Source organism: Prosopis cineraria, unplaced genomic scaffold, assembly GCF_029017545.1.
Source record: "Prosopis cineraria cultivar Desert tree isolate PC_DT_omini unplaced genomic scaffold, ASM2901754v1 PC9, whole genome shotgun sequence".
Taxonomy (NCBI): Eukaryota; Viridiplantae; Streptophyta; class Magnoliopsida; order Fabales; family Fabaceae; genus Prosopis; species Prosopis cineraria.
The window spans coordinates 9,364,393-9,436,481 of NW_026555340.1; the positions used below are offsets into that span (position 1 = coordinate 9,364,393).

The window sequence follows — 72,089 nt, forward strand, 5'->3', positions numbered from 1 at the left end:
TTAATTTTAAAACACTTGGCTTACATTCTCAAGATGATCAACTCTTGTTATATGATTTATTTTTTACATAAACTTCATCACATATTAGCCACATTCCAACCTTGTACTTGTGTAGGTACCTATAAAATAATAAAAGATGTCATTATCTAAATATGATAGAACAAATTTCAACTTAATTACTAACACTTTGGGGGATGAAATTATACATGTAATTCTGATTTGTTGGCAAAAATTTGACAAAGTCTCCCCTATAAATTGGACGTTCAAGAATTTTTCAGAAATTCAACTTCAATTCAGAATAGCATATTCAAAATAACAATCTTAAAATATCAATCAAATGATCATTTAAATACATACCAACTTGTTTAATTAAGAAAATAATACAAACCTTTGTTCTTTTTCATGTATAAAAGCTCAACAGGATCAAGCTTTTCGGTATTTGGAGGAGACCTTCACCACCTCAATAATGTGCTATGGCCTTATAAGAATTAAGCATACCCACTGAACATTCTCACTAACTATTATAATAGACATGTATAAAAAATATATGATAGAAAGCTTATTGATTAAATAATATCCTCATAGACCTGTAGTTTTTAAAGTCATTATCCCTTAATGAGTTAAGACAATAAATCATAGAGAAGAATGGATTGATACAAACAAGCACTTAATGTTGCTTGAAAAGATAAAACATGTCATTGACTCAAATGTCAACTAGATTTAAAGATAAATAACAATAACAACTCATCCTAGATTGTGAGGAGCCAAAAATAACATGTTTCTCTTGCCTTAGCTTTGAATGTATTGGTAATCTTTTTGAGAATGATAATCAACACTGTAGATACTTGTGTTGTGAGGGCTAATAAATGAAAATTTCATCATCATTGAGCTGGGTACCACAAACGTATGACACAAGTACCCTAAAATGAAAAAAATAAAAACAATCACAACTAATATTAAATAAATATCACAATAAAAATAGTAAAATTTAGAAAATACCTTACGTATAAAACTAATTTGTATGGTTTGTAGCCAATCTTTGATCAAAATCTCATTAATATTTTCAACTAGTTTTGCTAATCATTTCACCAAAAATCTGCTCTTCAAATTCTATTTCATAGATCTTATTTTTAAATGTTGTCTGCATAATCACTTTCAAGTGCATTTTGATGAGGATATTTTAGCTGTGCAGATTTTAATTTGTACCGGTCTTCCTTACCTTAATTATAGAAGTAAATCCTTTCGACGGCTTTCCTTTTGACTTGATTGGCTTCTTTACTATTTTCTTGGATTTTGAGGACTATAAAATATAAAAGTAATTGGTAAGGCCGAAATTAAACATGAATGATTTTAAAAAACCATCAATTATCATACCTATAACTAAAGGGCCACCTTTCAGAGAGCTCTTAGCCAAAATTAAACATGAATAATTTTAAAGAACTATCAATTACCATATTTGTAACCGAAGAGCTGCCTTCCAGAGTGCTCTTATAAAGAGCGCTTACCATAGCACTCCGAAAGGTCTTAACATTAGAAGTGCTCTTTATAGGAGTGCTCCTAAATGCTGTAATTTTTTTAAACTTTTTTTTTTTGAATTTTTATGGAGCGCTCTTGAATAGAGTGCTTCGGAAGGCCTCTCATACAAGAGTACTTATTAGAAAAAGCACTCCAGTTTTGTTACATCTCAAAATATAGGAGTGCTTATTTGAAAAGCGCTCCTAAAGGCCCACTTTGGTACATATATTTTGTAGTAGTGATTTGATTTGTTTTCTAAAGATTCATGTATCAATATAACATTTTCCAGCTTGATTTTTTTTTTAATATCCATCTTGTACACAATTTTTTTCTAATTGATGTTCTGATACAAAACAGTATAAAGGCAAGACAAGAAGGATCTAGAAAGTTGTGCTATTTAGGCCATTCAAAATGATGATGTTGTAGAGAATTTGTCAGGTTAATTGAAGTAATGTTGCAAACAATTATAATTGTAGTGTATTTAAGGGCCTATTGGTTTTCTTCATTTCATATTCAGAAAGCAAAATTTTACTTTCAAAAGTTGAAAGTTGTTTAGATAAAATATTCTGCAGAAAAGCACATCCTAAAAGTACATTTAAATAGTAGTTGAAAGTGAATTTCTAAAATATAACTATTTGAAACTTTTGAAAAGTGGATTTGAAACTTAGGATGTTATTTGACCATACTATCTTGAGTTTAATATCTTATTCTTTTATTTAGAAAATAGTTAATTCATTAAAAAATAATTATTATTTTAATAATAATAATTAGGTATCAATTTTTTAGCATTATAAATTGAATAATTAATCATGTTAATTTGAGCATTAATGTATGATAAAAATTACAAATCTCTATCACATTTTTCTAAAATTACAAATTAAAAAAATATACAAATAACTAGAGATCAAATTTTTAGTATTATAGATCAAAATTTATATTATTTAAAATCTTTATCACATTTTTTTAAATATTTCAAATATATTACATTTATATAATAAAAATTGTAACATCATAAATCAATGTCCTTTTTGGTAGTTGTACATTTAAAAGTACATTTTACTATCACAAACTAAACAACTTTCAGTGTATCAAACTGACTTTTGAAAAAATATATTCAAACATAAATTTTATTACAACAATTGACTTTTACTAAACTGATTTTTTATCAAATGGACTTTCACCGAATAAACTTTTTGACAAATTGAAAACCAAATGCACACTAAATCTTGTAATGGAAAGGGTGTTCTAGTGTACACACGTACTTTGGACAAAGGTACAATGAACTTGAAAAATAAAATTTGGTTGCAATATTCTCAAATTGATATGTCAAGGACTTTCAACTCATTGACTAGTTATTTCAATTCTTGCTGAGTTTCTAGTTTTTATTAGTCATTGAATTAATTTGGCAAAAATACTTTAGCTTCTTCTATGGGCAAAATTTTCCTCAAAGATAGTGGCTATATATATGTGTGTACTAGATACGGTAATTTGGGCATGCCAAAGGGGCCAACATGTATAAGCCAAAAATATGTCCAGGTTTAGGAGTTTAATTTTTTTTATTTATTTCGACCTTATTCAGGATGCCCAACCTGAACAAATCCAAGTCAAGCCTGAACAAGAATAGATTTAGTTCAAATATCTGAATCATTTTTTTATTATTAATTAATAATTTAAAATTAATCTTCACCTCAACTTTTATTTAACCTTCACAAACCTTCTTTCAAACTTCAGTTCAAACATTTTGTACTCATAAATGAAATCTTAATATTCTAATGATTGCTTGATTTGAATTTTTTTGAAAATATTTTAAAAAACAAAAACAAGTTAATCCACATGCTTTTATTTTTACTCTTTCAATATTTGGTCTCACTTCAATAATGATGGGAAAAAAGGATGCATTATAGTGTTGTGTTGCTTGAGAATTCATAATTTTTATAGATACAAATTGAAATTAGCTACAAAAAGGATAATATAATATAATATAATATTTAACAATTCATGTCACACCCCAAAACTTAAACCTTGATCAAGAAAACTCTAATCTAATATCTTAATTCATATGAAAAAGGATTGAAAATCATTGCAATATTTTTGTTTAAAACAAAAAGATTCCTAAACTTTTTGTAGAAATTCCAAGCAAACCCTCCTCTATAAATAGGATCTTTCAAAATCTTTACTACAACTATATACAATCTAAATCAATAAGGTGTAGCTCTGCTCCTCCACAACAGATAGAAAATATAATATAGATTACAAATCAAAATCCTAGTTATAATTAATGTGGTACCTAACACATAATTGAAAATATAATACATAAATTTCACATTTTCAATAGAAGGGGGTAAAACAAATTTCTCATAACAAATCTCCATGTAGTTCAATAGTAAGCACCTCAATGAACATCACAAGATACTAGTTTAGCTATATCATTTGAGGTCAAAAATATCTTTTTAGTAAATAACATCCCAATTTACAATTCAAGGAAATGAAAGACAGAAATATAAATGGAGTAAGTATAAATTTAACTCAAGTAGTCGTTTACATATCTAGAGTGCATAATTTATAAAGCAAATAATTTCATTTAAGCATTTAATTCGAAAGCTTCTTCATATGCTGATAACATGACAATCATTTCTACTTTCTAACTATCACATTCATGTCAAACAGTTAAGGGTTGCATAACTCATTATAAAATAACTCATTCATGAAAATCAAATTTTTCTTAATAAATTAATTTGAAAATAGTAATTTCAAAATGTTCTTTAATAGGACTTTATAAAAAAGAATAGCAAACATGGCCACAAAATTCATGAGGATAAATAAGATGATATGTAGAAGAGAGGGTGATCAAAGGAGTGTTTGGCAGTCAAGTTTAGCTATGGAGGGATGGCTGGTTCAAGATGGTGGGGATGTGGCTGGGGATGGTAACTAGTGAGAGAGAAAGAGGACAAGAGAAAGATGGAGGAAGGGGACGAGAGAAGGATGAGGGCAAACATGTCATTTCACAAGAAAACTGAAATGCCAAACAAGTTACTAAGAACTAAAAATAATTATTATATCTCGTGGTATTTATTTGTCATTTTCATATTTCAGAGGTATTTTGTTGTCACTCTCCCATAAAACTATTTATTATCTTTTTTTCACTATTTATTAAGAAATTACAAATAACTAAAATTATCTAGTATGTCATGATAATTGTCTAACCACACTAACTTAAGCTTTCATTATTAACTTAAATCATCAATATATATATATAACGCCAGAGAAAAACAAACTGCAAGTCAAATAAAAATATAAAACATTATAATTTTGGGTTATTCAGATTTTGTAATCTTAATCATGATTGTTAAATAGACATTATTTTCAAATTGGTGTCCATAGACGTAAACAAAGTGATGGATCTGAGGTGGGCACGCCGCTTGCCCCCATGCTACCAATTTAATTTGTTCATGGATTTTGTTTCTTTTTATTAGAAAAAATCATAAGTCAATTGCGCCAACATTATAATAAAATTATTTATTATCCTTTTTATTATTTATTAAAAGTTACAAATAATTAAAATTATCAAATGTCATGATAATTGTCCAACCAAACTAACATAAGCTTTCATTATTAATTTAAATCATCATATATATATATATATATAACGCTAGATAAAAATAAAACGCAAGATAAATAAAAATATAAAATGATATAATTTTTGATTATTGAATATTATATATATATATATATATTAGTTTGTTTTGGCCTCCCATGACTTTAGGTATGGATCGGTGATCATCACTGCCAAAGCCATATTGCTGTTGTACATGTGTGTCATAACTCACCTTACAAAAAAAAAAAAAAAAAAACTTTTGACAGCAACTAAGTCCAAAAGTTGCTGCTAAATTTAGCGGCGACTTTTCACCGTCAAAAGATTGCCACCAAAAATCTTATCGCTAATAGTTTTTAGCGACAATAAACATAATCACTATCAAAAGTATACTTTAACGGTGGCAATTGTCACCACCAAAAGTTTTTTGCTACTAAAAGTTTACATTTGCGGTGACAATTGCCACTGCTAAAGGTATACTTTTGGCGGTAATTATGTTTGTCACCGTCAAAAACTATTAGCGATAAGATTTTTTGTGGTGATCTTTTAGCGGTGAAAAGTCACTGCTAAAAGTTTTTAGTGGTGACTTTTTGTCATTGCCAAAAGTTAATATTTTTTTTAAAAAATAAAAAAGCCATCTCATGCCACATCAGCACCTCTTTATGCCACGTTATCTGACACCTTATGCCACGTCACCTACCATGTGTGCGCTTCCTCATGTCATGTTGCCACATCACATATTCATTGTGAATTGTGAATTGTGAAATATGCATATTTATTGTGAAATATCCCTAAGTTAGGATTTGAACCCTTAACCTTCACAGTCCTCCTTTATTGCCAGTTGAGCTAAAATGTACCTATAGTTATTATATACGAAATTAAATAGATATTATTTAACTACATACACATATATCAAATAATATATTATTAAAAATATATACATATATATTTTATTTTATTTTTATTTATTAATATGTTAAAATAATTTCTATGAGTGTGTGTATATATATTATATTTTTTAATAAAATATTATTTTTGTTAGGAAAATGAACTTAAAATAAGATAATTTTTAAATATTAAATAATTTTCTTATAAAATTTTTTACCAATTTTTAAATTTTATTTTTTTTTTAAATGAAAATAATTGAGTATATAATTTATTTATAAGTGTGTATTATATTAGTTTACGTTAAATATTTTTTACTTTTTTCCATATTTTTCTCAAAAATTAATAAATAAATTATTAAAATTTTATCTTCTCCTAAGTTAAATGCTTCCCTTCTTTTACTAAAAATAAATTTATCTACAATTTTTCAATTATCTTAAAAATATTTTAATAAAAATTTATTTTAATCATATAAATTTTAGTAATAGTCATTTTGAACAATTATTCTTTATTATCTTTAAGATAGGAAATGGAGGGACATGTGATAAACTCAAAGTAGATGCTAAATACAAATAACTCCAAGTTAAAAATCTATGTGAATATTTCATAATCAAAATAGGAGGAATTTTTTCTTGACTAGATCTAAATTAGTTTAGACTTCTATTAAAGTTTCATTAACAGAGTCAATCTAAAGTTAATAGGGAATACTTCCCAATAAATTTACAATTTAAAATAAAGAAACTTTAATAAATTTATACATAATTTCATCCATAATTCAAAAAAAGTCAAGTATTCTCTACATATTTTATTTGTTACTTATTTTAAATAACCATCAAATATTGAGTATCTTATTTAAATAATCTTATGGTAGTAAAAAGTCAAGCTCAGCAAATGAAGTAGATGCCATTTGTATACTAAGCCAAGTATCAAGTAATCTGCAATGTCGTTTGCATTTTACAATAGCTATATAACTTTAACATTCCAATATTATTTATTTCTTTGTCTATATATAAATACCTTTAGTTGCAACAAATTTTGCCATTAAAAGTATTCATAAAATATTTTTTATTTTTTAATTATTTTTTATGAAAATATTTTTGGCGGCAACAAACTGTGGCTATGAAAAGTAATGGCATAAATTATTTTTTATGAAAATAATTTTGGTGGTGATAGCTTATCGCTGCTAAAAAGTAATTACATAAATTATTTTTTTAATTTTTAATTATTTTTTTACAAAAATACTTGTCACCGCTAAAAGTAATTATATAAATTATTTTTAATTTTTTAATTATTTTTTATGAAAATAACCGTTGTTGTCAAAAGTAATTATATAAATTTTTTTAATTTTTTAATTTTTTATGAAAATATTTTTGGTGGCTACGGCTTGTCGCTGCTAAAAGTAATTACATAAATTATTTTTAATTCTTAATTATTTTTATAAAAATACTTTTAGCGATGATAGTTTTTCGTCATTAATAATAATTACATAATTTATTTTTAATTTTTTATGAAAATACTTTTGGCTGTGATGGTTTGTCACCACTAAAAGTAATATTGCATTAAAATTTTTTAATTTTTTTTATAAAAATACTTTTGGTGGTGACGGTTTGTCACCACTAAAAGTGATTTTAGTGGGCACAATTAAATATTATCTCTAAAAAGGAGCCTTTACTGGCAACAATTAAATGTCGCCGCTAAAAATTGACTTTTGGTAGCAACTTTTAACGGCGTCACAATGCCGTTGCTAAAGGCTTGCTTTTAGCAGCAACTTCTAATTGTCGCCGCCAAAAGTAGACCTTTGGCGGTGACTTTTTTTGTCATCGCTAAAAGTCACCGCCAAAAGCCATTTTTTTTGTAGTGTTATAAGTGTCTCTCAACAAGTTAGTTCAATTAAACATAGAGACTTGAGTACTGTCTTGATTTATGAATTAGTTTACTTTTCTTAAAATCAATAGTAAAAGGCTAGCCTTCTTTATAGATATTGAGAAAAATAGGGAGTTGAGATTATTAGAATTAAAACTCCCTAAAATAGTTAAAAACATTTTAATCTTTTTTAAAACTTGTCTCATTTAATACAGGGTTAGTGAGCATCTTAGACCTTAAAAACTATTACGTCAGTAGCATTCTAGACTCTAAACTCTTAAAATATGCAAAATCTATCATCAACTTTTAAATTCTGAGTGCCTAAAACCTTACTATTAAGTTAGAGAAAACGGTTATTACTTTTACAGTTGTTGGGTCTAGTCAAACGTCGATGTGGCACTCATCTTGACCTTTTAAAATAACAATTATTTTCTCCAACTTAATGCGGAAGAGTTTCAAGTGCTTGGAATTTGGAAGTTAAGAGGAGTTTTTACATATTTCAAAAGTTTAGGGTCTAGGATGTTGTTCACACATTAATTTAGAGTTAAGGATGCTCACAAATCCTTAATAATATTCTCTCTTTCCTATTTTTCTCCTAATTGCATCATACTTGAAGCCTTAAGAGTAGTTCAATCTACCACATGATAATTTATAAAACTAATATAACATAAGATTGAAATAAGGAGGAGAGAAATAAGAGGATTTCTGTTCAATGGAGGGTTTTGTTTGGCATTGTTTGTTGGTTTTTGAGAAAGGAGAGAAATAAGAGGATTTTTGTTGACGATGGATAGTAGATGTGTAACATGCCAAAAATTATTCCCCTAACTAATTAAGATAATGGAGGATAAATATGTAAATTTAAGTATAAATGGGTTTGAGGATAGTTAGAGATGGCTAATAGGCCTATTGGGCTTAGTTTTAATAATTGGATTAGGTTTGAAAGTGAATTGGATCACCTGAGTTCAAATTGTAGAGAGAAAATTGATATGCATTATGCTACAGCATAATTTCCAAAATTAGTTTTGTTCTTAAACTCAAAAAACATTCAAATAGAGGGAGGAACACCAGAAACAGAGAGGGGGCAATAGATAGAGTATTTTGTTTACTAAGGCAAAACTTTTGGGTATTTTGGAGGTGTTTAGAGCTTGATTTTAGTTATGTATGTCTTCTTTATCTCTTCTTCTTCTCTCTATACATTTTGAAAGTGAGATTTGAGGTTGGGATATGAGGATTTTTGAATTTAAGACTATGAGTCTAAACCCATTAGTTTAAATTGGACTAATTGGCATTATTTGAGTTTTTTAAGCCTAGATATAGTAGTTTTTTGTGTCCATGAGAGTGGGCTCTCAATTATGGACAAATTTGTACATTAAAGTGCCATTAGTGATGAAAGTTAGGATTATTGAAAGCCATTATTGGTTGTAGATGGGTTTAATGAAGTTAGTTAGAGCTAATGAGTGTTAATAAATCTAATGTGGTGATTAATTTCAAGAGTTGAGAGTTTTGGGTGATTAAAGTGATGAAATTTGAGAGTTGGAAGTAAGAAATTTGTGAGATTGATGATGATTTTGGGTTGTTGGATGATATATTAGTGATTATTTAAGTTCTTGAGAACTAAATGAAGTTAATAGGAGTTAATGAACTCATTAGATGTGAGGTGATCTTGTAGTTGAGAAACTTGGTTATTAAAGTATGAAATTAAATATTGGAAGTAGTGATTTTGATTATTATTAGTGATAGGTGTCAATGTTAATTGTAGATTAACCTCAGGAAGCACCAGTGAGCTTGAATTTATCTTGAAAAGCAAGTTGTGATTGAGAAGTAACATTTGACCTTTTAAAATTTTAAGATAATCGAGGGAAATTTAACTTGTGCATTTGCTTAATTAATTGATTATACATGTGTGAAGAATTATTTGAAAACCATGATATATTTTGTAAACCTATATTTGATGCAAGTGGCAATATCAATAATTTTTTATGATGTGATGAAATTAATGTGAGTGAAAATTGTGAAGATGTATGTTATGTATGATTGTTGTTGTGACTAGACATGAAAGTGTGTACGGGTGACTAACTATAAAAGAGGAAAATTGTGAATTTAAGATATGAGTTGAGCGTGATTGTGTTGTGATATTGATGAGCCTAATATGATGATTGATGTCTAAAGTTTGCTTGTTACGTGTTGAATATTTGTGCATGCCATGATCATATAAGGTGGGAGTTCGCTTATAGGGAAAGGAGTAAATGTTATAAATTCACGTGATATTGGCAGTTTATCGTTGGAATAAGAAGCTAGCCAAACTACCAATCGTTGGAATCAAGAGGTAGTCATTATCCCGTTATTGTATAAGGATTGTCCTACTTGTTCTTTGAGAGACTCGAACCTAGCTAGTCTTTACCGGTTTATGAGGGGGCAAGATTATGAGTACAATACCACATGGTTATTATTATTGGAGGAAACCATGTTGCAATAGTGAGTATAGTAGCCTTAGCTGGAAACTCCTCATAAGTGGAAGGCTTGGAAAGTTTGAGTTCATGGATGTAACATCCCAAAATTTTAAAACTCGGATTTATAAAAAAAAATAAAATATCTATCATTAAATTAAAATTTAGAATAATTTGATAGAGGTCCAGAATTTAAATTTTACTAAGAAAAAGTTTGGTTTTATTTGATTTTTAACTATGAAAAAAATTACCAAAGTTGACTCGAGCTTTTATGCAATAATAAAAAATATTGGGCCATTTCTTGTAATTTTTCCTAAACTTTTAGATCAGCTTTTATAAGGGAAAACAGATGCAGAAACATAGAGAAAATGAACAAGGAAAGAAATGCACAAATGGGAGAGAGAGAGAGAGGAAGAAGAGAAGAGAAAGAGAGGGAGTTAGGCTTGGATCTAGGAGTCTTTGCGATCGTTGCGAGTTCGGCTACACGATAGGTAAACTCCCTACTTCAATCTTCTTCTCTTTCTCTTGATTTTTTTCAATTTTTAGAAGAGAAAAGTTTTAGATTTTGATCCCAAAGGCTTTATTCTTGTAAGCTTTTGTTTCTTTGGATCCTAGGGAGCATGTTTTGAGTTTCTATATAGTGATCTAATGTTTTGAGTGGATAAGTGGATGAAAAGAGGTGTTTTGGGCACAAAATAAACCCTGAGAAATTGGGTTTTTTCTCCTCAATGGTTTAAGCCTATTAATTTAGTTATAATTTTGCTATTTAAACCCAATAAGATTTAAATTAAGGTTTGGTTTTCATTATAAGGGCTAATGGTGAAAGTTGGTGGTACTAAGTAAAGGTTTTTAATTGATTAAAAAATTATATAAATTGAAAATTAGCCTAGTGATGGCTAATAAATGGTTTTGGTGATTAAGTGATACTATGTGAATGGTTGGTTTAATATATTGACCATTGGGATGGATTATGACTCATAGACCGAAGTTGTGTGGTATGAGTTATAGTCTTCATTAATGCTATTTGACATGATAAGTGATGTGGATCACTTATATGTTGTAGGAATTGTTGGTGGAATTTGTTCAGAAATTAAGGAAACAAGATAAGCCCTATTTTATACAAGGGGAACCTTTTTGGTACCAAAGGGTTGAGGTAACAGGGGAAATTTATATTTTTTTATTACTCTGTTTTAGCTATTTTTGAATAAATATTACTAGCTATCATGCATTACATGTTTTAAAAGATTAAATATGCTTTATAAGGGGTTATGGGGTACTAATTTGATTATAGTGCAAATATATTTTCTAATTGTTTAATAACAATGTTTTTATGAAAACGAGATTTGTTTACATGTATTTTAATCATAAGGAATAGAAGTTGCACTTAAGGAAGTGTAACTAAGTAAGGTTCCTTAGATAGGCTAAGGAATTGTTTAAGGGAGATTTATAAATGTTATACTACCTTAGAGTGTTGAATGGTCAATACTCGGGAAAGGTAGACAAGAGTAAAAGGCATGATCTTGGTGGGAGTTCACCAATGAGAAAGTGTGGATTTTTAATATTTTATGGCACACTATTAGTACTCAGTGTTGTCTTACATATTGTGGGCTCAGTACACTAAAGTGGTTAGTGTATTGAGTGTTCGACACCTCTCAGTGGGGGAAGGAATTTGACATATGAAGTGTGAGGTTGAGTGCCTAGGCTAAGGTAGCCCTCACATGGAGAGTAAGTCGGGCTGGCTCTGGGAGGGAGTTAGCTTTGACTGCTCAGGATTCACGTCGAAGGGGCATAGGCGGTTCGGTGGATTAAATCATGCCTTAGATTATGTTTTGTGCCTGTGGAGGTACAAGTGGGTATAAGGTTTACCTGTGAATTAAAGAGTGCCAGGGGGCATTCTGTTAGTCATGAAAGGCCATACCGGCCTAGGTCATGCATTTATGCATTTTAAATGGCTAAATTATATACTATGTTGAATTTATTATTCGTTTATTTAATTATGGCTTACTTTATAATAATCAATGTAGATTTCACTGTTACTGAGACTGTGGTTGTCTCACCCCTTTCTTTTCAATATTCTAGGTCCAGGCGAAGGATCCAGTGGTGGACGGGGAAAGGAGCAAAGCTAGGGGTTTGCTTGTGATTTGTAAAGAACTGCAACCCCTTTCTTTTGAGTAAATATATTGTAATGTATTTAAGATTAGGGTGCCAGTAGGATATGATTATGTATGTGTGTGTGAATATGTGTGGATTGTGTGGTTATGTATGAATTTTTGTCTGTTTATAGACTTGTGGCTAGGAAACTTGGTTATGGTGTGTGGTTTTGATGGATTTACTTAGTAGACCAAGTTTCTGTTACAAGCAGATATTTATTTTGATATATATGTGATTTTATAAGCAAATGCAAAGTGGTTGCATTACAAATGATGTGCTATGGGCAAACATACACCTTGGATAGAGAGAGTAGGTGCGTGGGCCCTACAAGGAGCTCTGAGCCAACTGAAAATGTTTAGCATATGTATTTATATAAATACAGGGTATTTAGATTGATTTGTGACCACTCTTGTATGATTTGTGCATTTTGGGGGTTTGTGGTCCATTTTGGGAAATGACACCCGGGTGGTCAAATTTTGATGTATGGGGGTTTTTCATCATTTGAATATTTTATCAGGTGTTTTTAGTCTTATTTAATGTATCCAAAGTGTTCCCACAGGTTTGTGACCATTAGGATGAGATTTGGACAATTTTGAAAATGGTTTTTACCAAAAAACTGCACTTTTGCATCCGGGTGTCCAAATCTTAATCCGACCGTTGGATTTCTCTAAAATTTGGGTCACAAGTAAAACCTTTTATAAGCTTCATGTGGGATTTAGAATCATGTCGATCGGATATTGGATGGAGAAACAGCGCACTCCAGAATTTGGTCTGGAGGTGATTGCTGTCATGATAGCTACAGTAGTTATATTATAACCTACACAAAATTCAATCCATCTGTTGGATCTTTTCAAAATTTGGTATGCTAATAGTATTCTTAAAAAGTGACATGTGGGCTTTGGAATCACTCCGATCAGAGGTCGGATGATGAAATGGTGCACTCCGAAAGTTGGTCCGGAAGTGCTGTCATGACAGCTTTTTAGTTGTCATGACAGCAAAATTAACCAAATTTATAACATGTTCAATTTTTAAGCTAACCGTTGGATCTTTTTGAAATGTACACTTATAGTACCCTTTGAATGTGACGTGTGAGCTTTAAAATTTCTTCAATCGGAGATCGAAAGACAGAACGGTACCGCCCTGAAGTTGACTCAGGAGGGCTGTCATGACAGCAATTTAATGCTGTCATGACAGCATATTTTTACCCTTCTTTCGTCTAACTTGCTTCCGTGTATTATAGGTAGAACCTATAAAATTTTTTAAAGGCTTTAAATGTCTAATTTGCAATTGTGTATTTGCTTAGTGATTTAAATGGTTTGTTTATTAAGTTAGTTTTAGGATTAATTCCTTAACCACACTTATTTTATTTGAATTGTGTGATTTTTGGATAACACTCGGGGCAAGTGTTACATTTGGTATCAGAGCTAGGTTTATGATTCTTCTTTCCTACTTGGCACCTTAAATACATTATTTTTTTTGCTCTTTCCCTTCTGCTACTAACCTGGACTAATATTGTTTTTTGTTCTCTGGCTTGTTCCTTTAGGAGGGGAGAAAGGTCCGTACACTTGTGACTATACGCCTTTCAGTTGTAACATGGCTCGAAGAGGAAGAGGTAGATCGAGGAATGAGGAATGACCACCACCTCTACCTCCTCCGCCTCCACCTCCGCCTCTACCTCCACCACCACCACAGGGGACGGATGCAGTCATGGCTAGGCTGCTTGAAGTTATGGTGGATATACAGCAAAATCTTAAAAGTCATACTGTTCCAGATCAGCATGTTGACTTAAGTGCTGGGCAGGGATCTTCTAGTACTATGGGAGCTCATGCACCAGTTGTTAATAATCGAGAGGATGACATATCCGAACCTTGGAAGGAATTCTCTCACTCTAATCTAACCACATATGATGGTAGTATGCTTGATGGGAAAGCTGAGGAGTGGTTGGATCGGATGGAGCAATTATTTACTGTTGTGAGATGTACATCTGAGCAGAGGGTTATCTTGGCTATGATGCAGCTTGTTGGTGAAGCCAAGCATTGGTAGGATTCTGTTAAGCCCATAAATGGAAGATCTATGTCTTGGGCGGAATTTAAAGAAAGATTTTATGATTTTCACTTTCCACCAGCTTTCAGAGATGAGAAAGAGGCAGAGTTTCATGCATTTCAGCAGGGGGACTTAGACGAGGAGACTTTTATGAGAAAATTTAATCAGCTGTCTAAGTTCTCAACATATCTAAAGGCTTCTAATGATAATAAGTGGAAAGCAAAGAGGTTATTAGAAAAGATGAGGCCAGAATACCGCCAGCAGCTATCTTTGTTAGGCGAGGTGACATATGATGAGATGTGCAATCGTCTAAGGATTGCCGCTCGCCGAGGCCGAGACACAGAGAGTAGCCAGAGTAAGGATACACCAGGTCAATTTTCTTTTGGGTTGGCTCCTACTGGTGGTGTATCTAAGAGAATGGGTTTTAGCTCTGGTTCTTCTTCTAGTGGCTCCTTTAGAATCGGGTCTTCTTCTGCTTCTGGTAATTGAAATTTAAATAGGGGTTTAAGATTTCAAGGTAATCGGGGTGGTAATATGAGATCTGGGGGTTCTCATTTCTCTGGGAATGCTCGAGCACATTCTTCACAAACCAGTCAAGCCCTAATTCTAAGCACAGCGAGGTCACCTTGCAATAGATGTGGTAGGGTTCATTTTGGTCGCTGCTTTGCTTGCTACAAGTGTGGAAAGTTAGGCCATTTGATCCGTGACTACCCTGATTTACATGAGAGCTTGGATCGGAGGAACGTGATTCCTGGTAGAGTGTATACAGTATCTCAGGAGGAGGCTAGGAAGTCATCGAATCTAATCACTGGTATGGTTTCTATCTGTGGCCTCGATTTAGAAGCTTTGTTTGATTGTGGTGCGACGCATTCTTTTATTTTTGCCAAGCACTTAGATAGAATGGCTATGCCTGTTGACCAGTTGCCCCATGATATAGAAGTTTCCTCTACTTCTAGTTTGGTTGGTCGATCCAGTGTGGTGTGTAGGACTAAGATGACTTTTAATGGGCGATCGACTTGGGTGAATATGATCAAATTACCTATGCAAGGGATTAATTTAATTATTGGTATGGATGGGTTGACAGCTTATGGTGCTGTCTTAGATTGTGTGGCTAAGACAGTGACTTTAGTAGAAGTACCGGAGGTGATCGAGGAATACCTTGGTCATTCTTGTTTTCTTTCTTCTTTGCAAGTTGAAAGGTTGATTGAGTAGGGTTGTGAGGCTTACGTGGTAGTGCTCGCTACCCAAGGGTCTGAGACAGGTATGGTGGATGAAATTGAGGTTGTTAGGGAGTTCCCAGAGGTGTTTTTTGAGGATGTATCAGGATTACCTCCAGAATGTGAGGTTGAATTCTCGATTGACCTGGTATCAGGGACTCAGCCAATTTCAAAGGCTCCCTATAGAATGGCTCCTTCAGAGTTAGCTAAGTTGAAGAAGCAACTTGAGGAGCTGTTAGATAAGGGATTTATTAGACCTAGTGTTTCTCCTTGGGGATCTCTTGTCTTATTTGTAAAGAAGAAGGATGGTAGTTTAAGATTGTGTATCGATTACAGGCAGTTGAATAAGGTTACGGTGAAGAACAAGTACCCATTGCCTCGCATCGATGATCTCTTTGATCAGTTGGTTGGTGCCACAATTTTCTCTGAGATTGATTTACGTTCAGGGTACCATCAGCTGAGGGTTAGTGAGAAGGATGTGGTGAAGACTGCTTTCAGGACTCGATATGGTCATTACGAGTTTTTGGTTATGCCATTCGGGCTGACTCGATAAGAAAGTCTTCTACTTCAATTGCTTTCCTATTTTAATATTTGGTAGCAATTTTCAAATTCTTTACTTTCCTATTTTGCTATTTGTGTTACTTTTCTATTCTATTTGATTTTATATTTTTGTCTTTGAGACTCTTTGACTTTTATTTTTTTTCTTTCCTATTTTTATTTTTCACATGTGGTTTTTCATTTCAAGCTTGATTTTATTTAAAAATGTTTCTTTTTTATTTGTTTCAAAATTTAAAAAATTTGCCAAAAAAAATATTTTTTCATTTTGGGTTTGTTTTTTAGTTTTCTTAATTTACAAGATATTCACTTAGTTATTTCTTAGTTTTTTGATTTGTTGTTTGGTTTTACTATTAGATTCTATTCACAAGCTTAGTGAGTGGTAAAAGGTAAGTGTGTTTGTCATCATTAAAAAAGCCATTAATTACTTTTTAGTGAAACATGAGTGACTTTATTTCTCTTGAGAGTAAACACGTGAGTTTGTGTGTGTGATGATCCATTTTTATCTTATATAGTTTCTAGTGCTTTTGTGAACATGAGTAATAAGGATGAATCCCCTAACGTTGATATCAACTCTGTTTTAGAACTCATTAAAATATAGTTGTAGCAGTTTTGTTTGAAATTTGATCATAGTTTTCATAAGGAGGATAAGGATGAGTCAAACACTTCCTTTTCTAAAGGAAAGAAGCATGAGACCCCCAGTGATGATGAAGAGTATGAAGAGCCCCTTCACTTAAGGGAAAGAAATCCTCAAAGCTTGATGTTGACCAATCGGACTAGAAAGTAAAGTATCCTTCATTCAAGAGTAGCAATAATCAAAAAAATACCTTGATTAGGAAATGAAGATGGATCAAATCTTCATGAATCTTGATTTGTCTGAGTCAAGGAAGGTAAAAACTACTTCTTTGAATTTTACTGACTAAGTTGTTTATTGGTGGCAAGATTTACAACACAAAAGAAGCCAACTTTGAAAAAAGCCCATTAAAACGTGGGAGAAACTTAAAAGATACATAAGAAAGGCTTATGTCCTTAGCTATTGCTACATGGAGTTAAATAGAAAATTGAGAATGTTTTCTCAAGGATCTATGACTGTGGAAGAGTATGTGCATGAGTTAAATATCTTGAAGTTTTATGCAAATATTTAAGAGAATAAATGTGAAGCAATGTCAAGAATTATGGATGGCTTGAGCTTGTGGTTAAGAGATAAGCTTGACTTGTACACTTTTGTGGACAAGGAAGAGCTCATACACAAAGCTTTAAAATTAGAGCAAAGAAATAAGAACAAATGTTCTAATTTCTCTTAGAAAGACTCCAAGGCAATATCCAAATGGAAGGATTTTAAGGCTAAATATACATCCAAGGTCAAGGAACAATCTAAACCCAAGCATGAGGGTAAAGCTTTTAACCCTGAACCTTCTTCTTGTTCATCTAATACTTCTCTTATTAAGTGTTTCTAATGCCATGGCATGGGCCATATGGTGAGAGATTGTAGCAATAAAAGAGCTATAATCTTGAGAGATGATGGTGGCTATGATAGCATGCATGAAAGTGATAAAGATGATGCTGATAATGTTGATGATGATTGTACCTCTTATGAATTAAATGATGAGCTTGAATGCAATGGTATTGTTGATTCTATCTTGATGGCAAGAAGAGCTCTCAATATTCAACTAAAGGAGGATGATGAATATAAGCAATGTGAGCATATTTTTCATACTAAATGCTTCATCAAAGAGAAAGTGTGTAGCATGGTAATAGATGGTGGTAATTGCACTAATGTAGCTGGCACTTTACTTGTAGATAAATTGTCTGTCACACCCTAAATACATAAGGCATGACCGGCTTGAGATATGTGTACAAAACTCATATCACATAAACCTCAACTCGTGAAGCTTTAAATTTTAAACCATAAACACATTTAATATCATGCCTAGAAAATAAGGCAAGATCGGCATGGAACATAGAAATAATATTCCACATTCCAAAAGCCTTAACTCAAGAAAACTCAAATTCTAAAATTTGCATATGTAATTAATATAAATAAACAACTATACAATAATTTTATAAAAGTTACAAATCATCAATTTATAGAAAATTTTTGACAAAACTTCCTGTAAAAATAGAATTTCCAAGATTTTACAAATCATCAATTTAACAAAAAGGGAGCTCCAATCCTCAACAATAGCCAAACAACACAATATAAAGATCAAGATTCTAACTATAGTCTATGTGGATCACCAAAAAATCTAAAACATTATTTATAAAATACAATATATAAATCATAAATTTCTACCAAAATAGCATCTCTACTTCAACCCAAAAGCAAAATCCCTTCAAGGATCTGACGGAGATATAAGGTCAGCTATGCCATCTAAGACCAAACCAAATATTTTCTAGTGAATAATTTCCTAACTATAACATTTTTGCAGAATCATATTGAATAAAATACAATAATTATATAAATTACATGAGAAACCAATTCAATATATATGAATTTATAAACTTGAAATAAAAGTTCTGTATAACTTCAATAATGAAAACATTTAAATCTACAATGACAAAACAGCTTTAGCATTTGATCTTGATAAGTCAAAATGATTAAATAAACAAATAAGAATAATAATATTTACTAAATTAAAAAATCATTATGTATGAAATCAACACTTAATTAAAATTTATTTATTTATTTATTTTTGTGGGGGATTTATCAAAACATCACAAACGTGAACACATTATCCACGGACACACAGTCCACAAGGGTAAGTAACCAAACATAGTCAAAGACATGAAACAAATGTGGACACATAGTCCACGAGGATAAGGCTAACCAAACGCAGCTCAAGGCCACGAAACAAATGTGAGTACGAGACCCACAAATAATAAACATGAGAATAAAGCTCATGAAAATCAAACTAACTAGTCATTGACCATGGTGTGCCAAGAGCTAATGGAACTGCTGTTAGCAACCAGTGTTCTGCATAAAATTTCCTCTAAATCCATTTGCAAACATGCGAGAAAATAATTATTATTAAATAAATTTTTTATTTTCAATGTCAAACTCATATGAATCATTTTCTGTATTAATCTAACATTTGATAGAATTAAAAAAAATTAAAAAAATTTATAATCAAAGTCCAAATTTGTTTTAATTGATCAAATAACATTTCAAATCTGGTAAAGATAATTTCTCAAATAAAGTAATTTTAATTAACAAATATCCAATAATCACATTATTACTATTAAAATGATTTGCAAAAAAACGTAATATTTTAATAAAGAAAATTTTGATTGGAAAAATCAGTTGGGACACTATCCACTTACCTAACATGTTCTCAAATGAAAAATTTACTCCAAATGGGCACTCTTTCATCAATGCTTTATCTCTAAGTTCCTAATGTCCAGTTAATATCATTATCATTTTTTTATATGCCTTATCATTCAAAATCTTCAGTCCAAAAATGATTAAAAATAAAATATAAAATTCTCGACTTCAACTTTCTCAATCATCACACAAACACTCCACAAATATTTCAAAGATGAATATATATAAACAACAATTTGGCCTTGAATCACTAACAAAATATCTTTTCCAAAAATCTCTAATTTCAAATATTCTATTATAGAAAATAAGTGTCTTCTACATTTATAAATTACCTAATTTTTTTTTTACCGAAACGCCGACTGTACATTAATTCCAAATTCCTCCATAAAGCTTTTTAACATTCACATATTTTGCCTAACAATCTCTTAATAAGCATAGTTGCATTATCTTTATGATCAAATTTTTATATAATATTAGACTCAATTCACAAGATAGTAGCATCCAAGTCATTCAGTCTCAAAAAAATTTAATGAAATGTTAGAAAATGTGCAATCAAGCAACTCCATCTTCCAAGCATTTTATCAAACATCTTATAGGCACCATTCTACAAATTTCATGTCCAAGTTCTTCTATCCCATCCTAACCAATTTTTCAACATCAACCATTCCTAACAAAGATAATTTAATTCAAAATTCTAACTTTTACTTATCATAATTATGTTTTAAGTACATAAATTTTCAGCCTAAGTTCCTCTCTCTCTCCCCCCTCTTTCTTCTCATTTTTTTAACAGACACGAACAACAGCAAAAATTCAAGAGAAATATTCCAACTTCAACTCTATCACATCTCATATTAAACGCACAGATTTTTTTTTAAGGAACATAGAAAAAATCATGGTTTCTTGTCTCAATAGAAATAGCAGGACAGAGAGACAAAAGGTGAGGAATGTCTGAATTCAAAGCTAAAACACAAACAGGAAAAAGAGATTATGCATCACGATTGGAAGGAGAAGAGGAAGAACCTGATGCTCAATCTGTCATAGTAGCTCGATCAAAAGAAGGAGAGGAGAAGTTCATCGTGAAAACAGGGGAGGACGAATCCTAACACACGAACACAATAGCACCGTTGAAGGAGGAGGATTTTGGCATTTTCCTTCAGCCACCAGTGGCGGACTAAGAGAAACGAGGCTAAAGGAAGAAGAAGATTTGAACAAACTCCACCCAGAAACAAAGATGCTAGTTGACGCTGACGATCACCATAAGAGAAGAATGAAAACTCCTAACCCAAGCTTCCTACACGGCAGATCATAGCAGTCGCACAACCCACGCCGGAGGAACTAGAACGGAGGGAGAGGAACGATGGCTGGTACGGAGCTCTCCTCTCTTTTCTCTAGAACCGAATTAAAGAGGATGAGGGGAAAAAATATCTGGTCTTCAACAAAGACATTGCAATAATTTCACAGGCTGAAGCAAAAGCCAATAATAATAATAATAATCATCATCATCGTCGTCGTCGTCGTCGTCATCATTGTCATCATTCTCGTCGTCATCATTGTCATCATCCTCATCCTCATCGTCGTCGTCGTTATCATCATCGTCATCCTCATCGTCATCGTCGTCGTCATCATCATCGTCATCCTCATTGTCATCGTCGTCATCGTTGTCGTCGTCATCGTCGTCGTCATCATCATCATCATCATCAAAGATTTGAACTCTGAGGCAACAAGTAAAAACTTGGAATAATTTTCACTAAATTATCCATTCACTTTATTATAACTACCTTAAAATTTATAAAAATACAATCAAAATATGCTATTATTAATTAATTTTTTAATTTTATTATTTATTATTATTATTATCATTATTTGTTTTGTTTTATTATCTTATTATTTATTATTATTTTGTTATATTTTTTAAAGAGTTATTACATTTAATATTGTAATAAGTTTATATTATTTATTCATTTATTTATTTCAATACTCTTCATGCAAACAAAGTTCATAATTTTCTATAAAACTTTAATGGAATCTCTCCCAAAAATGAGAATTTCCAAAATTTATCAATAACAAAGAACAATATTTCAAACAAAGGAGCTCCGCTCCTTACTAATAATTTTACAATCTAATAAGAAAGATAAGAATTCTACTAATAGCCAACATGGAGCACTTAAACCAAACCATTAAATTAATACAAAGTTCAATTTATATCAAATGAGATTTGTCTAAAATAATTCTTCCACTCCCTTTTCAACGATAAAACGCCTTAATGAACACCATGAGATAAAAGTTGTTCTACACCATATGTGACCAAAATATTTTTCAGGGAACAATGTCCCAAATTAAAATTTAATAAAATAAAAGAAAGAAATATAAATGTAATAGGCATAAATTTAAATAAAATAGTCATTTAGAATGGCAGAAAATGAAAACTCAAACATCATTTAAAAACTTGAGCCAAAAACAACTTCATATAATGAAAACACAATAATCAAGAGCCAATTATTATAAAGAAATTCACTTTCTATCTATTAGGCTTATGTTAAAAATAGTCAGGAGATGCTTCATCATTATAAAGAAATCTAGTCATAAAAACCAGCTTGCTTTATAGGATTAGTTTAAAAACAATAAATTTGAAATCTTCTTTAGTAGGACTTTATCAAAATGAATAATAAGCGTGTATATACATTTCACGAGGGTAAATAAACAATTGAGTATGGATACACAATCTACAAGAATAAGTAACTGGTCAAGCACGACAAGAGCCACAAAACAAATGTGAGTACAATGCTCACAAATATCCATCCCTTCGTTTCACGTGCATTGGCCTATACATGGGGCTAGTATCTCCTATAAACATCCTACTAACTAGGTGTACCATGGCACGCTAAAGGCTAACAGAAACTACCATTAGCAACTAGCATTTGATTCAGTCCCACACTTTAAATCAAGCATACATGAGTCATAATAATAAATCTAAACTACAAAATCAAACATTGCCAATGTATTAAATAATGGTAGATACTTAGTTATAAAATAATTCTAACTCTTCTTATAAAACTTTATACAATAGAAATATTTTTTTTGTCATGACAATTGATAACAAAATTTAAAATGTAATGATATAAATAGTCATGAATTTAGTTAAACATTATTGTGAAAAATAAATTTACTAATAAGTGATTTGGGATGCTATTCAGTTACCCGATACATTCACAAATATATAACTTACTCCTAATTAACTGCTTTTGTGATGTAGTCCGTGCCTTAAATCCCTAATGCCCAAAGGGGCATTTTTGTTATCTCCTTTATGCAATTTATGAATCCAAAATTTTCAATCCAAACAAATTTAAAGAAATGGAAAAGAGAGTCTCAACATCAATCATTCACATATAAGAAACCATGTTGAGTATAATAAATGACAAACATATATACAATTAATATTCAAACTTTCCAAATCTTCCTATAGAAGTTAAACAACTTATACTTTGATTTAATCAATGTTATCACTCATGTATATTCAGTTTTCATAAACTTCCATCTTCAAATATCTTATCAAATACTTTATGCAAACTCAAAAACTAACATAAGACCATACAAATTTGGTCCTTGAATTAATAATCACATATCTTTATTCAAAACTTTCTAACTTTATTTTCAACTTTGTAATATTGGGAATAATTACCTATTATGACAATTTACTTGACAGTAACACATTTTGCATTCACTTGCTACAATAACTAACATACCCCTATCAAACATTTCATCAAACACTTAGCGTGCATTTGAAATCAAACCATACAAGGGTCAATTTATTCTTTAATTATATTTTCCAACAATTTCCCAATCATCCATAATAAATTCATCATGCTTTTCAAATTCAACTCTTTGACAAAAAAAAATTAAATCTTAAATTGAACATCTAAATCAATTTCCTTCCTATGTAACCGAAACGCTTAAGGCATCATTACTTATTTAGAGTGAGCTTCCAAGTTTTTATTTTAAGTTTGATTGATACTGATCTCTTATTTGCACGCACATTAGCTTCCAAGTCTTTATTTTAGAGTTTATAACTCTTGTGAGTCTTAGGGCTTTGTTGCGGCATCCCACGTGAGAAACAGATGTAATCAAGAGCGTGATAAATTTTTATGGTGTTTTCGAAGGTTGAGGTTCCTAGAGTCAGGTGCTCTAGAGAATATTCTCCTTGATTATTATCCCATTATTTATTTCATTTCTTTCTTTATTTTCGTCATAAATTTCATCCCTTTTTTTATGTTTTGTGTTTTTATTGTATTTCAAGGTTTTGTCCCTAAACTAGCATGATTTTGCTTTTGCATCCTCTATCACTAGTCTCACAATCATTACTTTGGAGGTTATATCATGTCTTGAGAAGTTGAGAATTTTCGAGTTCATGACAGAGGGTATTGTAATGAACCTGACCTTTTCATCAACCGATTTGGAAGGAGTTATTTTTAGGTCAGTTAGAGTTGCTACCACACTTGGAGATTATATCAATCACCTTATTTACTCTCTCTGTCTTGAACAAATTACTAACTTCAACAAATTTTCCACAGGCGGGTGCGACCTAAGCCAATTATTTTACAACAACCATTGGTTATCCATATTGGCGCATTTTGCAAGCTACGAGTGGTCAAAATGAGCTCCTATCGTACACTAACTCATTTGACATGGCTAAAGTATGATCCGCAGCTTGTTACTCTTGAAGTAGCAACTTGTGATGAACTTCGGGAAATTATAACGGAAAATGAAGACCGAGGAAAAGTGGATGACATATTTGGAAGTCTCGAGAACATGTGTTTGATTCATTTGCGATGTCTAACATGAATCTGCAGAAAGGTCTTGCCTTTTCCTAAGCTTCAATATATGGCCACGCAAGGATGCGATCAGTTGATGAGGCTTCCTATGGATTCTAACTCTGCAAAATGTTTGGAGAAAATAGAGGGAAATTTTCAGTGGTGGGTACGTTGAAAGTGGGAAGATCCAACCATTGAGAACTTACTCCAACAAAAATTTGAAGGTAAATACATTTCTAGCTTGAATTCTTCATCTGCTTTCTGTTTTGCATTTTTTTTTATAAGACAAGGTAATTGCGTCTCTCGATTATAGTGCACAGTTCTTTTCCCTTTTTTCTTGCTTATATTGGGTTTGTTTATTTTCCGATTTTAAGGTTGTTTTTAGTTATTCAGCATGAGACAAGACCCCATAAACCAGCAGTACGTACTACATCCAACACACAGCAGCCAACCAACAATCACGAAAGTGATAAAAGGAGTAGGAAATAAACAAATTTCCTAAGGCGTGATTGAAGGCAAGGAAGATGACGGTAGAAGCAAGATGACAAAAGAGAGAGCGCTTGACGAGGTGGTGAAGAACGAAAGCTCCACTGGTATCTACGACTGCGAGCAGTCTTCAAGAAGCAACTTTCATGAAAAGAGAAAATATATTGCAGGTCTATAAAGTTTCATTTAATCTTGGGTAAAGGTGTTTTCTTCTTTTAAAGTATTCACGAGTAGCGCCCATCACTTTAAATTATTGGTTAGAGTAATTTTATTTTTAAAAATAATTAAAATTAAATACTTTTATCCTTACTGTCAAATTCTCAATGATCAACGTTAAACATATTAACTAGGATTCTAATATTGGCCATTAACAAAATTCAACAGAAAGGACAAAATAATTCATTTTAATTATTTTAAGAGCAAAATTATTTTCATTAATAATTTAAAATGTTGGGCGCCCCTTAAAGAATATTTCAAAAATAAAAATACAACCTTTATCCTTCAATTTTAAATTATATTTCTGCAATGTATTTATTTTAATTCAATCTTATAGTTTAATCAATTGAATTTTTTAATCCTGAAAAATTGAAATATTTAATTTTTTTCCTTTGAAAAAAAAAATGAAGAACATATATATTTTATTAAATAATTATATAACTTTATAATTAATCACATAATTTTTATAACTCAAAATTTAGATAATTAGGTTTTTTTACACTATTTTGTATACATACAAAATTTTTGATAAAAGATTAATAAAAATATAAACAGTGTATTAAATCAAATCTTCTTTTTGTGATTTTGGCTCAAAGTATTAAATTAAATTTTTTGTTAACTCCAAGAGCATTTTTGTTTTTTATAAAATTTAAAATTTATTATTAATTTTAAACTATCTTCAAGAGTTAACATATACATAATATATCAAATTATAAAGATTTTATCAAATAAAATAAATTAGAGAATTAATTTAAAATTGAGAAAAACTATAAAGACATGTAAATTAATTTTCGCCTAAAAAAATGTACACAATGGCAATAATAAATTTGTGGGGGAAAAAATGAACAGACCTAAACTGTTTTTTTCTCTCTTTTGGATCAATCACAGAAAGCATATTTTCTTTCAAAATCCTTATACTTTTAAAGCAAAAACATCTAGAAGAAAACATGTAAGCCTTAATTCTTGCTGTCCTTTGCAGGACCTCAATCTTTATTTAAAAATTTTAAAATATATACATGGGCATTAGATGTATATTAATTATATGGGGAAAAGTTTTAAAGTTATACATAATCCTAAGTATAGAGTAAATTAAAGATGCCGTAGTTATCTCTTCCCCTAACATATTGCCCCTATTTAATTGTATCAAATTGTAATTTCTATGCACACTTTACTTCTGGTCATTAATTTAGTAAAGAGCAAAAATAAAAATCAAAGATTTTTTTTAAAAAAATTGAAGATATTAACTATCTTCTTTTAATAACCATGGAGTAGTTTAACTTTGCCCTACAATTAGGATAAGAGAGATTATATTAGATGATGATTATCTCTTTTTCTTATATATAATATAATTTGAAAAATTTATTTTTACAGTTATGGATTTGTATATCAGTAATTCAGTATGACATATTATCGTTTCTATGACATTATATTTGTTTCGAAAGATTAGCACATTAGTATAAACATTTTCCAACTTGATTAATTTCTATGATGTCAATCTTGAACACAATTATTTTTCTGGTTGATGCTGTCATTTTTCAATCTATGTTATTTCTGTGTGTACTGTAGGGGACACAAAACGGTAAAGGCTAAACAGGAAGGATCCAGAAAGAAGTTCTATTTAGGCCTTTAATTTAAAAACGATAATGTTGTAACCAATTAAAGTTGAAATGAATGATAGTGTGACCCATTGCATTTTACTCCTTTTGTTCTTGTTTCTCTGGTTTCTTTTTGGATCGCTAATGGTGGGGCAAGAAAAGGAATTGAAACAGAGTTCAGATAGAAGATTGTTGGAAGCTTCTAGTGAGATAAGTGAAAGGGAGGTTTTGGTTCTAACTGTCTATCTTCCACTTGCTTAGACTGTTAAAGAAGAAATTTCTTGTCTTGATTATTAGGGTTGTTTACTTCTTTTGGCAGAAAACAAAATCTTGTAATGGAAAGGATATTTTTGTGTTACCACATGTACTTTGGACAGGTGTCATGAACTTTAGAAAAATTAGGTTGAAATATTGTCAAATTGATATTTAAAGATTTTCAACTTGTTCTCCCCTTACTTCAGTTCCTATTAAGTTTCTAGATTTTTTTCTAGTCTTTGAATTAATTCGGCAAAAAGACTTTAGCTTCTTCTAGAGGCAAATTTTCCTTAAGGATAGTGAATATATATTATATATGTTGGCATATTTATTTACTTTTGTATTTTTATAATTAGCTATCATTTTTTTAAATGGCTTATAAACAAACAAAGCATATAGATTGATAAATTCTAAAACAAAATACGCTGTTTAAGTTTTTTAACACTCAACCTAGTTAGTTCAATTCCTTAAATCATCAAATAATATTCTTAGTTCATTTGCCTAGTTAGGTTTTAGAATTGACCAAGTGTTCTAGTTAACTAACCCTATGAAAAACCCTCTCTAATGGAAGTCTAAATTAACTCACAAGACTATGCAAGGCAATCAAGACAATCATCAATTGCAAAACACAAGATTATGCAATTTCACAATGATGGCTGAGATATATTCCACATGTTCACAAGAGTAGAGTCAACTAAACAAGCATTCCTCATTACAAAGAAATGAACTCAAACTAGAATTACAAACTAATGATAGATTAACTCAAGACTAAGGTGCTAATTATCAAGTAAAATGAGAAAAACTAGGAGAATAGAAAATCTTAGAAAATTGAAAATCATTGATTCATCTTCTACTTCATCCTCCCTCTAGGATCCCTTGGAGAATCTAGCCTCTCATCATCATCTTCAATGTTGTCATGCTTCTCCCAACTAGGCCAAACCAAGCTTCCGTCTTCAAGATCCTTCAATCCTTGTAAAATCCTAAGGGTTTGGATGAGATTTAGGAGAGGAAGAGAATGGGAGTTGTCTTGTGTGATTTGGTTGAGAAATGAGAGAGATATGGTGGGTTGAATGGAAGAGAAAATTGATGAGCAAGAAAGTGACAGAAAATGTTTGAATATGAGAAAATGAGTGAGAATCTAAAGTGGGAGAATGATACACGAAATTGGCTAGCTAGAAAGTGAAGGAATGTGTAGGAAACCTTCCAAGTGAATGTGGTGTTCCAACTAATAGTCACTTAGCCGAAACTAACTCTCAATTTGGAAGGAAATGGTGACAATTCCAATGCTCTCCTTTGATCTAATGTGATGTACTATTTCAAGCTTAGTTTGTACCCTAGCCTCTTAGGTCTATACAAGTCATGCCTCTTTACCCCTGTGAAAGCCTTTGATTTGCTTTGAATCATGTCTTCATGTCTCACATTAATTCCACCTACATCACAATTTAATCAAATAATAAATTTATTATAGTGTAACATTTATTTAATTGGACTAAGATATGAAATATTTAATTAGACCTAGGTAGTAAAATCACTAAGGGAATGTGAATAAAAAATCTTCACAAGATACAAGTGTAAAGATGTACACACTTGAACCAAAACCCAAACTACAAAAAAGGTATATATATTGGTTATTTTTACTTATATATAATGATTTTTAACCGCTATATATTTTAATACTTTATATTCTCTAAGCAAATATAAAATAGTTTTTAACTGCTATATATTGGGAGGATATATATAGCAGTTACTTCAAAATAACCACAATGTATTTGAAATATATATAGCAGTTTCTTCAGAATAACCACTATATAGTTTACAAACTGCATTATATAACAATTATTGAAAAATAATCGCTATATAATTCTAATTATATAGCAGTTATTTGAGATAATTGCTATATAGTTCCTAAAATTTTTACATTTTTCCAAATGGACCTTGAGTAAAATAAATATAATGATTGACTCATTTAAAATGCCCTCATTAATTATTTGAGTGAAATATAATAAATTAGGGGCATTAAAAAAATATATAAAATCTATCCAATATCTTATGTTTTGGACCAAATGGGCCCAATATATATATGTATTATAAAATAGAATGGGGACAAGGTTTCCAGAACTTTAATGGAACTTGAGGTTTCTGGGAACAGTACTTTCTTGCAAACGAAGTGATACAATTTTGGTGTTCTGTTTCCAATCAGCAGAATCCAATGTACCAAGCATACTCTATTACATGCTAAAAATATTATAATACATAGAGGAACGGAATTGAAATTCAAAGAACTTGAAGTAGGTACTCTATAATTGTATCTACCTACCTATGAAAATTCCAATGTAGCCATTATTAATTAGAGATGTGAAGTGAAAGAAAGCAAAGTGTCTAGGATTGTGACGGAAAATTTGCGTTCTTTTTATTAAGAAACACTTGTCACTTCAATGACTAATTTGTGTTAGGTTGTCTAAATGTTGATAGATTTAAACAGACATAGAAAGTCTTATACTAGATAAAATTGAATATAATAATTAATATAAAATATAAAAATAAAAAAAAGGGATCTATAAGCTCGAGCTTTGAAGTACCTATTGTAGGCAATGTAGTCTCATTTCGGACTTCAAACATGCATGTGCGCAATTAGGTCATAGGCAAAACTTGGATCTAATACTACTTGTTATGAATGGGCAGACCAACCACCTAGAAACGAGAAGAGGGGCGAAACTTGCAAGAGTAACAAAAAAATACGATAGCTATTAACAGCTCAAGTCCATCCATACACGGGCATCCTAAAAATTTCTATGGGTTAGCCTTGTGATGGAAAACCACTTGCTACTCTCATTTTTCATATCAAAACTTTAATTGAAGATTTTCACGAATAGCAACAAAGACCAGGGATCACGTGATTCAAAGAAATTATTTTAATAAATAAACATGGAGATTATCAAAATTTCAAAACAAGAGGAATCGAGTTTAAGATTCAAGTTTCAACAGACAACTTTGTACTCTTGCTTCTCTATTTACAACTAACAAGCATCCACATCCATCTCTCACAGATCCATGGATCTGATAGCTACAATCTGGGATGCAACCAAGTATTTGCGTGCCTGCACAGCTAGACATGCTTATTTCATTTCTCACTTAGAGGACAATCTTTCAATCTTTAACAGATCGTTGGGGTGAGCTTCAAAACCGAAGCCAAGATGGGAAGTCAATGGTCCAACAAACTGAAAGCAAGCCACATATGAGAAGAACACGAGAAGTAGAAGCCTGGCTATATCGTTCAAACGATTTTGAACAGGTTCTAATTTACTAGAAACTTATCATTTTTCGGGTTATTACATGTTAGAGCTCATTTCACTCAAATGAAATGAAGTGAAATTGGTTTTTAACTCTAGAAATTTTCTTCTAGTTTGTTTCTATAGATTGTAGAAGATCTTGAGGAACGATGTGCCAAAGTTGTTCGAGACAAATGTATGGGTAAGTTTTCCTGCAAGGATTTTGCCTCAAGATATAATTTCGGAAATGAGATTGTTAAAGCAATGGATCCTGTAAGAGTAGAATTGATGGATAAAGGAGAAAATTTTAATGATAATAGTAGGATTATTTATGAGCTACCACATAAGACTGTAGCAGAAATGCCTGTACCTAAGACTGTTGGCTTAGATTTGATGCTGAACAAGGCTTGGGATTGCATTGAACAAGAAAATGTGGGCATTATTGGTTTGTATGGAATGGGTGGGGTTGGTAAAACCACGCTCATGAAGAGAGTGAATGATAAATTTTCAACAAGAAGAGATGTTTTTGAGTTTGTAATTTGGGTTGTGGTATCTAGAGACCGTAATATGGATAAAATTATAGGTGACATGTAAAACTATTGGCATTCGTAGGATGAACGACACTACAAATGGCAGAACTCAAAAAATCTACAATGTGATGAAACAGAAAAATTTATTCTGATATTAGATGATATGTGGGAGGGATTGGACCTTGACAGCAAAGGAATAGTTCCACTATTGAATGATAGAAACCAATCAAAAGTATTGTTCACAACATGATTTGAAAGTGTTTGTGACCAAATGCAAGCTTGGAAGTTCAAAGTGGAATGTTTGACAAAGGAAGAGGCTTTTGATTTGTTTAGCATGAAAGTGGGTGAAGAAACTATAAACTCAAAACCTGTTATTCGAGAGCTAGCACAACAGCTTATCCAAGAATGCAAAGGATTGCCACTTGTATTGACTACAATTGGACAAACTATGGCTGGCCAAAAGAACCCTTGATCATGGAAGCATGCTATAAAAAATGCTTAAGAGTTATCCTTCTAATGTCAAAGGTATGAAGCATGAAGTGTTTATTTTATTCTTAAGTATAGCTATGATAGCCTTCCCTCTACCACAGAGAAAAAATGCTTCTTGCTCCTTGCCTTGTTCCTAGAGGATCAATGCATTTTTGTTCGCTATCTAATTCTCTTGTGGATTGGAGAGGGTTTACTTGATGAGCATGATAGCATAGATGATGCCTATAATCACGAACAAGATTTAGTTGAAAGCTTAAAGCTAGCATGTCTAGTGGAAGATGATGGGAAATATTGTGTTAAGGTGCACTATGTGATTCGAGACATGGCACTTTGGTTGCTCTGTGGTGAAGATGAAAACACAAACAAAATCCTAGTGCACGGTGAGGCATTGAAATTATTACAAGGCAATAATCTTGAAATTTTGGAGGTTGTTGAAAGGATCTCAATAATGGAGCATAATAATAGACAGCCAAGGACTTCGATTCTTCCTGTTTGTCCTCAACTTGTGACCCTAATTATGGGGTACGACATATGTATAATTAATTGGGAAAATATCCTATTCTTGAGAGAATTAAAGGTTTCGATTTTTGATGGCATTGAGGGAATGACCACTCTTCCTAGCGAAATAGGCATAAAACAAAACCTTCCTATAGAGATGAAAAACTTGAAGAGTTTGAAAACTTTCATACTAAAAATCATTGGTGTTGGTTGTGGTCTTGAATTCATTCCTTTGGAGGTTATATCACGTCTTGAGATGTTAAGAATGTTTGAGTTTAATTCAAAGAATGCCACTTTTGAATTGGACATAATCTCTCAATCGAAGGATTTAGTAGATGAACTATTTTTGGGGCAATTAGACTTGCTACCACACTTGAAGAATATATACATCTCCTTATATACTCCCTCAGGCTTCAACAAATTATTAACTTCAACTAAATTGCAATGTTGCGTCAAACATATGGAAATTAATCAATATGAGAGGGCTTCACATATTTTGCAAGAACGATCAGCTAAACACATTGGCATATTTTGCAAGCTAAGTGTGGTTGAAATTACAAATTGTCCTTCAATAACTCATTTGACATGGTTCAAGTATGCTCCAGAGCTTGTTAATTTTGAAGTAGTAAATTGTGAGCTACTTGAGGAAATCATAATGGAAAGTGAAGGGAACAATGATATTATGGATGGCTTATTTGGAAATCTCAAGATGATGAGATTGCTTTACTTGCCAAATCTAAGGAGCATCTACAAAATAATCTTGCCTTTTCCTGAGCTTCAGTGTATGATGATATATGGACGTGAAAACTTGAAGAAGCTTCCTTTATATTTTAGTTCTGCAAAATCTTTTAACAAAAAAGAGGGAGATCCACAATGGTGAGAAAATTTAGAGTGGGAAGATCCAATTGTTAAGGACTTGCTCCATACAAAATTTCATCGGGTAAATACATTTCTATCTCAGAGACTTAGGTAATTGATACTATTGAACACAATGCATAAACATTTCCGCTGTTTTCTTGCTTATAAAGATTTTTTTTTAAAAAAAAGAATGCACTATTTTGAGTATGTTTTAGTTTGAAACAATTCAATAAATATGAAATTAGATTCTCTAATCAACGGTGGTTAGGTCTTGCTAAAAGGATGATTAATCTCTCCCAACATGAGAAACCAAAGTTTAAATTTTCATTGGAAAAGGTGTTCACATTTAATACTTAACCATGGCTCAAACAAGATTGCTTCTAATAAAATAACTTATGTGCTCTTTTTTTTTTAAAAAAAAATCAGATTCTTAAAATCATTTTTGCTTCTTCTTGTTTTTTGCCCTAATTATACTAGCTAGCATAACTTGTCACATGAAATTCAATATCTTATTTATTTTTTCCTCGGGAGTTTTCATTAAATTATTAATTTGTACTAGGTAGTTTATTTTACAATCAATTTATGGTAGCCTCTTTCCTAAGCTTCAATCTATGTTAACAGGTGGAAGAGATAATTTGAAGAAGCTTCCTCTATATGCTTACCCTGCAAAATATTTGAAGAACATAGTGGCCGGGGAGATACAGAATGGTAAAATAATTTAGAGTTGGAAAATCCAACCATTAAGTATTCATCCAAAGTTTAAAAAGGTAAACACATTTCTACCTTTAATTCTCCATGTTCTTTATGTTTTGCATTTTTTTTTATAAGTTTCTCCCAAAAATTTCATTCAGAGACTGAGGCAGCTGCATCTCTCAATGACTACAGTGCATAAACTTTTACATTAATTTTTTGCTTTATAGTTTTTCTTTCCATTTATTTGCTTTTCTGTTTTGAAGAGATAGAAGAAAATCATGCATTATTTCTCTAGAAATTGTAACGCACTTGCTCAACACGAAATTTGAAGCGATTGAGAGATTTCTAGCTTGGATTCTCCATCTTCTTTCTGGTTTGTATTTTTTTTTATATCTGAATTTACAGTAAGAAACTGAAGTAATTGTTTCCCTCCACTACAATGGTTATTTTTTTATTGATTATATATTTTTTTAATAAAAAATAAACAAAAGAACGCATTGTTTCCAAAAAAAAAAAGGAACAAAGGAACCAAAGAAAAAAAATTCTTGCATAACTTGTTAGTTGAAGTTCCATGTCTTGTTCATTTTTCCTCCGGACTTTCGTTCTCTTGTTATGTTTCTATTAAATGGTGAATTTTATTATCCATTTATGGTATCCTTTTTAATTTGTTAAAATTTTTTAGACTGATTGAATATTTCCTTTTCCTGTCTCCATTGCAGTTGCAGTAGTAGTTATATAGATGTAGTGCTTTCCAACATGAGAATTGATGCAGAATTCCATTTGGACGTCATATATGTAAGTGTAGAAGCATCTACTTTTTTTTATAGACATTATATTATTCATAGGATCATGAATTAATAGTAGAACTTATATTGGTCATATTTCATATAATTGAACCATGAGATATAGAATGAGTTAAGCCACTGTCTTTTGAAATATGGGTTCCGCAATGACATTGAAATTTAAAATTAATGTTGTGCAGTTGTACAATGAAGTTAGTTCAACAATGTTTAAAAAAAATACAGAAAATGACAATTAGGAATCTCCATAAAAACATTAATGATAATTATAGATACTAAATTATCGAAATCACAATAATAGACCATGATCCTTACTTATATTGAAAAATGCAAATAGTCAGTTGCGAAACCAATAAAAAACACTTGGAATTATTTATAATGTTGGTTGAGAATTTGCAAGAGTAATTTGTGAATCTTAATGTTTTGTAGTCAATATACAAATAAACCACTTGGAAAATTAAAAAAAATACATTTGGGATTTTGTAATATTAAAAATTTATAATTTAATTTGAGAGATTGAGTTGTAATATTTGGAGTTTGGCACTTGAGACCTAACTTGAATTAATTAATTTTTTTGGGACCTCTTTGTCATTCTTTCATTCTTGAGTATAGTTATGTGATAGCCTTTCCTCTACCACTGACAAAACAATGCTTCTTGCTCTCCTTGCCTTGTTCGCGGAGGATCAACGCCTTTTTGTTCACGATCTGGTTTTGTTGTCGTAGGAGAGGGTTTACTTGACGAGTATGATGGCATAGATGATGCCTATAATCATGATCACCAATTCTGCTAGGTAAGAATTACAGAAAATATTGGGGAAAACTGATGTTCAAATGAAAATATTCACAAGCCAAAAGCTTAAAGCCACATGAAAGTTCAGCTAGGACAATTACAACTCAAATATGAAACATCAACAACTAAATACAAGAGGACAAGTAGAGCAGAAAGAATCAGAGAGAAGAGAGCAGACACAAGTGGGAGACAGCTTCCAAAATTCTTGGATAACTTTTTGCTGGCCCATTTGTGTTACTGCAAAGCCCAGAAGTCCATTTTCTGCCTCCATTATCACTATCGAGCCCATTCAAGATGCATGTCTTGTGGAAGATGAGGGGATGATCATATTAAGGTGTAATTCGAGACATGTCACTTTGGTTATCCATGATCAAGATCAAAACAAAAACAAAATCCTAGCTAGAGCAAGGTGAAACATTAAAATTATTACAAGATGATAATCTTGAAAATTTGAAGGTTGTCAAAAGGATCTCAATAATGGAGTACAATAGAGAGTCAAGGATTTGCGTTCTTCCTGTTTGCCCTCATCACAAACAATAGTATATGCATAAATAATTTGGAAAAAAAAAATATCCAATTCATGATAGAAATGAAAGTTTTGATTTTGAAGGAAATTAAGGGAATAGAATAACCACCCTTCCTTTAGAAATAGGTCAGTTGATTCATATAGAATATCTTTCCGATCAAGATGAATAACTTGAAGAAGTTGAAAGTCTTCATCCTACTAAGTCTTTGTCATGGTCTTGGAAGCATTCCTTTGGAAATTATATCTACTATTACAAAAAAAGTTTTTCACGTCATTTTTTTAAGGCATTTCACGTTCCTGTCATAGGGGATATAGATTCGGGTGACATAAAAAGTTGACTTATCCATATTATTTTTATGAGGGATGTGATTTTTGGAAAAACCACATCGCTTTTTTTAAAATAGGGAGGTGCCATTTTTTTTAAAAGTGATGTGGTTTTTTCTAAAACAAGATATTAAAATAATTTAAATTTAAATATCTACCATTCCCATTTCATCATTCCAATTAGTCATGGATTTCATAGATCTAAAAAATAAATAAAAGAAAAAATAAAACCATACCATAATTGATGAAGCAACCAAAGATAATGAAGAAGGCTTAAGCAAATGTTAGAAATAGATATCTACAAAGAAAAAGGGTTTGTGAGTGAAAGTAACACTAACCAACTATTGCTTGCTCAAGGGAAAGAGGAGGAGAAATTGTGAATCTCGACCGTGGGTCTCGAAGTTTTCTGTCGAATGGGGTAAAGAGGAGGAGACAAGGAGAAGAAGAGTTGTCTATCAAATGCCCACCGTTAAATGCTGGCCCTAGGTCTCGATTCAGTCTATCGGCCATAGATCTTAATGCTATGGGTCTCGATGCAATGGGAAGGAAAGAGAGAGTTGTTGTGTGGAGAAGAGGAGAGATCTACAATGGGGAGGAGAGGAGAGATGTGTTGCCATCAAAGGAAAGAGAGAGAGAAGAGCTAGGTTTTAAACATAGAATGAAGGACTAAAATCCACATCACTTTTTAGAAAATGATGTGAAAATTGTCTAGAAATAATTTATTTTCTATAATTCATGTTGCTTTTTTAAAAAAGCGATGTGGATAATTTATTCATGTCGCTTTTTAAGAAGGCAAAGTGAAAAATATTTAAAAATTAATAATTTAAAATAATTTATTTTGTACAATCCACATTGCTTTTTAAGAAAGTGACGTGAAAAATGTCCAAAATTAATAATTTAAAATAATTTATTTTCTACCAAAAGCGACGTGGATAATTTATCCACATTGTTTTTTAAGAAAGTGACGTGATGAATTAAGGTTTAAATTTTCATTAGGAGAGGGTGCTCACATTTACTATTCAACTATACTTCAAATAGGATTGCCTTTAATGGGAGGATATCCATGAGCAATAAAAAAAATGTGACTAATAAAAATTAAATTTGAAAAACTAAGTCAATAGTTGAGATAAATTTGAGGGATTAAAAGTTGTATTATTCCTTTTTAATTTTTGTATAAATGTAATAATTATAATTATTTATTAAAGCAAGAGACTTTATCATGTGACCTTTCAACTATTATAAATAATTTGGAGATCTTTATATATATATATATATAGATATGTATATATATTCGCTTCCTTTTCTGTGTGTCGCTGAATATTGTATTGATCTATTTGTTATTGACAAACTTTATTGGTAGACTGATTATCAATAAATGTAGTGACATCTATGACGTTGTGAATCATTTTCCTTCAGCCTAAGTTGTGATCATGATAGTAATGTTAGTGTTATTGGCACTTCACTCATATTTGTTAATAGTGTCTCTGTGCATTTAGTTGATGTATGTTACTATGTCATTGGGCATTTTTCTTTTGGATAGTTTAGTAGTACGCTTTCACTTGTGTTTGCTTACATTTTTTACCCTTGCTTGCAGAGTATATGCCTGTAGGAAGTCTCTATGATTACTTGCATGAAAACCATATAATATGTTGGAGCTCTCTCAACTACTAAAGTTTTCGATTGATGTTTGCGGGTATGGAGAGTATTTGCTAAGAAACAATATAATTCACAAGGATCTGACACTACTACAAAATAAACTTAAGAGAACGCCCTTACCAAAACAAAGTAGAAAAACAAAAATTACCATTTTCTTACCCTTGTGATGGCTTGAGTTGTTATTTTTGGTTGGGCAAATTGGCAAGTGAAATGCAATGCCACATAAGCCTTTGTTGCCTCTTAATCTTTCCATTGTAGTCGTATGAAAGGATGAAATATTTGGAAGTGGACCTTCTAATTGATTTGTGATATATCAATTGAAATCAAGCTTTTCATATGATCAAAAGATGAAGGTATAGTACCAGAGAAATTATTATGTGAGAGGTTCAACATTACCAATTGTTGTAGCTCTCCAAGCATGGTTGGGATTTTTTCCAGTGAAAGAGTTTCCACTAAGATCAAGAAATTGAAGATGTTGCAGCTGGCTAAAGCTAGAAGGAAGGCTGTAGAACTTATTTTTACTTAAATTCAATGCCCATAACTTAATCAATTGACCAACTTTTTTTGGAATTGAACCACTTAAGTGGTTGTTAGCTAGACTCAACTGTTCAAGGTTCTTCAATGATATTAAATTAGGAGAAATGTTTCTTGAAAATTGATTGTTGCTCAACATAAGCTCACTCAATAATGACAATTGACTCAATTCTTTTGGAATCTTTCCTATCAATTGATTTGAAGACAAATCAAGTCTCTGTAACTTTGTTGCCTCGAGTAACTCCAATGGTATGCAACCTGATAAGTGATTATTGGATATCTTGAGGCTTGAAAGATTATGGCACTTACCCGAATTAGGTGACAAGTGGCCATAAAATGCATTGTTACTCAAATCAATGTAGTACAAGTCTGGGTATACACTAAAAGCATCAACTATATTTCCTGTGAATTGATTGCTTTCAAGTCTAACTCTTCTAAGGCCAGAGAAATTCTTCAAACTTCTAGGAGTTGGATCACTGAAATGATTTTGATTGGCACTAATATAAGCTAGTACCTCACCATGGCAAATGTCTTGAGGCAAATGACCTTTGAAATTATTGTTAGAAATTTGCAAGGATTGCAACTTGGTTAGGTTATTCATTTTTGATGGAAGATTGCCACTAAGTTTGTTGTGAAGCAAACATATTGTGGACAACTTTGTCATCTTGCCAATACTAGAAGGAATCGATCCAGAAGGATTGTTTTCACACAAAGCTAGCAACGTGAGTTTGGTCATGTTTCCAATACTTCAAGGAATAGATCCAGAAAGATGCTTCTCATGAAGAAGGAGGGTGTCTAGATTGGCTATATTCCATATGGAGGATGGGATTGATCTGGATATTTCATTTTTTAACAATTTCAATGTCACCATGGAGTAGAGTTTCCTTACTTCTCATGGAATGGACCCTGAAATTTGATTTAAATAAAGATAAAGATATTGTAAATTAGACATGTTTCCAATAGTACTTGGGATGCTACGAATGAGATTGTTTTTAGACATGTCAAGTTGAAGAAGTTCCTTCAACAATCCAATTTCACAGGGAATATAACCAATTAACTGATTATGTCCAAGAGTTTAGTACTAGAGATTTATCATCCTTTCAATTTGGGAAGGAATGTGGCCAGAAAGGAGATTGTTTCCTAGATGTAGTTAAGACAAGTTGGCCAAATTTTCTATACCTTCGGGGATATAGCCATTGAAATAATTGAAACCTTAGTCTAGAACAACAATATTCCTTGTCAATTGAGTTATCAAAGATGAAAGTGGTCTGGAGAGACTATTTGTTATGCAAAGAAAGTTGACAATGAGGACAAGTTGCCAATACTTGTTGGAATGCTACCAGTGAACTCATTATAGGAAAAATTTATAATGTTAAGTTTGGACAGTTCACTAATCTGGGAAGTGATAATCCCATAAAATGAGTTCTGATGTATAGATATGAATCGAAGATTTGGGAAAGGTGAGAAATTGAGGTTATCAAGCATACTTCTTAATCCATGATTTTGAAGAGAAATATTGAAAATGGAGTTGAACTCATCACATGTAATTCCAACCCAATCGCAAGGATGACTAGTATTACCATTCCATGATGATAATAGAGCTTGGCTTTTGTTGTCAAGGCTGGCTTTCCACTTCAATAAAGCATTTGCTTCACTGTTTGGAGAACTTGTGGAACAGGAGACATGTGATGAAGAGAAAGTTATGGAGTAGATCATTAGGGCAACCCACCAAAGTGTTAACATTCCAGAAAACTGAGGTTCTCCTAATACGAATCCCAAAGCTATGAAGGGAATTTTGAACCAAATGAGGATGGCGTAAAAACAAAGGATGCTAGATGTAATACACACACACACACAAGTAAATGTGGTAACAATGATTTATTTTCTTACTTTCTATATTCCTAACCTACAAGGTAATTTATTTAACACATGTAAATTACCATTTGAATTGATGGAGCTAAATGACATTGACTGAAGAAAGCATGACCATTGTAAGTGTAAAGAATCCATGACTCTATATGTGAAATGTAGCTGATTGAGGAATTTTCTTCAAACGCGCAAGTCAGGCCAACTTGAGAAGTGAAGATTAAGAAACAAGCTTTGATATCTTTTTCAAAAAATAAAACAAGGGTAAGACTTTATAAAGATCCAAAATCAACCCAAGCATGGGAGAGAGGCGGGGTGGAGCATTTTAATTTGTAATTTGGTTCAGCAGTACAGCAAGTACTTGAATTATATGGTCTCATTTATTGTCAAGGGAGTCAGAATATCAAACACAGTTGGGAAAATATTACCATAGACTTTATGAGAAGAAAATCAGAATATATATTTATATAGGAGCGGGGTATAATTATATTCATCGCTGCTAATTTAGTCAATGCTAACGCTGAATTTGAACTTTGCTGCTTGTTCAGTAAATCGTTGGAATGTTTTTTAGTGAATCCGAAGCACTTTGTGTTGGATTTTGAAATAAAGTACTCTCTTTGGTCATAATTATATGAAGGGAATTTGGAATCAAATGAGGATGATTTAAACACAAGGGATGCTAGGTGCGCGCGCGCAAGTAAATGTGATAACAATTATTATTTTAATTGGTCTTTGTAGTTTCTCGCTTGAATAATAATAATAATAATAATAATAATAATAATAATAATAATAATAAGAGATAACATAATCATTGATCTTTATAGTTTCATCAGATTTTATCTTTAGTTTCTATACTTTTTTCAATGTTTTCAATCGTTATAATTTTTATTGAACCATATAATAGTCTAATTTATTGTATGGTTATAATTATAACCATCCAAAAAGGCCCATCATATATACCTGTTTTTGTGGTAGTAGATTATGTTTATTCTTCTAAACTCCAATGATATTAAATTACAGGAACAATAAGAATTAAAAACACTAAAAATAAATTATAAAAACTAAAAGCAAAATTAAATAAAACTATAGGATCAATTATTAAGGTTTCCCTAACAACAACAACAATAATAATTCACCAAATAGTAGTGCTAGTAGTAATTGAATCACGCTTATATCAAGTTGACTTTAAAGTGCCCAATACTACGTTCAACTCGCGTGCGGGGAAATTGACATTTTTCAATTTTGGTGGCCTATCAATGTGTACGTGACCCACCACTCCTCTTATAATTACTCACCTATTCAATTTCTCAAATTTGCATCTTAGAATATATGCATTAAGGCTTCCTCCCACTTGAGTAAGGAACTTTTCTTTCACACACCAAAAAAAAAAAAACAAGTGCATTGTTTATATGAATCTCATATTGAGGAGCCTAATGCATGTTTTAAAATAGACTCTCCCTTCATGTACTTGTACTCATAGCATTTTTACATTGTTCTTCACATTACTTATTAATTAAAAATTGAAAATGCTGGGACTAAATCTTATAAATTACTCCTCAGTTGTTTTATTATTAAAATGTATAAGGAACTAATTAAGGACATATGAGTAATGACTTCAGAATAAATTTAGGCGGTGATAGACATCTTAACTAACACATTTGCCACCAAAGACTTTTTTGTGTCAATGTTTTCTAAAGATACTTTAAAGGCGTGTTTGATCCATTAAGTGGCATTGAATAATGATGGAAAGAAAGTGTGAAGTGAAAACATAAAAATAGAGTGAGAGGGCGGGGGAAGTGATGATTGTTTTGTCCTGTAAATTTTTGCGCCATGGTTCCTTTCCCTTTTTGAAAAATAAGGTTACCACTTTTTATTTTGAGGGATAGAATTTTTTTTTTGGCCACCAATTTTGAGGGATAGTTAACCACTGGAAGTTTAATAAGTTCTTATTCATTATAAATTACTTCTATAAATAATGAGGAATCTCGTTTGACACAAAAAGGTTAGATTATATTTTGGGTCATTTATTATATTTGTATCTGAATATCTTCAATATAAGCAGAAATTCAATAAGGTATGAAGAAATTTGCAAGGATATATAAACTAAATAAGCATGAGAAGAAGATTCTACAGCATAGGATTTATCGTAGTTCAACTTTCTTTTAGAGCCTATAGTCTAGTTTATAAAAGCAAACCATTAGACATTTCTTGCTAAGAGTTCATATATTGACTTGGGAACTCACAAATAAAGTCTTGTAAATGTAAAGAATTATCCCTCCCAGTATGATGCTGATTTTTTTTTTTTCATTTGGAATGAGTTCGACCCGTATTCATGGTATTTGTATTTTTATTGAGAGACTGATATTAAGAAAAGAGCTATTCATAGAAAATTCTGACTAGCAATAAATCAAGTAAAGTGCTATGAAGTAGAGATCTCATAAACAATAGCAATCGAACATAAATATATTGTTATGAGTCTAATATTAAAAGTTTTCACAAGTAAATTGTGGTTTATAAGTGTAAGAAAATATTTTTTTAATAAACTATAGTCTTTTAAAGTTCTTCACGCATGATAGGTTCACTCTCCTGATCTCTTTTCCAAGATTCAAAAGATAAAGTAACTCATTTAAAAAAGTTTTTTGATTATGTGAAATTGAGTATTTGAAAAAAATATATAATTACATAAAATAAAAATATAATATTATAAAAATTAAAGTTAAACACTTTAAAATTTAAAGTGTTTTCCCAGAAAAAAGTCAATTTCACTAATAAGCAAACAAATTAATTTTTGAAAATTTAAAGTGTTGGAAAATAGAAAAGATGTGTATTTAAAAAATAAAGCAAAAGTATTGGAAAAAATTATATACAAAAAAATAGAAAATGAGTAATTATAAAGAGGAACCTTTTGGTCAAAAGAACAAAGTTAATTCCTATCAAGGACCTTAATTAGAAATGAAATTAGAGATTGAGTTTAGATTCAGTGCTCATATTTACGATGATTCAACTTTGAATTTTAAATTTTTTAAATTGAAGTGTTAATTAATGAATATAAATATTAAAAATATTATGTATTTCTTTTTATAAAATAGATAACAACGGAATAGATTAACATTAAAGATTATTATCTCAATTCTTATCGTTCATTAAATCGCTAGGCACCTAAACTTTTTTACTTAAAAAGAAAAAAAAAACGAAAGCAGATGTGGATTTGAAAGAAATTTAACCGTCAGACTACGATTTCATTGTGTGCTATCTCACAATTCACACGGCAACATTATGTCCGTTGTCATAGGGCTTTAGCATTATAATGATAAAGACCATTAACGATACACTTTTTGAATTCCTTTATGTGACTTTTGATTTTAAGAAAGGTTTGTGTGAAAAAAAAAATTGAAGTATTTTTAAAAATTTTAACAAAATATTTGTAAGGGTGTTAAAAAATTAAATTAATGTATATATTTTAAAAATAAAAAATTTATATATTTTTAGCAAACAAAAGTGGTGTTATTACAAATACGATACACACCCGCACACGATTCATGAAGATGGTGGTAGCCACGAGTCAATATTTACGTGGGTCCGCCTGCTGTCTCCCCATGATAGCACATGGAGTTTTTATGTGCGGTGGTCACTTTGCACTTTACCAACTTCAACAACTACGCCCTTCAGCATTATTCTTTTTTGGACTTTCAAAAAGAAAAGAGTTTAGTAAAATATAAATAATTATTATGATTGCGACCATGATTTTCGTAAATCATAACATATACTTTCTTTATTTAAAAATATAAAGTATTTTTAATTGAATTTTACTCTCAATAAAATAATTATCTACTTTCAAACTAACCTTATTTTTTCATATTTATCCCTATTAAATATTCTATAATAAATATAAAATTACTATCAATAGTGACATTTTTGCAAAAAAGATAATGATTACATCTCAAAAAATATAAAAATATCTTATATTTTTTAATATCTAACTCCTCAAAAAATTTTATATTTTTTAAGTGAGGGAGTATATTTAAAAGGGAGAATAATAGTTGGATCTCAAATACCAAATTAATGACCATTAAGTTTTAAATATTTTTTTTTAAAAAATGTGTTGCACATGTTGATCCAAACAATTCAAATTTAAGAGTCTCAATTACAGAAGATGCATTTAAATTTGAAAAATGTAACACTTAGTTTATAATTTAAATTCAGAATCAACATTTGCAATCAATATTTGAATTTTGTTTCAAAAAAACTAATTGTTATTAATTTACATTTTTAGGACCTCGTCACTGTCATTCTCCCTATCCGAAAACATAAACTAAAAGGCTAATATACTATTTAAGAATCACTTTATAGAATACAAATAGGTTGTTTTATGATCTTTGTTATTAAATAAAGAGGACCACATATAGAGAAATTCTTTATTCAAAACAGATGCCACATTCCATGAAGTTTCCTGGTAGACCATGGCCAATGAGTTTAGTAATCATGAGAGAAGACTTAAGCAAAAAAAAAAATAAATAAATAAATAAACAGTTGTACGAAAATAATAATAATGGCCTTAGGGGAAAAAATCAATCTGCTTGACTTTGACTGCCCCGTCAATGAAGCACGACAATAAACAAAGCCGCGTGAAAATATTTAGGAAATTGCAATGGCCAACATAGCTGGCTTTCTATAGAGACCCTGCCTTTGCACTCATTTGATCATAAAATTTTTTATTATAAATTTTCTCTTTTACTTTTCAATGTTTGAGAGAAAAAATAAATTATTAAAATATATATATTTAATAGAGGTAAAGTTGTGAACTTATTAAATTTTAAGATAAAATAAATGAGTTTTAAAGTTTTTCTTAATACTAGTGAAACATATTGAAAGTAATTTATAAATAGAATTAGAGAAGTATTCGTTAACAAATAATTATTGATGGCATACTCAAATGTTATTTTAGGCTACAAAATGGATAAAAGAGTCAAACCAAAATTAATGAAATCATATATGACTTGTGATAAAAATCTTTAAATTATAATTAATACAATTTTTAAATAATAATATTTCTATAGAAATTAACAGAACATTAGGAACCATCATAAATTGTTAAAAAAATATCATTTTGTTCTTATAAAGCAAAAAAACAAAACAAAACAAAACATTTGTGAGATGTTCCGGTGTTTTCATTTTCTAGTAGTAGATCAAAATTGAAAACGTATATATATATATATATATATATATATGCATGCATGCATGCATGGTAGATCATTCTCTTTCCTCTGTATCATCTTCTCTTATGAAAATCGTTTTGATGTCTGCAAATATATTGAAGAAAAGAGACACAGATAAAGCTATCTTGTTTACAAAATCACTCGATTTAATTTGCGCAGCCAAATTTCTTTCAAAATATTTTAAAAATTTTACGATATAATGGACTTGCTGATGATCTCCACGGCCTTCTGAATAATTCCACTAACTCATTCGGTCATGAATCCAATTTGTTTGTGTGTGTTTGTTAAGATTTATCTCATTCCTATTACATATTTTAACACCCAAATCAAGTAGTGAGCTGGAGATCATGTGAGAACAGAAGAAGAGGCAATGGACATGAAATTTAAGCAATAAATAGGTGTGTTGAATTATTAGAGGGGAAAATGATGTGCGGTAGTTGCATTGTTGAGAGGTAATATTATCGATTTAAATTCTTGAGATGCATTCTCATTTACATTATCAATTATTATCATTTAATTAGCTGGTACTTTTGAGGCATGCAAAAAAGAGGAGAGAGAATAATATATTTTGAAGAAGAAAAAGATGATCTTTTAAAACAAATAAAATTTTAAAAATTAAGTTATGATATTTTAGAAGGATTAGGAAATATATATTGAGTGCAGAGTATTATAAATAAGAGATACTTCCATGACTATTCAAAAGCGTCCAATCTTCATCCCATGGGCAAGGCTTTTTGTGGCCAATACTAAATTTTGGAAGCCTTTAGAGTCTTTCAAGTAAGCTGAGATAAATGAAAAATTTATCCAAACCTTAGTTTAGGTCTTAAAATTAAAGCCCACTTAAAAGTTACTGGTCTATTTTGGATAACAAAATTTTTGGAAGAGCTTTTGCGCAAAAGTTAGGTTAATTGTGGCCTTTGAAGTTAGGTTAATTGCGATATTGAACATTTTTCACAGCATTCCCCCCCCTCTCTCTCTCTCATCGATCTTGGTGAAAGATTATGTGCTCAACCACTGCCTTTTCTCTCTTCTAAATATTATATTCCAAATTATAATAATATAAGATAGTTATAATTATAATATATGAATATATTGATCCAACAAATAAAATATCAATCGATTTTGATAAAGTAACAATTATATATTCTACGAAATTTAGAATTTAAAATATAAAATATCTAGAATATATGTGAAATTTAAGAAGATAAGAAAGGATCTAAAATATCTAGAACAAATAAAGAAAAATCATAACAAAAATATCATAATACAACATTATAATTTTATAATGTTCTGCATATGTTTTATTTTTATTTTTTAACTATTTTTTTCTAAAAAATTATATGTCATATTTAGTTTAATTTTATAAATTTATTTTAACTTTTCATAATTGAATATTATCATTTAATTCTACCTTTTTAAAAATTAAGATTTTTGACTTATTAATGTATTTTATATTTGCAATCTCCTTTTTTATAAAAATGTAATTTTAAGTTTAATATTTTTTCTTGAAAATATCAAACTAGTTAAAAAAATATACAACAAAACTCATGTTCATTTTTATCTTTATACATCTAAACTAGCTTTTGAATTAAATTATCTAAATTTTAATTTGTCCAATTGACTTTTTTTTTTAAAAAGGTATTCAAATATAAATCACATTACAATCATCACTGATTTTTCTCTTAATTTTAGTTTGCTAATCTCAATTGAGTCATAAATTTAATTGTGAATTTTTTAATATTAACACACACTTTAGTCATCGGTAGATAGCTTAACTAGCCAAAGACACCTCTTTGCGTCAATGTTTTTGTTTCTTTGTTTTTAAATTCTATAGATACTTTAACGGCGTGTTTAATTCATTAAGTGGCATTGAATAATAACGAGAAAAGAGTGTGAATTGAAAATATCAAACTAGAGAAATAAAAAGTGATCATGATTGTGTGTTAAAGGTTACCACTTTTTATTTTTGAGGGATAAATTTTTTTTTTTTTGCCAGCAATTGTGTAGGATAGTTATAACCACTGGAAGTTTGATAAGTTCTTATTCATTATAAATTACTTCTATAAGTAATGAAAAATTTCGTTTGACACTGAAAGGTTAGATTATATTTTGGGTCATTTGTTTTATTTGTATCAGAATATCTTCAACACAAGAAGAAATTTAATGAGGCGAGGCATGATGAAATTTTTAAAGATAAACTAAACAAGGACAAGAAGAAGTGATGCCGCTGAAAGTCACCGCTAAAAGTGTCACTTTCTGCGGTGATAACATATAGTCATCACTGAAAGTCAGACTTTCAGCGGCCACTTTTTAGTGTCGCCGCTAATTGTCAATATTTTTATAACTTTTTTTAAAAAATTATGTTGTAAGTTTCAGCAGCGACTTTTTGATGTCGCTGCTGATTGTCAACATTTTTATAATTTTTTTGTAGTGATATTTCTTATGCTTTCGAAATTAAATTTTATGACAAGTTCAATTTATGTGTTTTCAAAATTAGATTAAAGTATTTTCCATAGGAAAAAATATATTTTTGTTTTACCAATTTCATGATGTTCTTTTTATTTAAATTTCAATTTATTTCCATTTCCATTTATTTAACCAAGTTGTATGTATGTATAGATACACATACATATCTTGTAATATTACAAGTACAGAGAGGTTTATATTAAGAGATAGAGAAGGGGCCATTTAACTCAATGCCTGCAAAATCAAAAGTCTTCTGATTTGATAGAAGTTTAGAAAAATCATGGTTAAATTAGCTCTTTTAATTTGCTTCACCTAATTACCTTTTATTTTTTTTGTGCATAAATTATTATTTGAAAAGATTCAACTCTTGTTTTTCTTTTACTTTTTCTTTTTCTTCTTTTGTCATATTTGTTTTTCACTCGTGATTTCTTGTGTCTTTTTCTATTTCAAAAAGAATTTGGATATTCTGCACAAATATCTCTTTCAAATTTTTCTCTTATTTAATTTATTCTATTTTCTATTTTTGAGATTTCTATTTGTTCTTCAATTCTTTTATAATGTATTTCTTTATTTTTACCTCTTCTATTTCTCCTTCAGGTTCACTATTCCTATTTGGCTGTAGACTGAAACTATTAAGACTTATCTTATTCTTCTTTTTTGACTTAGATCCTAATATCTTATCGAACCATCTCATATTTCTATTTCTACAAGTTTTATTTTCTATTGATATTGTTCTTCCTAGGCTTAATAGGAACACCACTGCCTAACTTTCCTACTCCTTCACAGGATTTTTGAATATTATATTTCTTGAATATTCTCTATTTGTTACTAAACTTACTTGGCAATATCATTTTTTTATAAGTTATATGTGATATTATGTTCATGTATTTTTGTTGATTTATTTCAAAAGGGGTGTTATCTATTTCATTTTCTATATTTTCTTTTGCTTTTATTTTACTAGTTATAACGAAGAACAATAAATTCTACTGTTTTAACATATGGACAAATAATTAATATTATAAATATCATGGGATTAAAGTTATGCAATGAAATAAAAATGTAAAAAGAAATACATAGTGATACAAAACAAGAAAAAACTAGAGTTAGGAAAATACAAGCCCCTTCTAGGAAAAATAAAAAAAGAAATTATATATAATATTCTTATAAAAGATATATGAGACATACAAAATATTTCCTGAAAAAACATAGAAAAACCTTTAGAAAAGATAATTTTAAAAAAGATAAAATAGAAATAGTTTGTTATAAATGTGAAAGATTTGGCCATTTTAATAATTTTTTTTAAAAAATTATGTTGTAAGTTCAACGGCGACATGCAAGTCGCCACTGAAAGTCGACTTTCAGCGGTGACTTTTTGTGTCGTTGCTGATTGTCAATATTTTTATAATTTTGTTTAAAAAATTATGTTGTAAGTTTCAGCGGCGACTTTTTGGTGTCGCTGCTGATTGTCAACATTTTTATAATTTTTTAAAAAATTATATTGTAAGTTTTAGCTATGTCGCCGCTGAAAGTTGACTTTCAGCGGTGACTTTTTGGTGTCGCCCCTGATTGTTAACATTTTTATAATTTTTTAAAAAAAATTATGTTGTAAGTTTCAGTGGCGAACTTTCAGCGGCGACTTTTTGGTGTCGCCCCTGATTGTCAATATTTTTATAATTTTTTTAAAAAATTATGTTGTAAGTTTCAGCGGCGACATACAAGTCGCCGCTGAAAGTCAACTTTCAGCGGTAACTTTTTGATGTCGCCGCTGAAAATGAGGCTTTTAGCGACAACTTCAAATGTCACCACTGAAAGTTTAATTTTGTATTATCATCATACTTTTTATTTTTATTCATCTAATATTTAAAATTTTAAGACATTAATTTTTTTGTATTATTGTAATTTTATAATGAACATATAAAATTACATAATGAGTTTTCATTTAATATATTCTATGGTTAAATTGTAACTTTAAGATAAGGTTAAGGTATTATTTAATGCTAATGAACTAAAGTAAAGAATTAAGCCAAACCATATTATTTTACGTGTGTGTTTGTATTAAAAAATTTACAACTAAGGTTAAGATTCAACCGAGGTTAGCAAACTAAAATTAGAAAAAAAGTCAGTAAATGTAATATAATTTATGTTTGGATATGTTTTTTTTTAGAAATCTATTAGATAAACTAAAATTCTTTTGGATAATGTTATTCAAAAGTCAGTTAAGATGTTTAATGGCCAAAATAAGCATGAAATTTTTAATATATATTTTTTGACTAATTAATAACTAAAACAAGTTAAATTTAAAATTATAACTAATAAGTAAAAAATCTTAAATATTCAAGATAGAAGAGAAGAGAGAGAAAGCGTAAGTTATCAGATCAATATAGAAGTCAATAACACTACTTGTTTATAATAATTAAACATGTGATACTTAAATTTATTCATTCATAAAATGACATTTCATCTAATCTAATTTTTCAATTTAAATTCTACATTTAACACCAGTAACTTTAAAGCTTAATACTAGTTTAGAAATATAAATAATTATAAACTAATGTATAATCATTAGTATTTTTACTATTTATTCTTAGATATTTTTTATATTATAATTATAAATATGAATATTAAAATAAATAATATAACAACCTCAAGAAGTAAAAAAATTAAAATAAATAATACAAATGATATTGTATCAATTATATTTATAGTTTACTTTAAACAAAATAAATAATATAATTTGTAATTTTATAAATTAAAAGAATTAAATTGAAGTATTTAAGGATAGTAATGATATTTTATAATATTTAATATTTAATATATATGTGTGTTTGTATAGTTTAATAATATGTGTGTGTATATATATATATTTAATTATGCAATAATAGAATACAGGTTTATTCTAGCTCAGTGGTAAAACAGTTGGACACAAGCAGGAGGTCACAGGTTCAAACCTTGGAGGAGACAACTTTCAAAATGGAAATATAAATTCGTGACATGATGACACGTGGCGTGTGGTGAGAGCGACACATGGAGAGTAGGCATGGCCCCACATAGTGCGAGGTAGGGCCCTATGAAATTGGTGACATTATGACACGTGGCGTGTGGTGAGAGCGACACATGGAGAGTGACACGATGCCACATGGCGTGAGGTGAGGGCGACACGTGGAGAATGCATGGCACCACGTGATGCGAGGTGGGGCCCTATGTGGAGGGTGACATAGTGCCACGTGGCGTGAGGTGGGGCGCCACGTGGTGCGAGGTGGGGCCTTATGTGGAGGGTGCCATGTGGCGTGAGGTAGGGCGCCACGTGGACAGTGGCGTGGTGCCATGTGTGTAAGTGAACCGACATTACTTTTCAGCAGCGACAAAAAAGTCACCGCTAATTGGTAGCTTTTACGGCAACAAATGTCGCCATTGATACTTAACATTCAGTGGCGACAAAAATAGTCGCCGCTGATGTGTGGTTTTTGTGGCGACAAAATGTCGCCATCAATTTTCAACTTTCAGTGGCGACTATCGTTTAGCTGCAACAAATTTTCTTTTCTGTAGCGACATTTGTCGCCGCCGATTCTCAACTTTCAGTAACGACTTTTATTATCACTGCAGATTAAATCAATGACAAGAGCTCTCGCGATGACATTGTGTTGACTTTTTGTCGCCATTGAAAACTTTTAGCGGCGACAAATGTCACCGTAAATTCTCAACTTTTAACAGTTACTTTTATTATCGCTACAGATTAAATCAGCGACAGGAGCTCTCACGGCGATATTGTAGTGACTTTTTGTTGCTGCTGAAAAGTCACTGTTGAAAACTTTTAGGGCGACTTTTTGACTTTTAGCGGCGAGAAATGTCGTTGCTGAAAGTCAATTTTTTTGTAGTGTCTAAAGAATTGTCTCTCACAATATGATGCTGATTTCTTTGGAATGAGTTCTACTTTTGAATATGTATTCATGATATTATTTGTATTTTTGTTGAGAGACTAATATTATGAAAAAGGCTACTAGTAGAAAGTTTTAACCAACAACAAATGAAGTGAAGTGTTATGAAGTAGAGCTTTCATAGACATCAGCTCTCAAATATCAGTATATTGTTATGAGTCTCATATTAAAGAGTTTCACAAGTATACTATAGTTTATAAGTGTAAAAAATATTCTTTTTAATGAACTGGTCTTTTAAAATACGTTCTCTAATGTTCTCCAGTGATTTTGAGTGGGTCATAAGCTATGAATATAATATATATAGTGATCAACAAGGACTAACTCAAATTTTTGAAGTCCTCCAATTTATAGTCATCCATATAAAAAATTTTAAGATATATATTACATAAAGATACTTTAAGTACATTTGATAGCCAACGAATTATAAGAATTTGAAATTTGATAAGTAATGAATTCACAAAATTTAGTGACCGACAGATGTTTTCCACAAACACTTTTTTAGAGGTCAGTCATTCTTAAAAATACTTTTGAGGGTTGGTTTGATATGTTAGTTGACACTGAATAATGATAAAAGAATCTGAGGTAGAGATATCAAAATAGGAAAAAAAATATAACATTGATTATTGTCGTATAATTATTATTTTTTTCTTTTTATTTTCTCCAGCTTTTTTTTTTGACATTGTTCACCAATCCAAAATGGAGGAAAAAGTTAGGTAAAAAAAGTGGAAATGAGAAAATTGCTGGTGAGTCCCTCTTGGGACAGAAATTATATGAGAAGACCAAAGGATAAGGATTCAAACAAATAGGCTAAGGGTGCAAGTAGATTTGGATTCAAACATTTAATTTTTTTTATTACCATATTTATTTTTTCAATTTTACCCATTCCTATGCACAGAAATTGCCAAAGCCAAATCAAATAGCACAATTCATTTACAATTTCTAATACTAACAATTGTCTATCAAGTATCTATCAATGATCTAAAACTATTTAACTATCAATAACTAACAATTGTCTAAATTGTAAAAAGCTATCAAAATTGTTAGCAAAAGTTTTCTAAACTTGTCTAAAACTAACAAACTTATTAATTTGTATGAAACATTTTATAAACCTCTCAAATTCTCCCTAAAATAGGTTACCCAACGAATGCGGATGTCTTCAATTTAAGCTTCAAGAAATGCATCTAAATTGTTGAACATCTAAAATATGATTCACAAAAGAGACTTATTAATCAATCTCAAATAACATAATAAAATAAAATATTTAAAAATATATTTACTTTTTTTGTAAATTTGGTCATGTCGAATGTAATCATGTTGAGCATGTGTCTCATCGCATGTTCATCTTCACTGATTGTCTATGACTCTGTATAAGAACAAATTATAAGAAATTAGTAAGAAATCCTAATAATTGAACATATTAATAAAGTATAACATCACCTTTGGCTTGATTCATGTGGGATCCTTGAGCTCATGTTCATACTTTTGCAAGACCACATTTTGATATGTTTTCATTGCCCTATGATCAATACCACCAAGTTAGTAAATAATATATTCAAAAAAATTAAATTGAATAACTTTGCATAAGTATACTTAGGAGTCTATCGTCTTCTTCATTTCCTTCCCAAGTTTGTAATGGAGGGAGCATAAAAAGATGACAGTGTTACTTTTCATTGAAAGAACAAGCAATTGTCAATGTTCCATGCAAAATATGATATGAGTTAAAGTAGAACCACATTGAAAAAAAACTAGTAATTATAAATTGATCCTTATGAGTGCACGTATGGAGCCATAAAAAAGTCCTTCTTGACTTTACATATTCTTTGTTAAAGGTATTCAGCCCTTAACTTTAGAGTATTACCTTTCTCTATCATGTGATGTAGGCAAAGGAATCCAAACCTACACTATTAGAAAATAGACTTTTCACGTCACATTTTTAGCCCTTCCACATCACAATTGGAGAGGACATCATACTAGGTGACTTAAAATAATGGTTTATCCACGTCACAAATGCTTATGACATAGAAAATAATAAACCACGTCTCCTTTAATAATAGGGGAGGTGGTTTATACAAAATCCACATCCCCATTTTGCTAAATGGAGACATGGTTTTTAGACAAACCACGTCCCCCTTATAGGTGGTGGATGTAGAAACCACATCCACCTCTAACAAAAGGGACGTGGTTTCTCATCCCTTAGTTGGCAAATTGAGAAACCACGTCCCACTCTAGCAAAGGGGATGTGATTTCTCATTCCTAGTTTGAGAAACCATGTCCCCCTATTACTAGGGGTAAGAAACCACGTCCTCCTCGAGCAATTGGGGGACATGGTTTCTCATCCCGTATTGACAAACCATATCCTTCTTTTAATTGGGGTGACATAGTTTGTTATGTATTATGTTTCTCTTATAATAATTGTGACGTGGTTTTTATAATTATTTTAATATACAATTTGTATTTGCTTTACAACCAAAATAGATTCTGCCACAGTATGTCACAGAAATAGCCAATTCATACAGTGAAAGTCTAGCAAATAGTAACTCATTTATAGTCATTCATACACTATCACAACAAAATATACCAAATACAATGGAACAACAAAACTATTATCACCTATTCAATTGTCCATATTTACAATCAAATTTTAATAAACTATTTGAACACATTAATGTTTATATCCTTCTAACTTTCCATTGTTTTTACTAAAATTCTAACTTAATAGACAAACTATGAAATCACTATGTAAATAGCTTTTGAAGAAGATAACCTGCTAAATTGTTTTGAATGTCACTTATGTCTTCACTGGTATAGGGGTACTCATTGTCAAAAAGATCCAAAATTTCATCAGATGTTCATTAGATATTCAAATTCTAAAGCCTCACAAAACTAGTATTATTAAAATAAATAACAATGTAACTTACCATGTATAAATTTTTGTTAGTTTTGGATTGAATAATCTCATACTTATAACGGATAATATAATATCCACACTCTATACTTCCTATCTGGCGATAATATTGAAAATTAAAAATTGAATGATAAGTATAAATAAAAATATATATGAAAAAGTTGTGGATAAAAAGTATTAAATTGAAATTACTTACATTTGGAAAAATCCAAGTTGGTGAGGGATTTTTTTAAAATATAATTTTTGGTGGGTGGACTTTTCCTTGGTCATATAATATATTTTCAATGTTCTATCATGAAATTTAAATAAAACATGAATTATTAAAACAAAATAAATATCTAATATTTATAAAAATAGTTTTAACTTACGTGTTGAATATATTTTTAATTTCAACACTCGGTTGCTTATCCATGAAACAAAACCAATAGATCTCGTGCAAATATAGGAATACAACACAAAGGGACCAATAGTAACTACAAAAAGATAAATGAAATTAGTACATAAAAGCATAAAAAAAATTATCAAATTAAATATATATAAATGAATATAAAAAACTTCCCCTTCAAGAATTGGGGCTAGATAACATGACAAGTTTGGCCCTGAAATAGTATTGTTCATGTATCTTAGCCTATCGTTGATATCGTTATGAGTTGATGTTAAAGAAGCTGGACACAAAAATCCAAATTGATCTTTCTATAGTCTAGTGCAAAGATTACTAAGAAACCTATTAATACAAGGATATAAAAATTATTACATATAAATTAAAATAAATGAAAATGAGATAAAATATAGATAATAAAATTACAAGATAGATAACATAGCCCATGAGATATCCAACTCCTTGATTAACAAGAATTCTAAGATATCTTTCTTGTCCATTGCAAAAGAATATGATTTGTCTATACCCACAATTCCTTTAGGCATCCAAATTGATAGGCTTTGTCATTGCCTTAAAAAATTCATGTAATTGTAGCAATCCTTAGTATCATCAAAATCCTAATGAAGCATAAAATGAAGAAAAGTTATATGAGTAATCAAAAGAGCAAATCAAAGAATAAGGAAGAGTTCTTTTACCATCGAAATTGTCATCTCTATGTCAATAAGTCTTTTAAGCCATAAAATAAATTGTCCTAGTGCTTCACCTAATTTTCCAACCTCATCAATAGAGAATGGCACATTCACATTTGGCTTAAGAACAACCTCAATGGTCACTTTCACTTGATCGTCCGAAATATTCATGTTATGGATTGTTTCTGCAAGCATATATAGCCATGCTGAGCTAACAATCCACTTTCAAGGATTATCCAAATAAAGAAAACAAACTTGTTCCTCCTCTACTAAGGACTAAAGGCATGCGGTGCCATCTCTACTGGATTATAACTATCTTTAATGCTTTCAAGCATGGGAGAATCCTGAAGGAATAAGTAAACACAATGAAAGAAAATAAAAAAAATAGACAAAATTGAATATTAAAATAATTAGAAGTAATGAAAATCTGGGGTTCATGCTGCCCAGTTCCCTGCCTAGTGTCCTGTGTAGTTCCTATATTGGTGACCATAGATCTGGTCTCTTGAAGAATCTGCTCATGGAGTAACAAATTATCCTGCTCATACTTTCAAGCAACTTCTCTAACCTTTGCCAAAAGGTCATTAAACTCAGCTCTTGATACAACTCCTGACAAGCCTCATGGAATTGGCTTGAAATACTCCTTAAGACCAACTCCTTTTCCTACCCCTTAACATGACCAGAATAATCTAGCGTTCCAATTGCTGATGCCAAGATATCCATTCTTCCAGTGGATTGAAATAAACCTTGAAAAGCTTGTTCCTCAAGTGAATCTTGCAATATACAATTAATGAATCTATCTTAAAAGATACAAAATCTAAAATTTGATTTAATCCATTTAGTATAATTACTTACAATCCTTTGAGCAATTTCAGCAACCTTCGAAGTAACATATTGGCCTTTCTTGATTCTGGCCTCTTTCCATTTTCTTTGACGAGTTGGAGGAGCTAGAGAATGGACAACAATACTGGGGTTAAACTCTAATTGCTTCAAATCAACTTCCTTAAGTTTCTGGTCCAACTTCCTATATCTCCCCCCGAGACAAGTAATGTTGACATTTATTTTTAGAGTATCTCTCTTTATTTACAACACTTAATTCCTATAATGAAATAAAAAATAAAGTAAGTCAGATGTAAATTAAATAAAAATAAAGTCAGTTTTTAATTATATCAAAATTTACCTAAAATTTAGGATCATCTCGTGACCTCACAAATTGTCTCCAAGTGTCTTCATCAATGAAATTATATTCCAAACATGAATTGTTGTTCTTCTTTGCTCCTCGAATGTATTCCTTAGAAATTGATAACTTGAAATCTTTCCATCGATCACGTACTTGCTAAAGCCAATACTTCTTCATCTCATCGGTAGGAGGGATATCATAAGTAAGCTGCAATGCGTCATAATTATGAAGTATCTAATCTAACTAAAACAACAATAAAAAATAGAAAAAATATACATACCAAAATATCATTCCAAATCATGTCCTTCATAGCTTCTGATACTTCTTGTCAATTAGGATACAAAATGCCAACTTTACTCCGAGCTATGAGACATATATAACTTATGAACTTGTCTCCTTCTAGACCAAGTAGTCTTTTACCACCACTAAACTCTAAATGCACTCTCTCTGTAGTGCCATGATGTAAAGCTAGCTCCTTTAATTTTGTACTTCCTCTACCTCTTTTCTTGTAAGATGCACTTGACGTGTCAACTACATCTTTACTGAAACCCTCCATGTGCTTGTTAAGATAAAAAAAATAATACAAGTAAGTAATTTGCATTATAATTAAATATATAGAAATAAATAAATGAAATAAATATATGAATATAAGGAATCAATTACTTCAATGTTTTACTAATTAATTCTTACTTTATTCATTCTCCCAAATTCCTTTACAATGATCATCTCTAACTCCATATTTGTCATCAACCAAATCTACTTCAATTGATCTAGGTAGATTTATAGTGAAAGGCAAGGTTTCATCAAGGTTAAAAGTTGAGTCATCATCCCCCACACCAATAATTTGTTTTTTGCCTTGTAGTACAATAAAATGCTATTTATTCACTAGATCAGTGACATAAAAAAATTGTTTTGCCTGACTTGCTAAAATGAAGGGCTCTTTTTTAAAACCATGCCTCTTGAGATCAACTGAAATAAACCCAAATTCCTTATCTACTTCAATAGCATTAAAGTGAACCCACTTGCATTTAAAAACAAGTACTTTGAATTTAGTGTAGTTCACCTCCCATATCTCATCAACCACTCTAAAATAGTTCGTGCGAGCCAATAATGGTTTATTATCTTTTGAATTGAAAAAATGCTGAGCTTTAACTTCTACCATTACCTTACTATTTTATACGGTACTTTTATCATCTTGGGCTTTTGTATAGAAGGAATATTCATTTATATCATACCCACCCTAATACATAACCTCAAAAACAAGGTCCCTCAGCTAACCATATTATTGTATTAGACACACAAATCTCATTCATAATCTTTTCCTTGAACTATCTTTTGAAAGTCTTGTTGTGCTCATTAGCCAACTACATTTTATTCTTTCTTGGGTATTTTTCTTTCAACAAATTTTTATGAACATCTAAATAAAGTTGAACTTCTTCCATGTTATTCAAGGTGTATAGATATACTTGCAAGATTTCTTCATGAGACATACACTTCACTCTAACCCCCCATGTTCCCTTACCAACAAGTCTTATCACCTTATATCGAGTTTGAGGGACTCCAATAGCCTTCAATCTTTTTAGATATGTAGTACAAAATTCAACAGTGTCTTTCACCACATATCATTCAACAATTGATGCTTCAGGCTTGTATGGGTTCTTAGAGTACCCTTTTAAGATTTTCATGTATTGCTCGAATGGGTACATCAATCTAAGATAAATAAGACTGCAAAGTCTTACTTCCCTAACCAAATGAATTATTAAATGCACCATAATGTCAAAAAATATTGGAACAAAGTGCATTTCTAATTGGCATAAAATAATATAATCCTCATTTTCTAATTCATCCAACTTGTTAGGATCTATGACTTTGCTGCTTATAGTATTGAAGAACATTCACAATCTAGTTATAGTACATCTCATATAATCTTTTCTATCCCTCGAATAGCTACTGGTAAAATTTGCTGCATTAACACATGGCAATCATAAGACTTCATGCCTAGTAACTTCAAATCAATCACTGAGACAAGTCTTCTAACATTAGAAGAATACCCTTATGGAACCTTAATAGCATGCAAACATCCATATAAACTTCTTTTCTCCTCTTTAGATAATGTGTGCGCCGTTAGAGGTAAATAAGCTTTCTTCCCCTCTTTTTGTTATCCATATAAGTATTTTCTTATTTCCATTTCAACTAAATCTAGTCTAGTATTTATTCCATCCTTAGTCTTGCCACTTATGTGCAAAAGTGTACCAATAAGACTATCAGACACATTTTTTCTCCACATGCATCACATTAAAACTATGCTTCACATCTAAACTTCGCCAATATAGAAGATAAAAAAAAAATGGACTTCTTTTTTCACACATTCTTCTCACTTGCATTCTTTTTATTCTTATAAAAAATGGCATTGATTCCTTCCACACGTTGATAAACTTAGTCTCCGGTTAAGGCCTTTGGAGCTATTTCATACTCTTGCAAACCATTAAAAACCTTCTTCAATCTACAATAAGGGTGATACCAATCAAGAAATCTTTGATGACCAAGGTAGACTATTTTTCTTCCATGCTTAAATTGGTGGTAGTGTGTGCCTTCTTCACATATAAGACATGCATTATGGCTTTTAACACTATATCTTGACAAGTTTTCATATGCAAAAAAGTCATTTACTGTCATAAAAATCATGGCACACAACTTGAAGTGCTGTTGCTTATAAGCATCAAATACATCTATACCTTCCTCCTATAGTGTTTTCAAGTCCTCAATTAAAGGTGCCAAGTAGATATCAATATTGTTTCCTAGCTGTTTTGGTCCCGAAATCATCAAAAACAACATGTTGTACTTATGCTTCATACACAATCAAGAAGGTAGATTGTAAATAACTAATAAAACTAGTCATGCACTGTATGTGCTACTAAGATTGCCATATAAGTTGATTCCATCCATACAGAGTCCAAGCCAAAGGTTTCTCAGATTGCTGGCAAATTGAAGAAACATATGATCCATTATCTTTTGTTGAGGAGAATTGGCTGAGTGTCAAAGTTTCCTATAAGATATTTTTCTCATCATAATACCATCTCAAATTCTTTGCTTCTGTTGGATTAGCAACAAATGTTGAAACCTTAGTATTATTGGAAGATACCATATCACCTTTGCAGGAGGCCCTTTAGTTATGATCTCATTACCATGGTCAACATTATCATCCTTCTTCACTTTATACCACAAAGTCCCATATTTCAAACTCTTGTGTAGCCCTTCATATTCATTTCTATATAGTATGTAGTCATTAGGATAAGTATGTATTCTTTTATAATCCATACCCATTGGACACAAGATTTTCTTTACCTCATACATATGTTTTGGAAGCAAATTATGGGCTAGAAGTATTTTACTCAAGAATTCAAGTAACTCTATAAACTCAAATCAGTTCACTCACTTCTTGACTTTAAGTTAACCAATCCCAACATAGCTATCAAGAGTGTAAAACTAGTACACCTTAGGTATAAGGGTTTCCTTGCATCACTATGCTAGTTGTCACATACATGTGATTGTGCAAATGACGTCATCCCAACATCATAAATCACATCCTCTATTCTTTCGTCTCAGTCTTTCACAATTAGCTCATTTTGGGACATAGAAGTTGTTCCTACCTCCCTATGCCATATCCATTTTGGATACCTCAAATTTATCTCATCACAAATTAAGTGCTCTTTATTTCATCAATACCCAATTCAATCTTATTCATGTAGTTGACATAAGGACAACAATACTTTTCATTTTTGCTAGGAACATTTTTCTAACAAATTCAAGAAACTGATCTGCATCATTCTCATACTCCTCAATCGTTCTACTAGCATTAATCTAACTACAATCCATTTTATTTTTATCTAACAAATCATCATAAAGTCTATCAAATTAACAATTCACTATCTTACTTGTGCTTCAATTAGACTCATTTCTAAAAAAGTCGACAGAGTCTCCCCTTAAATATTGAACATCCTAAAATTACAACAACAAGAAATCAATAGAGCCAACAAGCAATTAAATAAATATTTACTTATTAAAGGTAGAAAATATTAGACTTTAAGCTTATTGAAGTTCAATTTCTAAATAAAAAAATCAGCAGAATCTCCCCTTAAAAATTGAACATCTTAAAATTACAATAATTATGAACCAATAGATGTAGCAACCAATTTAACAAATATTTCCTACCTAAATTAATTCTCAAACTAAATTACCAAAAGTATTATTTTTATTTATTTTGGGTGGAAGGTTTTAATGTAAGGAGGACCTATAATTCTATAATTATAATATTATATAAAATATTAAGTATTTTAAATATTTATAATTTTTTCCTTTAAGCATTTCATTTTCTCCTTCCTTCCTTCCTTCCTATTATTATGGTGTATTTTCTCTTTAAAAGATTTAATAATATGCAAAACAATTAGTAGAATTACATCCCATTTTGAATGGAAATCCAAGCTCAAGATTAAGTATAAAAGAAAATAAACAATGTTTTTAAACATAAGCAATATCCAACCCTCATGTGAATCTAAGGTAGATTCTAAGTGCAAGGCTCTATCCTTAAAAGCTTTAACTTGCATGGTACACACAATCAAAAGAGCAAAAGAAATATGTGCAATAGTCTAGCATGTAATTCTCTCCTAAAATATAATTTTGCAGTCCTTAATTTTCTTTAGCCTAATAGCAAAATGTATAAGTACATATTTAGTTCGAACATAAAACAAAGACAAGTATATTGGTTACACGTTTATTCCATGTTCCAACAAAAGTCAATTCTCACATTTTTAAGAAAATAAAAAAAAGAAAAAAAATACCTGGAGAGAAGAGAAGAGGTCCTCGGTCATGAGTAGCTGGGCTTCTTCATCCATAGAGTTGCGGAGAGAGACAAAAAGAAGATGAGAGAGATAGAGGCAGTGAGGAAGCTGGGAGATGAGAGACAGAGAGTGAGGGAGGGAGCTAAGAGATGAGACAAAGACAATAAGAGCTAAGAGAGAGAGCGAGCAAAGAAAAGAGAGACAAAGACAGGGATAAGAGAGTCTGCAAGACAAGAGAGTTGAGACGAGAGATAGAAGTGAGAGCTGAGAGAGTTCTGCAAGGGAGAGATAAAGATAAGAGCTAAGAGTTGATACATGTAGGTCTTGAAAAATGAAAAAGCGAGTTTTGAAAAATGTACGGAGAGCAAAAATTAAAATATTATATGTCCCCTACCTAGTTGGGGGACATGGATTCATTATAATCCACGTCACCCAGGTTATGAGGAATGTGGATTCTTCAATCCACGTTCCTCTCCTATTTGTGTGACATTTATTTATTAAAATTCACGTCTCTCAGTGATAAGGGGGATGTGGATTCTTAAAATTGTGTTCTTTTAAGTCACATATTCAAAATGGGATGTGAATTAAGGCAGTAAAAAATCCTTTTTGTACTTTACCCAATGTAATGTACAAATAATGGAAGTACCTATAATAATGCAATTATATTAGTTTACTAAACTTGATCATGAAGTTAATTATATTAAAGAAAATCATACTTATTGATTATGAAGTTAATTGTACAAACAATGGAGGTCCAGACTCTCTCCCTTTGCTCTGATCACTTTTCTATCCTGTAAAAATGTAACCACAAGGGTGAGATAAAAATCTCAGTAACAGAATAACTCACTCCTATTGATTATCACATGTAACTATATAAAAGTAAAGCATAATATACCATTTTATATAACATATCACATATTTCATTTTAAATAACACTCATATCAAACATTTCATCACTTTTATACTTGTTTTACTAAATTTCTCCACTTATACCACATATAGTAACATATTGCATCACCTAGCATGATCACTATCAACCAAACTTCTAAATCACCTCAACATAAAACCATAAGCTCACCTTAGACCAATGTATACTTTCATTATCCCTGAGCTCATTTTTAGTGGTAGAATCACCAAGCTAAAGGTGTTCTATCTCACTTTTGAATTATGGTTTGAACTAACACACATAATAGGGTATTGTTGACTCCAACACTGTATCATACAAACACTAAGGAGTTTCATATCTCTAATATCAAACCTCATTAGGCACTAAAGTGACCTTCTCTAACACTGTACCCTATCAAACACTCAAGAGAATATGCCATATGATCTTATCACCACCTTTCTACTCAGGTGAACTCCCACCCCTATGATCATACTTTTTGAACCATATAGGTTCCTCATTCACCACTTTATATACTTTCTCACACATAACATGTGTATATATATATTAACACATCATTTAAAATCACCCATTTCAATGCTTTTATTCAATCAAAAGTTATTTCATGCAACATTCACACAATGCCATAAAATATGCTTAACTCAAAACACTTTTATGCACTACATAGCATACTTACACACAGTTATAATAAATAGTTAAACAAAGAAAATTATTCAGCTACCTCAACTTTTCTATCACTAGAAAAGGTTACCCGTGGATTTCAATTATCATAACAGCTTATCACAAACTTCCTTTCTCAACTCACATGCTCAATATGCCAACTTGAACACATTTGCCACAATTTAGTCATTTAGTCCACTTTAACCAAAAATACATATTTACTACTTATGGCTATATTCAACCATAAATTCTTTTTCATTTATCCATTTTAAGTCCATTATTGCTTGATTACTACTTTACATCACCTTAACCATTTTGATTTCACTCAAATTAGATTTTCACCCTAAAATATCTCTCTCTCTTAAGGCCAAATTAAGCCTACAGGCTTAAAGCTCTATCATTCAGCTCCAAACCAGTCGTAAAGCTCTAATTTAACTCCTGAGAACCTTTTTATTACCATTAGGTAAGAATTAAACCCTTCAAACTTCACCGATTCAATTTCTCTATAGCTCATTTTCAGAGAAATTTGTGTAGAATGGAAGGTAACGACTATATGTAGCTTACTTACTAAGCTTGAAATGGCCTACCCTAGCTAACTTGCCATTCTTCTCTCCTTCCTTTCATGTGTTTCAGATTCCTCCCTTTTAAATTTTTTAAAATTTCATGACTTAAGAGGTCACTTTCTAGTCTATATACTGCGGCGCATGCATCACAAGCTATGGCGTATAGCACAGTGAGAACAATTCTCACCACGCACTCTTGCTGTGACCTAAAATGCTATCCTCTCACCTGTACCTGCTCATTTAATATCCTAAAAAGTCAAATCATCAAGTAATCGTCCAAATCTCTAATCCCACCCTAATTACCACTTTACCTCAATTATCAGCTAATCTCGATATTAAGAAATTCAGAATGTTACACTCTAAAATAGTCTTTTATTCCTATACCTTGTCCAACACCCCTCATATGACCCAGATCCTTTGGTTTTCCTGTAGCAATTGCCAAGATATCATTTCTACCTTCTAGAATGAAGATTCCTTGTGTTTTTGCTCCTTAAGAGCATCTTGTAACATAAAAATAACAATCACAATTAATAATGTATACAATTGGATAGAAATTTAAAGGGATAAGAAATAATAATTTACTTACAATCCTCTCAGCAACCTCACGTACTGTCTTGCTTATATAGTCTCTTTTCTTGTATTGATGTCCATATCTCCATTTCTCCTATCAAGAGATAGGGAATGGTAGAGAAAGGAGTATAGAAGGATCAGACTTAGCTTCTTTTTCTCTTTTCTTTTATTTCTTTGCCATCAATATATCATTAGCCCTAGCATAACCCCCACGAGACAAGGTGTAAGGGTTGATTTTGCCTAGCAATTTCTTACCTTTTAGCTCATTTTTCATGTTAATAAATTAAATTTTAGATTTTATAGTTGAAGTAAATATAAATAAACTTAAATCAATTAGAAGTCAATAGATCAAAGCCTTTTCAAAAGTCTGATTCCTGACAAATTCTTCCTAATTATCCTCATCGAGGAAGTAGTATGGATTGAGAGGCTTAGGATGAACCTGACCCTCTAACACCTCAACAAAAATATATCTCTTGGCAAGAACAATCTTAAAATTTCTCTAACATGTTCCATAGCATGAAATCAACTTGTGTTGACAATCTTGATTAGATGGAACATTGTATATGAGCTGCAATTAAGACATGAGATAATAATCAGTAATTGCCTAATAATATATAACCATATAAATTTTTTAATTTTTAATGATTTACCTAAATACTTTCCCAAATGTGTTCCTTCACATGTTTTGGCACATCAAACTAGTCTTCAAACATAATAGGAGTCTTGGTACACAATAAGAGGCTAAGAAAACTAACAAACTTGGCCTTATGTGGCCCTATCTGATTCCATCTCTGATCAAATTGGATTGGTAACCTACACCCACCACTCCTACTCAATGTCAAATCATGTGCCATGTCTGCCCCTCCTTATAGACTGGCTCTAACTCAACTCCTCATTTGGGGTACCCTAACTTGACTCCTCACTAAGAGTAACATCACCAATTGGTTGGCTTGTAGTGGGCTGGCTTTGAGTGTCATTACCATGTCCACTCTGATTCTCTATGTTCTTGTTAATTCAAATAAATAAAATAAATTAAAAAAAATCAAAGATAAGATAATTAGGAAAAATAATCCCACAATATAAATTAAATTGAACTTATAAAACATATTTTAATTTCAAAACTAAATTTGTATAAGGATATTCTTCTATATCCCTTCATGGTGATTACTTCTTGTAGCATGTTCGTCATCTACTTCATTTACCACATCCAAAATTAGTAGCCCTGATGAGAAGGTAAGGGTTTTAGAAATATAAAAATTTGATTTATGATTATCATCACTATCAATCACCCTTTCTCCTTCAAGTGCTATTGAATAATTTTTATTTGATAGCTCTATGACATAGAAAACCTGTTTAGCGTGGTTTGCCATAATAAATAGCTCATCTCTATACATTAGTTTTTTTAAGATCCACCATTATAAATCCTAACTTATCATCACAAACATTGTTGATGTCAATCCACTTGCATTTGAAAATAGAAACTTTAAATTTTGTATAATCAACCTCCCAAATCTCTTTAATAACCCCAAGATAAGTCCTGGATGCTAGTTTAAGTCTCTTACCTTTTAAGATAGAGAAGTGAATGACTTCTACCACTATCATAACCCCACTATTTTGCACTGTACTCTTCTCATCCAAGTGCTTTATATAGAAGGAATACCCATTAATATCACAGGCACTCCAACATATAACATCAAAGTTAAACCCTCCTGCCAACCATATAATTGTATCAGAAATGCTACTTTCATTCAAAATTTTCTGCTTGAACCAGTCTACAAAAGTCTTAATGTGCTCTTTCAATAACTTTTGTTCAGTCATTCTTATTTGATAATCTTCTACCTTTAGAAGTTCTTCATGAGAAGATATATAATCTTTAACTTCATCAATATTATTCAAGATATATAATTGTACTTCTTGTAATTCATCATGACTCATGCTCTTTATTAATACTCCACGTGTGCCTTGACCTATTGCCTCTTCTCATGATGAGATTTAGGAACTTCAATTGATTTTGTACTTGATAAGTAATCAAAACAAAACTCCATAGCTTCTTCAGCAACATATTTTTCAACTATCAATGCTTTATGTCGATATGGATTCTTGACATACTCTTTTAGTATTTTCATATATCTCTCAACTGGATACATCCATCATAAATTAGTAGGGCCACGCAATTTTACCTTCCTTACTAGATGCACTATTAAATAAACCATAATGTTAAAAACTGTAGGAAGAAATTACATCTCAAGTTGGCACAAGATATTACAAGCTTCTTATTCTAACTCTTTCAATTTACGAGAATCAATAACTTTACTGCATATAGCATTGAAAAAGAAATAAATTCTAGTTATTGTAAGTCTTAAATCTTCTTTCAATATGCCTCAAATAGCCAAAGGTAATAGTTGTTGCATCAAGGTATGGCAATTATGAGATTTTAAGCCTACCAGTTTTAACTCTTTCACAGATACAAGCTTCATAATATTTGAAGAATACCCTAAAGGAACTTTGATTCCATGAAAACACTCACAAAAACTTGTTTTCTTAGACTTGCACAATGTATGAGAGGCTGGGGGACAATAAATTTGCTTACCTTTTGGTCTCGAGTGTAAGTCCTCCTGTATTCTTATTTCTTTCACATCTAATCTTTCATTCACACTATCCTTGGTCTTACTTGGTATGTTCAAAAACATTCCAATAATACTATTACACATTTTTCTCCATATGCATAATATCAATATAATGCCTCACTTTAAGATTGCACCAATATGGGAGGTCAAAACAGATACACCTTTTTTTCATATATTGTTTGTACTAGTATTCTTTTTAGTCTTACCAAAGATAATATTTATGTCTTTCACCCATCCATACACTTGATCCCCCAGTCAAAGCATCCGGAGTATGATTGTGCTCTTAGTGACCATGAAAAGCTTTCTTCAACTTACGATAAGAGTAATCTCATCTGAGAAACTTTTGATGGCCAAGGTAGACTGTCTTCCTTCTATATTGAATGATGACTCTCTATATTTTTATATATTTTGAAGAGTTTTATAATCTTTTAAAAAGTCATCTAGTTATTTTTGTTTATTTATCTTGTGTTTGGTGTTTATTTTGGTATTAGTTAGCATGTCTTGTAAATATTGTGTTTTGATTTTATTTTAAAGTATTTTCTTTTGTTAATTTGCATCATTTGAATTTTAGGAAACTCTATAAGAGCTTATAAGAGGTGGGGAAGGAAAATAGAATGAATTTAATGAAGAAATTGAATTGTTATGATCACCCACTACAGTAACCATCACAGTAGGTCAATATTATAAGGCAAATTTTGAACCAGAAATAGAGCCTCTTATACCAGAACGCATATTTTCAATTCTTTGTTTGGTAGAAGAGGGAAACTAAGGTTTTTTGATGAAAGCTTCATTGTTGATGTTCTCTAAAGGTCTAGAGGCAATTTTAGAGAGCTTGGGATATTTTAGAGCTTGAGAGCAAGATAACTCATCACCATTTATGTTTCCATTGAGTTTTTCTTCACTTTTCTCCTTCTTTCTCTTTTGTATATGATTTGGTCCCATTATTCTATTGTTTTGAGATTGTAATTAACTATGTGTGGCTAAATCTTAATGCTCTACAGTCCTATAACTCATTTGCTCCTATTGTATCTTGATTTACTGATTATTTTGTGATTAATAGATGTTTTATGTTTTAATTCTAATTTTTATTCGTATTGCTTGATGATTGTCCACCATTAAGTGATAATTTGGAGGAAAAGAATGAACTTGGGAAAGGAATTTCTCTTTGGACTATTGGGATTGAGTGCTTGGGATTAACCATGGTTAATTTGCCTCCATGATAGGAATGTACTTAAAGGACCTAAGTGGTTAAAAAGGATTTGAACTTAATTCTCTGAATCTAATTTTGGCAAGGAATTGTTAGGTTAGAATCAAGAAGTATTTTGGGTAATATGAAGATATTCGAGATTAATTCTAATGTCCCAACCCTTAAAACTGAAATTAAAATCAATTAATCGGTAAGTTGAGTGCAATGGAGCAAATGAGGGATTAGAACTTTAAAGTACTTTCTTAATCATTTCTTAACTTTAGAGTGCTTCAAAATCTTAGTTTCTCATTTACATTTTTTTATTTTTTATTTGAATCATTCACCACTATAAGTTACTTGCTTAACTTGAATGAAATTTTAAATTTAATGCCTATTTGCCAGTTAATTCTTTATAGGATCGACCTTAATTTGCCATTAGCTACAATTGCAACCCGTACACTTGTGGTGTCCCTTTAGTTTTAATGTGCATCAAGTTTTCAGCACTGTTACTGGGGAATTAAAGCAATTGGTAATTAGCATTAAAGGACCTTTTTTTTTTGCCAACGCATTAAAGGACCTTTAGTAGTTCTTGATTAATCATTTTTTTCTTTTCTTTTTCTTTTGAGTTGTTATTTTTCTTAGTTTGCTTTATTTTCTTGGTTTGAATTCGTACAGCATTAGTAGCGTAAGTTTAGGTCTATAAATATCATATTTAAGTTGTTTGTATATATTCTTATTTCTCTTCTGATTTGTGATAGTGTTCTTTTTGTTAAAAAAAATTAAAAAATGAATTTCAAGTGGAACTCAGCTAGTTTTAATATTAGGAAAGAAATGAATTCCTTATCTTTAATAAAGATAAATTGATTGCTTGTAGGAGTTATTTAAATGAAATGAGATAATATAATATGCATTTGAATGCTAGTTATGCTCCTTGTGTTGATTCTTCTCAATATTATGGCTTTTCTTGTGTTTATTATAGACAAAATCATTCTTATGAGCATTGTCACTGTGGCAAAGCTTCTAACTATATGGGAGACAATTTCACTAGGAGCAAAACTTATTTTGATAATTCTTTTAGTCCTAGTTGGAGTCTAGAGAAACATGAGTCTTGGAATCCTCATTTAGATTATCATTCAAATGAAGTGACCCCACCTTTTTACTTTCATCCACATGTTGAAGAAACTGCCTAAGAGTATAGGGAGGAGTCTTGCTTAGAAAGATTATTTGAGGACTATATGGATTTATCAAGGAAACTTTCAAATTGACAAAAGGACTTGGCCACTACTGTTGAGTCAAGTGTTAAAAATATTGAAGTCTATGTGAGCAAAATGTTAGAAGATATTGAAAAGATAAAGCAGTAAAACACTTGCCATTATATTTCTCTTGTGATCTTGGATGAAGATTATTATGAGAAAGTTAAGGATAGGGAATTGCATGATAATATAGATAATATAGAAGGTGATAATAAACTCAAAATCAATTTATGGGAGAGTAGTGGATGTCTAGAAGAGGTTTTGGCTGTGGAGCCTAATCTTTGTGATTTTGATGTTAAGCTTGATGAGGAGATCCTAATACTTGTTGTACATGAACCTCCTATTGAAATTTTGACTCTTACTAATGAGAGTCAAGTGGATTTTGTTGGATGCTCTAAATTTTTAAAAGCTCCTATTTTAAATTGTTGGCAAGTGCCTTTTGAGCTTTGTTTGAAATTAATGAATACTTGTACTTTGAGATTGCTAACAATTGAGGAAGAACAAGTAATTAATGTGAATGAGAAACTCTTACATTTAAAACCTTGTTGCTTGAAAAGAAATGAAGACAAGGTGATTGTGGTGTTTAATACTTATGATTAGATATTTGTGTTGAGAAGTCTAGCTAGAGACTATAAATTAAGCGCTTGTTGGGAGGCAATTCAATTTATTTTCTTGTTAAATTTTGGTTTTACTAATTTTCTTTTTTTATATTTAAGTTGGTGTTTATTTTGTTTGTAGGCCATGCCTCTCTAAGTAGAAAGAATTGTTAAAGAAGATTGGTAAAGCATTAGAGTAGTGAAGCAAAAAAAAATATAGGATTTGTCTAGATGATCTTCCCTTTTCCTTCTCTATTCTCCATTTAGCTCTTGTCAGGGGAGTTTTCTGTGTATCTCTCTCTTTCTTATTAATAACATTGGGGACAATGTTATGTTTAAGTGTAGGGGAGGGTGTCATTGTTTTGTAAATATTTGTCATTTTGGTGTCTTTTTTTTTATTTGCTTAAAAGACTTTAAAATTTGAAAAAAAATGTTAAAAACCTTGAAAATTTCTTTAAAAATCTTGTTGGTTTTGTTTTTAGTTTGTGAATATTGTTAAGGTTGGGTTTACCTAAGCTTGAGAGGATTAATCTTGATGAGGAATTAGTCTTACCTTGGGATTTTAGTAAATAAGTAAATAATTGGGCTTAGATAATTAACTTAAGTGAATCCATAAAGCTTGTGAGAAATTTGAGCCTGAATGTTCTTTTTATAGAGAGGAAGTACATTTATTATAATTACATCTCTAGAACTTGTCTTAAATCTCTCTTGAGATTTGAAATGTTTTTTTGCATGCACAAAGATGATTTAGGCTTTCTTTTTCATAACTATTTTGGCCAAATGTCCTACCCATTCACATTCAATCCCTTATTTACCCTTTGAGTCTTAGCCCTAAAAAAAAGAATAATTTCATAGCCCTTTGTTTGAATCAAAATACCATTTTATGTTTCATCCCTTTTAATCACTTTAGTTAGTGCTAAGTATGGCAACTAGTGAAGGAATAGAAAAAATTGATGAAAAGGAGAAGAAAAGGAGTCCATGTTTGTTTAGAAAGTAATGAATATGCAAATTCTTTGTAAGAGTTGAAAAAGAATGAAAAAGAATTAAAAAAATGAAGAAAAGAAAAAGAAAAAGAAAGAAAGAAGAAGAGAAGAAGCAAATAATGGATGTATAAAAAAATGATGATGAATAAAAAGCATAAAAAGAATAATGGATTAGTTGATCAATCTCTCATATGGTAAGTCATACTCCTTGAGATCTATTTGATTATGCTTTGCACTAATTGAAGTTGATTTTCTTGGTCATTTGCCTATGTCATTGCATCATCCTACCCTATGCATTATAACCCTTTAATAAGTCCTTTTGATTTGTATGTGCATTAGGACAACATAGTGGAGATTTAGATAAGAGACAAGCTTATGGTAGATGGGTTTCAATAGATGAAATTGAGTGATACACAAGCCTTTAAAACACTTGAGAGTAGAGTGCAAACACTTAACTGGTGAGGGATAACCTTTAGTGATTTATCTTAGCCCAATTAGTTGCTTTGCTATTGAAACTTTAGAAAGGTGGGAAAGATTTCTTTGAAGGGGAAATTCTTGAAGGTTTGAAATTGTATCCAACTTTATAATATTTGCAACATTCTTTATTTCTTTTGTTTTTATCATCATTTTTATGGCATTTGTACTCAAAAACCTTGAGGACAAGATTTGATTCAAGGGTGGGGGTGTGATAGCTCTCAATATTGTTATATATTTTGAAGAGTTTTATAATCTTTTAGAAAGTCATCTAGTTATTTTTATTTATTTGTCTTGCGTTTAGTGTTTATTTTGATGTTAGTTAGCTTGTCTTGTAAATATTGTGTTTTGATTTTGTTTTAAAGTTTTTTTTTTGTTAATTTGAGTCATTTTGGATTTTAGAAAACTCTATAAGAGCTTGGAAAAGGTGGAAAAGGAAAATACAATGAATTTAATGAAGAAAATAAATTGTTATGATCACCCGCTACAACAGCCATCATAGTGAGTCAGTATTAGAAGGCAAATTTTGAATTATAAACAGAGCCCACTACAGCAGGCGCTACAGCAGATTTCACATCAAAATGCACATTTTTAGTTTTTTTGTCTGATCAAAATGCGATGAGAGCTATGTGTTGGAAATTGTGCCCTAGGGCTAATTATTGTACAATGCACATTGTTATTTAATGAATTTCTCTTTTGTTATGATATCAATTGCATGTTCACTATGATAACTGTATCATTGGACAAACTATAGTGATTGTCTTAAATGTCCTTAGTCGGTCATCTATAAGAGATCATAGATGAAACAAGACTCATATGACTTTGATTAATTATAGAGATATGAATCAAAGTTATAGGCATGTGAAAGAGTACAAAGTGCTGGAC

At 30.9% G+C, this 72,089-nt stretch overlaps 1 protein-coding gene and 1 pseudogene across 1 annotated transcript; one reads left to right on the plus strand and one right to left on the minus strand.

Moving 5' to 3' along the window:
- Positions 1-14,736: 14,736 nt before the first annotated feature.
- Positions 14,737-34,810, plus strand: LOC129319543 (disease resistance protein RFL1-like; annotated as a pseudogene).
- A 2,946-nt stretch (positions 34,811-37,756) lies between these two features.
- Positions 37,757-38,653, minus strand: LOC129319544 (MDIS1-interacting receptor like kinase 2-like). Its single transcript, XM_054964654.1, has one exon. It carries the CDS (start codon positions 38,651-38,653, stop codon positions 37,757-37,759), a length of 897 nt encoding a protein of 298 aa, XP_054820629.1.
- Positions 38,654-72,089: the final 33,436 nt, after the last annotated feature.

Bases quoted from the DNA above. Each gene is read 5' to 3' on its own strand.
- LOC129319544 (XM_054964654.1), bottom strand. From the start codon at position 38,653: ATGACCAAACTCACGTTGCTAGCTTTGTGTGAAAACAATCCTTCTGGA.